Source organism: Solanum dulcamara, chromosome 3 (assembly GCF_947179165.1).
Source record: "Solanum dulcamara chromosome 3, daSolDulc1.2, whole genome shotgun sequence".
Taxonomy (NCBI): domain Eukaryota; kingdom Viridiplantae; phylum Streptophyta; class Magnoliopsida; order Solanales; family Solanaceae; genus Solanum; species Solanum dulcamara.
This window is the reverse complement of record NC_077239.1, coordinates 4,181,727-4,253,815: the sequence shown is the minus strand read 5'-3', so window position 1 is coordinate 4,253,815 and position 72,089 is coordinate 4,181,727. Positions and strand designations below refer to the sequence as shown.

Sequence of the window (72,089 nt, the reverse complement as noted above, 5' to 3'; positions counted from 1 at the left end):
ATTTATAATTATTGTCAGTCACCATCACTATTAACTACTACTTATATTATGTATATCAGATTCAGAAGTAAATTTAGGCTAAATTTTTTTAATTTTTTTAACTTAAAAAAACTACCTATACATATCAAATTATCAATAATCACCATCACTAGTTGTTATATAGAATGATCACCATCAATTATCATTATCATACAACTATCACCCAATATCGTCAACCACACTCACCACATCGTCAATTACCGTTGTTAATCAACACCACAATAGTTTATTATTGTCACCCACCATAGCCTATTAGATGCCACCACTAATTGCTACCATAAATCACCAACATTCACAACTATCATCAGCATTATTAGCTACTACTTATAATATGTATATTTAGATTCAGAAGTTTTAATATTAATAAAAATAATTGACTCCTTAAGTTTTCCCATTGGTTAAAATATTTGTTAAGTTAATTAAATCTAAACTTTAAAAATTTAATAGATAATACAAGTATACATCAATCACCTAATACGAACTTAAGAAAATAAATAGAGATTGTAATGTGGGGAATACTTTCCAACATGTTTGTCTTTTATAACCTCTTTCTTTTACATTAAATCGAATTTAAAAAGAAAAACAGAGAACATACAAGAATACGTTGATTTAATTTGAATTTTTTGTAGGTGAGTTTGCACCCAAAAGGTTCTCTATTAAAAATGGATCAAAATTGAGGATTAAAATTGACGGTTAAAATTATTAGTTTTAAAGAAAAATTAACATCATATTGATGGATTGTACATTGTTGTGCGTGAAATCAATGGAAAATGTCAGTTAAAATAGAGAGACAACTGTACCTAAAATCGAAGGACACACAAGATTAATTTTTTAGAAATATATATAAAAATTTAGCAACTGGAATCAAACTTAGGTATATTATATCACTTTGGACAATCCTAGTACTCAAGCACACCTGCCCTTTAATGAAGTATTTCGATCGTTTTTATTTATATTGTTCAACCGCAATTTTGCACTTCAAAAGTCGATCTTGTCCGTCGACTTTTGTAAAAAAAAAGGATCTATGTTGATTTTCTTTTAAAATAATTTTTTAAAAAATATATAATTTTGTGTGAAAAAATCGATGTTCGTCCGTCGATTTTCCACTAATTTAAAAAAAAATTGACGAACAAGATTGATTTTCTCTTGATCTTTTGGACAGATTCTATCCGTCGATTTTTGCATTATTTTTGGTAGTGAATAGTCTGTTTTGCCTAAATCATAATATATAGTAAAAAAAATTTATAATTGTCTAGATTATTATTTTCTTGTTATAATTAAATATTGTTATAGAGAATATATAATATAACGACATAACACAAAAAATCAGTTTAAAAAAAATTTAACCGCTATAATAAAATATTATTATAAAATATGATTATTGTAGAAAACAATGGCAGATCATTTTCACTCAGAGGTTGAATTTCTTGAAACTATTTGATTTTTCTGAGATTAAATCAACCAGTTCAACACTTTATTTATTTATTTATATATATATATATATATATATATATATATATATATATATAATAGTGAAAGATTAGGCAAGGCTAGTAGCTGTTCACCAAATTAAATGAAAACAAATAATAGAATCTAAAAACATATTGCTCATAGTGAAATTCAAACCTATAACGACCTGTCTCCGTCGTTAGGAATAGGCCAATGGGAAAGGATTTCGAGCCAGAAAACTTCGGGTAGTAACTTCGGAAAAATTTAGCATATGCCAAACTTGAACAAATTTTGAGTCAGGTGAAGTCTAGGGTGATCATTTGAATGATGGGAGATCAAATTTGTGATTTAATTGGATAAGCCGATAGCCAAGATGATACAGAATATTTACGGCTTCGCGAATCGCATTCGGGCGAGTAAAACTCACGGAATCGAAGTTGGCGTGAAGGGTATATTTTAATACATCATTGAAAAGGAATGTTGTTAATACATCCTTGAAAAGGGATGTTGTGAAATGGGGGCTTGGAGCACAAACTCCGAGCTCACTGTTTTCGCATTCCATTCATTGTCTTTCTCCTCGGTTACTTTGAACTACCAAGCCACATATCCCGCCAGAGTGGGATAGTCAACCTCAGAAATGGTCTTTTTCTGCAAAATCAATTTCTAAGATTTCAAGAGGTGACCTAGGATGAATTCTATCAATTTTTCACGGATTTTCACGCTTAAGGTAAGGATTTTACTCCCTAAATTCATCATTTTATTCATAGAACCTAGAAATTATGGTTGGTAATCATTGAGGGAGGGTTTGAACTGAAAACTAATGGTGGAAAATAGCCCTAGGTGGGGTTAAGATCATGGGTTTATACTAGGGTGTGAATTGTGTTATGTTTCGTGATAGTTAGGTCATTTTGTTGATCATTTATATATATTTATTGTTTTCCAGACCAAGAACAAGAGGAACGAACCTGGAAAGGAAAAGTTCTTGCATTGTAAGGTTGTGGAAGCGTGAATTTAAGGTAGGTGATAGTCTAGTTTCCCGTATGTGTTACATATACTTGTTAATGTCACGACCCAACTCCGTAGGCCATGGCTGGTGCCCGAGTTGGGCACCCATACGTACCCTTAGCCCCACTTAGTACATTAATCGAATAAACATAGGTAATCATTAGAAGGGATCTCTAAACAGATATAATGCACGAGAGCCTATAGGCCATCACGAAACACAAAAAACCCCAAAACATATATACAAAACCCACATCTCATGTCTACAGACCTCTACGGAATGATATCCTAGTCATATGACGGGACAGGGCCCCGCCGTACCCCTGAACAACGTATATATATATACAACAGAAAGTGTCAGTACCAAAATAGGGCTCCGGACAAAGGAGCACTGTCGACCAACATGGTGGATGTCTTAAGCGAGCGGATCAGCAAACCAATCGTCTGTACCTGCGGGCATGTAACGCAACCCCCGAAGAAAGGGGGTTAGTACAGAAAATATACCGAGTATGTAGAGCATAAACTGTAATAAGTAAAGTTATTTCCAGAGCAGAAAGTGCAAAAATGAGCAAAATATCCAGAAATATCAAATGCTTATCAAATCACATATAATGGGTTGTAATAAGTAAAGTGATTACCGCAATGGAATGTACAAAACTGAGCAAAATGTCCGGAGATATCAAATGCTGATCAAAACCTCAGATAATGTATCCAGAAAAACATATGTCATATTCGGCCCCATTATGGGACTCGGTGAACAAATGTGGTCGCCCTCCTGTCATTGGCGCTACAGCACAGCATAACACCAGAATAGGGAATATCTCCGTAACAAATCATATCATATCATATCAGATGGTCATATCAAATCATATCATATCATATCAAAAACATATATGTACATGGCACAGCATAACTCCGTGGCATAACATACACCACCCCATGTACATGTCATACCTGCCCCCTCACGTCGGGACACGGCGAATAATGCAGAAAAGTATGCACGATAACATATTCTGGCCCAGGCTCAGTGAAGGAAGCATTGAGGCATCCACGAGTGGAGTAGTGAGAAACTATATGCAATTTAAATCATATTTAAGACTCAATGGAATAATCAGAATGAGCTATCATTTAAAAATCGAGACGAGACTCATGTCAAGTACCTTTCGAAAGTTACCCTGGATTATATCAGAATAAATCTTCTGGAATCATATAGACGTATCGAAGCATAATAAAATACCTTTTGAAAATCAAGAAATTGGCCATCCTAATGGCTCTAGGAATAGGAACCTCTTTGAAATTATATAAAAGTCATATTTTTGTTTCATAAATACCATACCAAAACAAAGATTAGCTTTACATACTTATGTCAAAACATGAAAATCGAAAGAATATGCTTTACATACTTATGTCAAAAACATGCCAAAAGAAAGAAAGATTTTACATACTTATAACAAATACATGCCAAAAGAAAGAAAGGTTCGCTTTACGTACTTATGACAAAGACATGCCAAAAGAAAGAAAGGTTCACTTTACGTACCTCTTACGGATTACTCTTAACTATGCTCGCCTCGTCGTCTCTTGAACCTATTTAACATGAAATTAATACTAAGGTTAATAAACTTTCACTTTCCAATTTCCAACTCTACACCCAAGTAACCATAGGAATCATTTCCTTATCTATGTCTCTCGACTAGTTTATTACTAGCTCCGAATCTACCGAAAATCGGGCAGCATCTCCCCTGTAACTTGAACATCCCCGAGTTATCAACTCGGCCACCATGTCAAAAACCATACCAACAACAACATCCAGCAGCATGTATACAAGTAAATCACTTCAACTTTACACAATACAAGCTCTATACAACTCATTCCAAACTACGGTACCAAAATAGAGTTTTTAACCTTTATTTCGTAAAATATGTAGTCATACCAAACGGAGGGTTGTGTGGCTGCAACCAGCAGCACACACATCCATTTTTGAGTACTTTACAGCCCTGCTACACGCAATTAAACCAACACCAAACTGCAGCACCACAACAACAACACACTACGCGACTTCGATTTAACTACTACGACTTCCATTTAGTTTGTTTCCAACATCAAACATCCTTATACATTTTTTTCCACTTCCAGCATATTTTAAGACATGTAATATACTTCATAACATCATCATAAAGTCCAGTTCAAAACAGAAAACTTTACCTTTCCCGAAATTCGCCAAAACTTGCCTCGGAATTTCCTTTAGCGCAGCTGAAACTTAGGAACTGTTTGGTAACGTTTTGGGCTGCCTCAAACCATAAAATTTCATTAATAACATCTTCATAACATCATGGTATAGCTCATATAATTAATTCTTGGAACGGAATCGGAGAACTTACCTTTTTCTCCTCCCAAAATCGTAGCTCTTTCCTTCTTTCTACCTTAATTTCTTTTCTCTTCTCTTCTTTCTTTCTCATGTAATTTCGTTTTGTTAGTCTTGAATTTTCTAGATAGGTGTGGAAATTAATGAGTCATAAGACTCATATATATATATATATATATACTACTTTAGGGGTGACACATGTCATCCCCTAAGTGGTGACACGTGTCAAGCCCTAAGTGGCGACAAATGTCAAGATCTAAGTGGTGACACATGTCAAGGTTTCATTGGTCCAACACACCCCTTTTCTCCAATCATGGGCTGCCATGTGGCATGTGGGGCCCACATGAGTCTTCTTGAAGACTTTGTGAAATTCTCATTTTACCCCTAGCCTTCCACAATATTACCATAGGCCACTTTGCGAATTTTCTTTTTTGCCCTTTGCCTTTTCCAATATTTCCACACTATTAATGATCATAAATAATATTCATATCCAACTTGTATATTAAATAAATAAATTTTGGAAGATTGTCATTCCCTTAACTTCCCACAACTACCTTAAAACATCCAACCGTATAAAATATGGGATATAACATCCTCCATGAGAAATTCCAATTTTTTTGCCACTCACCTTTTCTAATATTTTCAAATTGAAATTCCAATTAATTATAAGAATTTTGTATCCAACAAGATCAAACATAACCTTGCCCTTGACTTGTTACCGTTGTCTCCGAAATATCCTAATGTGTAAAATATGGGTTATAACATTCTTCCCCCCTTTTGAACATTCGTCCTCGGATGTTAAACTACCCTCATGTGGTGCCTTCATACTTTGGGTGGGTTCCTCTTGTTGTTGTCCTTTTTAAGTATGCCTATTACCTATCCCTTCTTTCATATTTTTTAAGCTGCTGGGAAGCGTACGCTATAACTTGGCCGTGCTGCATCAAGACACAACCTATTCCCACACCCGAAGCATCACAATAAATAACATACCCATATGGTATATCTGGAAGAGTTAGAGCTGGAGTTGTAGTCAAATTCTCTTTCAATAACTTAAAGGTTCGTTGACAGGCACGATTCCACTGGAATTTGACTCCCTTCTGAGTTAATCTTGACAATAGTGCTGAAATTGAAGCAAATTTCTCTACAGATATCCTATAATAACTTGTTAATCCCAAGAAGCTGCGTACCACTATAGGTGTCGTCGGCCTAGGCCAGTTCTTTATGGCCTCGATCTTCAGTGTATCTACCTTAATACCATCAGCCCCAACAATATATCCCAGAAGGGCCATAGAAGTCAACCAAAATTCACATTTGGAAAATTTAGCATACAGTTTCTGGTGTTAGAGTACTACAAGTACCGCTCTTAGATGATTTGCATTCTCTGCTTCTGACCGAGAATAAATCAGAATATCATCAATAAATATAATCATGAACATATCCAAGAATGGTCTAAATACCCGATTTATCAGGTCCATGAATACCGCTGGAGCATTTGTCAGGCCAAAAGACATCACTTTGAACTCGTAATGGCCATATTGGATCCAAAATGTTATCTTTGGTTTATCTGATTCTCTTACTCACACCTGATGATAACCCGATCGCAAGTCTATTTTTGAAAACCACTTAGCACCCTCCAACTGATCAAATAAATCATCAATCCTGGGAAGGGGGTGTTTATTCTTAATGGTTACCTTATTCAGCTGCCTGTAATCAATACACATCTGCAGCGACCCATCTTTCTTTTACACAAATAATACCGGGGCTCCCCAAGGTGAAGTACTCGATCTGATAAAGCCTTTTTCCAGTAAGTCTTTTAACTGCTCCTTCAACTCTTTTAATTCTGCAGATGCCATTCTGTATGGAGGAATATATATCATATGGGTATCTAGCAGCACATCTACGGTAAAGTCTATCTCTCGTTCGGGTGGAAGGCCTGGAAGATCGTCTGGATATATATATGAGAATTCATTAACTACGGGAACTGACTGAAGGGTTGGCGCTTCCGCTTCCAAATACTGTATGCGAACCAGGTGATAAACACAACCTTTTCTGATCATTTTTCTCGCCTTAAGGTAGGAAATAAACTTTTCTCTCGGCGATGCTGTATTAACTACCCATTCCATCACTGGTTCTCATGAGAATTGAAAATATACTCGAACTACTAGGTCTTACACTAGTCCTCATTCCCCGTTATGGGTTTCCTTTTTTGGTACTTGAGAATATTGTGATCCCTCTTTGGCCTAATATAATATGGTCTCGCGCCTTGCCGGTGATTTCTCTTGGGAGTTTCACTTACTGAGGTTTCCTTACTTTTCACCTCCTTCTAATAGTTTGATCTCTTTGTTTTCTATCTACTTACCCTCTTTATTTCCCAAATATCGCTCTACTAAAATCTCCAATTTAACCTACAGTCAAATAATAGTAGAGTACGTTGCAATAATTGTACCTTTTATTCTTATTGTCGCTCGATCTTTGGTACCCTAGTGTGATTAATGCCTTCCTTACTGTGACACCAGTTGTTGGAACTAACATGTCCACCGATATAATCGTACGTGGGAAATTCTACACATTCATATCTATATGTATATATTTACTATCAACTAGACCACAATATACTTCCAAACGTTGTTCAAGCATATCCTTATTCCAAAGCTATGATACACTTTCTGTCTCTTCACCAGCCTAGTCTATATCGTCTTACGCGGCCTCTTATGGTTTATAGCCATTTCATAAACTCTAGTTTTCCCTTAGGTTACTCTAGCCTCTCATTTGTCTCTTACGTCTGAATATATAGAATTCTTGCATACTTCCCAGGGGTCACCCACCCTAAAATTGCTCCCACTTAAGCACGATTAATCTCATAACTTTGATGGAATTGGGTACATTAATGCCGATATAATCACGTTCATTTTCTCGCATGACCTTTACTATATTATTGGAAGTGAGTCGAGATCTTACAAATTCTGAGACACTTTCGTAACACATCCATCTTTTACAATTACGGTTTTACCCTTTTTGATCCTCAATCTTTACTTTTTGCTTTCGTATGTGACTATCTTTCGTCCTGGACTACCAGATTCCAGAGGGTAGTGATCGCACCATCCATCAAGGTCTCTACCAATGATTCTTTACACGGTCTCAGATACCGCAGCTGATATCTATTTATTATTAGCCTCGAGATCCATCCATCTGTTATAGGATCTCGTTTGGAGTGTAAGCGTTCCCATATACATATGATAGCATCAGTTGATTTTCTCTTACGCTTGTATTTCTCTTGTCCACTTCCCCCTTTAGGGTGTACCTATGTCATCCTCTGTTCATTTTCAACTATTCATGCGCAAATGATTCTGTTTTAACATACTTAACATACCGCACCATGTCTACACCTTCTATTAGAACATCTATACTTTAGGTTGCCTCTATAAGAAACCTTAGTACAACCATGGGTTGCTTAGTATTCTCGATGAATAGTATACAATCTAGTCCAAGTACTGGTACTCGAGTCATATAACTAATGTAGTAGTTTAGTCGAAGCTACATTCAATTCATCCTAATCAGTACGTCACTAGTGCTTATGGCCGTGTTCGATTCTCCATTCGGGGCACTTATACTCTGATGACACATGTTTCACATTTTGTTATCACAGTTTTTCCCAATGGATACTACTTGTTCCTTTAATAATTTCATAATGCCTCGGTTGTTTTGTAATTTCTATTCTTTCTCCTCTAGGTATCCCACTATTTTCCAATATGGAGATACATATACATAATACCCTTTTCTGCCTCATGAGCTTTCATCCTTATCGTGTACCCAATACTAACTCCTAATTTTACTCACGACCATATCTTGTAGTTGCTTCCTTACTAAGCTTTACTTATTTAGATAACGATTCTCGTATATTCATAGTATACCCTACTCGTATAACACTTCTTCACCTTCCTCACAATTCTTGCTATAGGTTAATTCTAGTTGGTGAGGGTAACATATTCAACCTTTGTCTAAATCATCCCTCCGTATCGCAGGCCCTAATGAATCACCCAAGCATTTTTCCATCACATGAAACACGTGACCTTGAATCGCCTACAAATTTATGTTTTTCCATTCACATGTTACACCTCCAATTAGTCGACTAGGAACTGATAAGATGTCCCCATACAATATTTTTCCAACCTCCACCGGAGAGAAACTAATATCCACTAAGCATCAGAGTACTTCCTAGTACTTGACTCACATGATCTTGAGTCGTGAACAATTTTTTTCTAGTCCTTAAATAACAGCTGAGGGTTTTGTACTTTCTAGCAAGAATGAAACTCAATCGCTGGACACTTTTCCTTCGAACCGAAATTCCCTTTTGAATTATGACTCACCAAGTAAAAATGGTACTCCTTTTACCGAAAATATAGAGGGAACCTCTTTCAGTTTTAGTCCAATGTTATAAATTTTACCCTATCGGTATCAACTTCCAAGACATCTTCTAAACGTATGTCTCAGTCTCTTCCTTGCTTTTGTTCCATTCTCAAAAAAATAATTGGGAATAGTTTCCTCTGTATTTTGTACTATCTCAAAACCTGCACGCAGAAGATAGCAGCACTGCCTCACAGGGCCAACATATACATTTTTTTTATATCACCTTATATCACAGTCACACAGAGCTTTCAATATCAATAACCGTATGAAAATAATGGACTTAACTCATGTGTCTACCTCAAACTGCATTTATTGCACTTTTCTATCTACTTTCCTTTAAATTTTCAACTTTACATTTCAAACTCAACACCTTACTCAACATATCGCTTTCATACCTTTACTTACCCGTATACTATGTAGCTCCCAATATCATCCATCGCATTCCTCTATCGACATCGTTCCTTAGCTGAAATCAAATATTAGAAAAAGGAATTTCATTTCCTATGGATGGGCTCTATCGCACGATCTTAGATATAAAAGAAAGGTAACATCCTAAATGCCCTGTAGCCTCCTGTTTATAGATGTGGCACGCAACACACCGATAAACAAGACTCTACTAGACATAGTCTGTAGACATTCCAAAGAAGGACCGCTCTGATATCACTTCTGTCACAACCCAACTCCGTAGGCCATGACTGGTGCCCGAGTTAGGCACCTATACATACCCTTAGCCCCACTTAGTACATTAATCGAATAAACATAGGTAATCATTAGAAGGAATCTCTAAACAGATATAATGCACGAGGGCCTATAGGCCATCACGAAACACAAAAAACCCCAAAACATATATACAAAACCCACAGCTCATGTCTACAGACCTCTACGGAATGATATCCTAGTCATATGATGGGACAGGGCCCCGCCGTACCCCTGAACAACGTATATATATATACAACAGAAAGTGTCAGTACCAAAATAGAGCTCCGGACAAAGGAGCACTATCGACCAACATGGTGGATGTCCTAAGCGAGCAGATCAGCAAACCAATCGTCTGTACCTGCGAGCATGTAACGCAGCCACCGAAGAAAGGGGGTTAGTAAGGAAAATATACCGAGTATGTAGAGCATAAACTGTAATAAGTAAAGTTATTTCTAGAGCAGAAAGTGCAAAAATGAGCAAAATATCCAGAAATATCAAATGCTTATCAAATCACATATAATGGGTTGTAATAAGTAAAGTGATTACCGTAATGGAATGTACAAAACTGAGCAAAATGTCTGGAGATATCAAATGCTGATCAAAACCTCAGATAATGTATCCAGAAAAACATATGTCATATTCGGCCCCATTATGGGACTCAGTGAACAAATGTGGTCGCCCTCATGTCATTGGCGCTACAGCACAGCATAACACCAGAATAGGGAATATCTCCGTAACAAATCATATCATATCATATCAGATGGCCATATCAAATCATATCATATCATATTATAAACATATATGTACATGGCACACCATAACTCCGTGGCATAACATACACCACCCCATGTACATGTCATACCTGCCCCTCACGTCGGGACATGGCGAACAATGCAGAAAAGTATGCACAATAACATATTCTGGCCCAGGCTTAGTGAAAGAAGCATTGAGGCATCCACGAGTGGAGTAGTGAGAAACTATATGCAATTTAAATCATATTTAAGACTCAATGGAATAATCAGAATGAGCTATCATTTAAAAATCGAGACGAGACTCATGTCAAGTACCTTTCGAAAGTTACCCTGGATTATATCAGAATAAATCTTCTGGAATCATATAGACGTATCGAAGCATAATAAAATACCTTTTGAAAATCAAGAAATTGGCCATCCTAATGGCTCTAGGAATAGGAACCTCTTTGAAATTATATAAAAGTCATATTTTTGTTTCATAAATACCATACCAAAACAAAGATTAGCTTTACATACTTATGTCAAAACATGAAAATCGAAAGAATATGCTTTACATACTTATGTCAAAAATATGCCAAAAGAAAGAAAGATTTTACATACTTATAACAAATACATGCCAAAAGAAAGAAAGGTTCGCTTTACGTACTTATGACAAAGACATGCCAAAAGAAAGAAAGGTTCGCTTTACGTACCTCTTACGGATTACTCTTAACTATGCTCGCCTCGTCGTCTCTTGAACCTATTTAACATGAAATTAATACTAAGGTTAATAAATTTTCACTTTCCAATTTCCAACTCTACACCCAAGTAACCATAGGAATCATTTTCTTATCTATGTCTCTCGACTAGTTTATTACTAGCTCCGAATCTACCGAAAATCGGGCAGCATCTCCCCTGTAACTTGAACATCCCCGAGTTATCAACTCGGCCACCATGTCAAAAACCATACCAACAACAACATCCAGCAGCATGTATACAAGTAAATCACTTCAACTTTACACAATACAAGCTCTATACAACTCATTCCAAACTACGGTACCAAAATAGAGTTTTTAACCTTTATTTCGTAAAATATGTAGTCATACCAAACGGAGGGTTGTGTGGCTGCAACCAGCAGCACACACATCCATTTTTGAGTACTTTACAGCCCTGCTACACGCAATTAAACCAACACCAAACTGCAGCACCACAACAACAACACACTACGCGACTTCGATTTAACTACTACGACTTCCATTTAGTTTGTTTCCAACATCAAACATCCTTATACATTTTTTTCCACTTCCAGCATATTTTAAGACATGTAATATACTTCATAACATCATCATAAAGTCCAGTTCAAAACAGAAAACTTTACCTTTCCCGAAATTCGCCAAAACTTGCCTCGGAATTTCCTTTAGCGCAGCTGAAACTTAGGAACTGTTTGGTAACGTTTTGGGCTGCCTCAAACCATAAAATTTCATTAATAACATCTTCATAACATCATGGTATAGCTCATATAATTAATTCTTGGAACGGAATCGGAGAACTTACCTTTTTCTCCTCCCAAAATCGTAGCTCTTTCCTTCTTTCTACCTTAATTTCTTTTCTCTTCTCTTCTTTCTTTCTCATGTAATTTCGTTTTGTTAGTCTTGAATTTTCTAGATAGGTGTGGAAATTAATGAGTCATAAGACTCATATATATATATATATATATACTACTTTAGGGGTGACACATGTCATCCCCTAAGTGGTGACACGTGTCAAGCCCTAAGTGGCGACAAATGTCAAGATCTAAGTGGTGACACATGTCAAGGTTTCATTGGTCCAACACACCCCTTTTCTCCAATCATGGGCTGCCATGTGGCATGTGGGGCCCACATGAGTCTTCTTGAAGACTTTGTGAAATTCTCATTTTACCCCTAGCCTTCCACAATATTACCATAGGCCACTTTGCGAATTTTCTTTTTTGCCCTTTGCCTTTTCCAATATTTCCACACTATTAATGATCATAAATAATATTCATATCCAACTTGTATATTAAATAAATAAATTTTGGAAGATTATCATTCCCTTAACTTCCCACAACTACCTTAAAACATCCAACCGTATAAAATACGGGATATAACATCCTCCATGAGAAATTCCAATTTTTTTGCCACTCACCTTTTCTAATATTTTCAAATTGAAATTCCAATTAATAATAAGAATTTTGTATCCAACAAGATCAAACATAACCTTGCCCTTGACTTGTTATCGTTGTCTCTGAAATATCCTTATGTGAAAAATACGGGTTATAACAGTTAAATTGCTTCATGATATGCATGTGTGTATATGAATAGGAAAACATGCTAGATTATATGTAAAATGATCACTTGCTGGCCTGTTTTATGATGAACCTGTTCTTGGTGATAAAATATTATAAATACTGAATGTATTTATGATTGTAGTATGCTTGGATCGGGTGTCATATTCCAACACATATACAGATCGAGTGTCATGTTCCGACACAAAGTTGATTTTCTGTAGATTCCTTGAGAGGACCCTTGTGTGAATTATAGCATGTGGAAGATATTGAATTGTGATATTCCTGAATATAGTTGAACTTGAGACTAGTTGACTTATTTTGTATATGTATATGCCTATTGTGTGGAATTTACTTGTCTATGATCCACTTACTGGCTAACCGCGTGATCCTACCAGTACACCGTTGTTTTGTGTACTGATACTACTCTTGCTCTGCCTTTTGTTGAGTACAGGACATATTTAGCCAGCTGCGGAGAGACCTCGGTTAGAAGAGTAAAAGCTTGTTCGAAGTCCAAGGGTGAGCTATTCTGTCTTACTGTCATGGACTTTCTTATTAGTTTCAGTCATTCTTTCGGGACTCAGATGTTCAGACATTTGTTTAGTATTTTGACTTCTTTTGGGAGTGTTCCCCTTTTTCTTACATTGACATTTGGTTAGAGTTTTGGTACAGACGACTTTCAATTCCTAGAAAGTATTTAATTTAGCATATTTTGGGTTGGTAACTAAGCGTTTTATGAATTTATGGGAACTCAGCATATATTTTAAATTAAACATGCTTCCGCATCTTTAAGCTTATGTATACTTTGAGATTATTATTGGAAGGCTATTAGAATGGTTCTCCCACCGGAGAGTTAGAGTGGGTGTCAGCCACCGTGGATCGGGGTCATGACAAAACCCTAAACACATTGGACAATTTGAAAGGCAGTTACCACTGTGCTACTCTCTCTCTCTCTCTCTCTCTCTATATATATATATATATATATATATATATATATTATACACAATTAAGTTTTTGCCGAGAGAGTTCGGGTGAACTACAACCAACTCCCCCTTGATTCACCACTAGTAGAGAACATATAATATAACAATAACATAAAAATCTATTATAAAAAAACTTGATCATTATAGTAAATGTTGTTATTCAGAAGTACTGTTATAGAGAACATATAATTTATATAACATTAACAAATCATTTTAAAAAAATAACTTTACGATTATAATAAAATATTTTTTTAAAATATGATCGATATTCAATTTTTCCTACTCTTTACTGTTATTGTAATTTGCTAAATTTTTGGCAATGCTTCATGAGAACACACTGACAATGGGCCAAAAGAAGAAAGGCGGTGATGCAATAATTGCTACGTTCGTTGAATATTAATTCATTTATGGTCGATAAGAAATAACTAATTTTAGAATTAATTTTAAAATAAATTTATATTATATTTAATTAAAATAAAATTATAATATAATTTATCTCAAAATTAATCATTCTGAAATTATAATGTTATTTTTATCCTACCTTAAATAAGGAAAATATTTTCCAAACTCATTCTAAACCTCACACTTCAACTTTCCATCCTAAGTAAGTCTCGAGTATCTATTCACAATACTAATCCTAGATCTCACTCCTGATTCTCAATTTGAGACCCAACTCTCGACCTTGATTCGATTCGAGACTCAACTCCCAAGTTCTAAATATAGTCGGGATCAAGTCTCAAGTTTGAATTAGAGGTCGAATTTCGAGTTAAGTGTCGGGTACAGATCTCAGTTTGGAAGTCGAGGTCAGGTCAAAGTCAGTGTCGACTTTCGAGTAAGAGTCAGGGTCGGGTCTTAGGTCAGGATCGGGTCTCCAATCATGGTCAGGGTTGGGATAGGTTCTTAGTTCGAGGTCGGTTTTGGGTCTCAGGTCGGGGTCAGGTTTTCGATCGAAAGTCGAGATAGGGTGTTAAGGTCGGATATCGGGATCAGATCTTGGGTCGGATGTTAAGTTGGGTCAGGTCTTAAGTCAGGAGTTGGGGTGTGGTATTGGGGTCGAGTATTGAGGTCAAGGTCAAGATCAGGGTTGGGTTCGATTCTCGGCTAAAGGTCAGGGTCGAATCTCAAGTTAGAGTCGGGGTTGGTGTCTTGAGTCAAGGTCAAGTCTTAATTCAGGAGCTGGGGTCGGAACCCGAATTAGGTGTCGGGGTCATGTATCGATATTAGGGTCAAGGTCGGGCTCTTTTGTCAAAGTTAGGGTCAGATCTTATGTCGGGGTTAGGGTCGGGTCTCAGGTTAAAGTCGACATTGAGATAGGTCAGGGTTAATTTTGGGCTCAAAGTCTGGTCTCAGGATCAGGGTTAGGATAAGGGGTTGGGGGTCTTGGGTTAGGGGCAAATCCAATTCTCGGTTCAGGTGTCGGATTAGGGTTAGGGTCGAAGTCATGTGTTGGGTCTCAATTAGGAGTGGAGTCTTGAGTTTGGTGTCATGGTCGGGAATCAATTTTAGGGTCGGGGTAGGGATCCCGAGCTAAGGTTAAGGTCAGGATCGAGGTCGGGTCTCAGATTAAGGTCGGATCTTATGTCGGAGTCGAGGTCGAGTCTAAGAGTCAATTTAGGTCACGAGTCTCGGGTCATGGTCGAGGTCGAGATTGGGTTTTGGGTAGGGGTCAGGTGTCTTATCGGATTCGAGGTTGGATTTTGGGTCAAGGTCGGGAATGGATATTGGGTCTCTAATCGATAGTTGAGGTCGGGTGTGGAGGTTGTGTCGGGTTCGGTGTTGGGGTAGGGTCTCGGGTCAAGGTTGAGGTCAGGTGTCTTGTCGTGGCCAAGGTTGGGTTTCGAAGTTGGGTTTTGAGTTGGGGTTGGGATCAAGGTCGAGTTGGGTCTTTGGTCGAGTGTTAAGTTTGGGGTCAAGGTCGAGTCTTGAGTGGGGGTCAGGGTCGGTTCTAGGATCGGGTTTGGGTCTCAAATTGGATGTCGAGGTCGAATTTTATAAAACTATTTTGAAGCACAAGGTTTAAAATACTTAATTTTCAAAGTAAATTTAGGCTAAAGAATTTTAATTTTTTTAAACTAAAAAACCCACTTATACATATCAAATAATCAACAATCGTCATTACTAGATATTATATAATGATCACCGTCAATTATCATTATCATACAACTATCATCCAATATCGTCAATCACACTCACCACATCTGTAACACCCCAAACAAATTTGTCTAGACTCGAACCATTCTTCATACGTAGACTCAAACTGAATGACTTCTAATTGTATATATGAGTTAGCATCAATTCCTAAGTATTTTAAGTGTATTAAAGGTGGTTTAAAGTCATAATGGATCTCTAACACCAAGCGAGGTCCAAAGAATTTCTATCGATTAAGTTTTCGAATGAGTCCGTATAAGGGTCAACTTCAAATGACCATATCTCCTAGAATATAATGTATTAGGTGGCTCATGACCTATCAAATTAAAGTTCTTTGATTCTTCATTCCAACTCCACCAAAATTGCATTTTTTGGAGTTTGAAGTAAAAAGTTATGTCTAGTTAACCAAATAGGTGCGCGTCAAGCCCGCATCGCAACGGCATCGCTTGATAATATTCGTTATTCATGTCCCTTAGTTTCATCTTCATTCAAGGAAGAATGATCTCAAGGGTGAGCTATTACAACATCCTCTAAAACGTTATATGTGATATTTTAATTCTCGACGAAAATGATACTATTTTTTATTTTTGGCATAACTTTTTCTAGATTAGTCCAAATTGGGTGATTCAAATTTCTGAATAACCAAAATGGCATTACCTACAACTTTTATGAATACTATATCTTAAGATTCGGAGTATACATAAGTCAAATAAATTAATTTTTGCAAGATATGGTGTTGTGATAAAATGGAGTATTTGTAGAAGAAAAGTCATATCTCACGGTAGGATGCACCAACTCGGTTGATTCTTGAATGATATAAAAGTATACTTCTAGATATACAATTCATATGAAGACACCAAATCTTAATTAGAAAGTTTTTTTGTTCAAATGCAGCTCCGAAAAAAGTATTTCGTTAAAAGAAGGTTCATCTCACCAACCATGGAAAGATCTAGATCCATTTGACATCACTCATTACATCAATAGTCCTCCATTTCACATCATCCATGAGATCATAATCCTTCATTGAATCAGAGTAAAGCTAAGGGTTCAAGAGTGGTCATTGACTTCTTCAATTTGGAGTAAAGCTTTGCTATTCATAGCATTAGATTGAGTTCATCCATGCGTCCAATAGTTAAATTCATCGTAATTGAGTTATAGTTGAGTTTTACCCAAATCTTGAATTCTAAATGAATTAATTCTTCTTCTATTGAGTTAGATATATTTATGCATTGAGATTATTATTAATTTTATCTCTCATATTATTGGAATTATTGTTCGTGACTACTTTTAAGTAAAGATGTTGGATTTTAATATTCATTGACAAAAAGAGTGATTTGAATTAATACTATATATGTATTTTATTGAGTTTTGAAAGAGCAAAAGAATTGAGTTTAAATGAATTTGAGTAAATAATGTTTTGAGCAAGGTACCCTCTCAGGGCGTGACAATAGGCTTGAGTGTGTGGTTGTCACTGTGAGAGTGAAAGTAGTATGCTATTGATGACTTTTAGGGGGGAGTTATTGGATGTACGTGAAGGGTGTTATGAGTCTTGGAAAGAAGAGAAAGCTTGGGCACCGATATATTGGCCTTAGGAAATTGTAAGAAGGATTAGGGATGTCACTCATGAATTGGAGTTACCTTCTGAGTTAGCCGTCTTTCGTCCAATGATTCATGTCTCGATGATCAAACGAGTGCATAGGAGATACTTTATTGGTAGTTCCCGTTGAAAGTGCTTAAATTAAGGATAGTCGGTCCTATGAGGATGATATAAAAACCAAATATCCACTTCTATTCCTGCCATCAATGATGATGTTGAAAGTAACTTCATTTTCTTGATTTGAGTTGATGTTTTCTTTCTTGAGTTCGACGGTTTATGATCTAGATGTTTGAATGATTCGATTGATAGAGTTACGATGTTCTATTGGTGCCAAATGATAAGAATATTGAAGGTCATGTCCCTACTCTTGACTTGAATTGATTTGCCTATTCTTGAGTCTGAATAGTTAATTGTCTAGATTACTTGATTTGGTTGATTGGTTGATTTGATTGAGTCTTGATTGTTATTCATGCCTCAAGTCCAGCTCTGGTTGATCTTCATTCGAGGAAGAATGATCCCTAGAAGAAGATAATGTAACACCCAAAAAAAAAATCGCCAAGACTCGGATCATTCTTCATATGCATATAGACTCGAACTAAATGACTTCTAATTGTATATATAATTTAGAATCAATTCCTAAGTATTTTAAGTGCATTATATGTAGCTAAGGGTCATGAGGGATCTCTAACACCAAGCCAAGTCCAAAGATTTTCAATCGGTTAAGTTTTTGAATGAGTCCATATAAGGATCAACTTCAAACGACTATATCTCCTAGAATATAACGTATTGGGTGGCCTATGACTTAAAATTAAAGGTCTTTGAATCTTCTTTCTAACTCCACCAAGAATGCATTTTTTAAAGTTTGGAGTAAAAACTTATATTCAGTTAACCAAAGAGGTGTGCGCTAAGTCCGCATCGCGGACTTGATCAGTTTTTGCTTCAACTTAAAATTTAGGGGAAAAATGCACTATGGTGAAACACTTCTGCATCGCAGCCCTTCTCCCATATAGTTCAAATTTATGTAAAATTTTCAGATTTTAGTAAAGGTAACTTGAACCATTCTCTAATTTTATAAATACAAAGTTGGACGCGTTTTTTGAAGTCACTTTTCAGTCTTTTTCCTCCCCCAAAATCCTAAACTTCATCCTCTTCTCTCTCAAATTATCTCCAACAAATTTGCTCTCAAACTCAAGGATTCAAGCTACTCATTTAGGACCTAACATCAATATTTCTTTAAGATCTACTCTAAGGTATGTAAGGCTACTCACAACGTTGGATTGATTTCATCCACGTGCCCTACATCTTCATTGATTCGAGTTGAGTTGAGTTTTGAGGTTCCATGAGTTGAGTTCTTGAGTTATCTATAATTTATATTGAGTTTTGTATATAAATCCATATGCATTAATAATGTTATTGAGTTGAGGTTTGTTGAAAGTATGGATTCATCTATTCATTCACATGAATCCAAGATGAGATTTCATTTTGTCATAATTTGTCTAGAGGTTGAGATTGATGATTTTTATGTATAAATAAAAATATTTCTTACAAAGTGAGATGATACATATTTTAATGAGTATGATGAAATTGAACATAGAGTTAAATGAGTATTTTGGAGCAAGATGTTTGATGATGATGTAAATGATATCTATCTTTAAAAAGGTAAAATGATTGATGAAGAGGTAATGTTGATGATGATGTCTTGAGATGGAGTGGATTGGAGTCTAATGTGACTACATGATATAATTTGCATAATTTAATTTGATTGGAGTCTTATGAGGATTTTTTGAGTACAAATGATTGTTTGAGAAAGAGTTTTAAAAAAATAATTTGAGAACGTTTTGAATAAATTATTTATGCACTATTTTGAGTTTAAAAATGATTATTTTCATCTTTGATTTAGAAAGAGTTTAAGCATGAGTTAAGTTTGAAAAGTTTTTTAATGAGTATTTTGAGTATGAGTATTTTGAGTATAAACGAGTTGAGCATTTTTATATTAAAACGTCTATTTTAAGAATGAGTTGAGGGGTTAAAATTATGTTCTAAATACATTTAATATTTACTGCATTCATTGAGTTGAAATTGTATCAAATTTAAAGAGAAGAGTTTGATGATTGAGATGAGTTGATTTTTTTTGAAATAAGGACCAATGAGACCAGATTGATTGAGTTTTAAAAGAGTCCAATGAGACTAAATAAGTTGATTTGAACTAAGTACAAAAGAGACTAAATGAGTATTTTGAGAACTTTACTCACCTGATAAATATGAGCATATTGAGTCTTGGGAGGAGTATTAAACACCGAATTGGGTAAAAATATAGTCCCTACTCAAATCCCATGAACTACGTAGCCAACGTAGAAAGAGATTGGACTGTTAAAGTCGGATGTTTCCTATTTTATTGTCCTGACATGATAGGACTTGAAAAATTGTTGGATCCATGATTGGTTAATTCGTTCATACCCCGACAAAGTATTGAGTGGACGTGGCAATAACGTCGGCTTGTTGCATATCATTGTCTCATAGGTGATGGTTGTCGATTAGAAAAACTCTCAAATTGAGTGAATTATGCATGATACGATTGGTTTGATTGATATTGTAGAAGATTGAGCCGAATTGTAAAACACTACTAAATTCTAATTTTCCATACTTGTTGAGTCGAGTCCTTTGAGTTTATTATTGAGTTGATTGAATACTTGGTTGATTGGATTAGATTGGATTGTATGTGATTGGATTGGATTTGATGGTATGTGATTGGATTGGATCGAATTGTATATGATTAGATTAGATCAGATTATATATGATTGGATTAGATCAAATTGTATATGATTAGATTAAATTGGATTGTACATGATTGGACTAGATTGTATATGATTGGACTTTGTCTAAACCGTATTATTCCTTTAGACTTATGACACTTGATTGAGTTTCTCTTATCTTTATGATTTTAGATATCTGAAGTGGTATTCTATCTTAATGCATGTTTTATTTTGTCATATTACATACTCGTACATTCCACGTACTATCATTTATTTGGACCTGCATCGTGTCATGATGCAGAGACAAATTTAAAAGATCATCAATAGGCGCATCGTTGAGAATATATTCACACTCAGCATATTGGTGAGTCCTCCCCTACATTCGGAGGATACCACTTGGTTTATTCTTGCGTTAAGTTTAGTCTTTTCATTCTGATTTAAGGTAGCCATGAACCTGTCATTCGCACCAATTAGATAGTAGTGATAGAGGTTTTATAGACAAGATAGTGATAGGTTGATTAAATATTTTATTTCCTTGAATTAATCTTGTAAGACTATTTAATGACATAGATTAAAGTTCGATTTATTGGCCCATAGTCTTTCTTTCTTGAGCTAGATTGTTGATTGGAATTGCCCATTTAATTACTTTTTTATTTTAAGTCTGATGTGTGATTAGGCCAAGTGGTTCGCTTAGGAGTCAGTAATGGTTTCTAAGTGTCGGTCACGTCTAGGACATAACAAGAAACTCGAAATGACCATAGCGGGTTCAAAAAGCCATCTTTGGGATGTCACATTCTCTTACTTTCAACTGGTGATAGCCTGATTTGAGGTCTATCTTAGAGAAGCATGTGGCACCTTGAAGTTAGTCAAATAAATCATCTATTCTGGGGAGAGGATACTTGTTCTTGATGGTGACCTTGTTTAGTTGTTGGTAATTAATGCACATTCTAAGGGATCCATCTTTCTTTCGCACGAATAGGATAGGAGCACCCCAAGGTGAGACACTTGGCCTAATAAACCCCTTATCTAGGAGGTTTTTCAGTTGTTCTTTCAACTCTTTCAACTCAAAAGGAGTCATCCTATAAGGAGGAATGGAGATAGGTTGTGTATCAGGAAGGACATCAATACCAAAGTCTATCTCTCTATCAGGAGAGATTTCGAGTAGATCCTCAGGAAAGACTTCAGGAAACTCATTCACAATGGGAACTGACTCAAGAGATGGAGCCTGATCATTAATGTTTTTGACTCGGACTATATGATATATGCATCCCTTAGAGATTAACTTTCTTGCTTTAAGGTAGGAAATAAATTTACCCTTAAGTACTACAGAATTTCCCTTCCACTCTAAGATAGGCTTATTTGGAAATTGAAACTTGAAAATTCGGGTCCTACAATCAACTGAGGCATAACAAGAATAAAGTCAGTTCATGCCAAGAATCACATCAAAATCAACCATGTCTAACTCAACTAAGTCAGCTATGGTATCCCTGTGATAGATTGACATAGTACAATCTCTATAGACCCTCTCAGCTAAGATAGACTCAACAACAGGAGTAGGCATGCTGAAAGGCTCAAGAAGACACTCAGGAAGGATCTCATATTTACTAGCCAAGTAAGGAGTCACAAAAGATAACGTAGCACCCGGATTAAGTAATGCATATACATCAAAAGAAAGAACTCAGAGCATACCAGTAACAACATCGGGTGCATTCTCTTGGTCTTGGCGACTACCCATAGCATATAGATGGCTGGTTCCCCCGCCTGCACTTGAAGCTGCACCTCTATGATTACCTCTATTCTGTGGAGCTTTAAAAGAAAACTGAGCTCTACTACTTCCATCTCCCTGTCTCTTTGAAGGACACTCATTCTGGAAGTGACCTGTCTTTCCACATCCGTAGCAAGCATTGGTGCCCACACGATACTCTCCCAAATGGAGCCTCCCACATCTAGCACATGGTGGTTTCCCTCTAGAACCTTGAGCCACACTTAATTGGGACTGAGAACCCTGAGCTCGAAAGTTTTGGTGACTTAGAGATCTCTGATCATACCTGGTATTAGGTGTAAAAGCATTTGTTGGGGAAGGTGCATAATTAGAAGACCTCTTCTGAAAGAAGGACTTGTTACTCTTCCCTTGCTTCTGCTCGTTCTCATGCCCAGCAGACTTAGCCTTTTTGCTTAGGTGTTCCTCTCGGTCCTTTTTCTTGTCATCCTCAACCTGCTGAGCATACACCATCAATCTAAAATAATTCATGTCAGAAATCATTAGCATTGTCTTACATTATTTCTTTACATGTTTGCCTAGGGCAGAGACAAACTTCCTCATCTTAGACCTCATAAGAGGAATTATTTCTGGGGTATATTTGGACAATTGAATAAACTTCAAACTATACTCTTTCACAGTCATACTCTCCTGCTTCAGGTTCACAAACTCCTCAATTTTTGCTTCATGTAGCTCTTGAGGAAAGATGTTATCAAGAAATGCTCTTTCAAACTCATCCCAAAGAGCAGGCTCTGCATCCTCACCTCTACTTTCTTCCTACTAGTTATACCATACATTTGCCACATCCTTGAATTGATAAGACACCAACTCAACCCCCTCAATTTTTGTAGCATGCATTGCTTTTAGTATCTTCTACATCTCATCAATAAAATTTGAGGGGTCTTCATCAACGTTAGAACCCGTGAAGACCGGCGGATTCATTCTCAGAAAATCTTTAATCCTCGTGGCAGCAGATAACTCTTGATAACTAGAGCTAGGAGTTGGTGAACTCTGGCTACTATTTTGAGCAGCCACCAACTGGGTGAGCATAGCAATCGCTCCTCGAAAATATTCCTCTGAAGTAGAAGTGGTCTGAACAGTAGGTATTTGGGGTACCTTAGTAGACCTTGTAGGTCGACCCCTAGTTCTCCATGGAGGCATTACTGACTGTGGAACCTCAGTGCTGGCAGCGTTTCTCTGACTAGCTGAACGTTTAGGAGGCATGTCTGAAACGTGTAAATGCACAAATTAGAAAGGAAGCTTTTATAGAGTTAAACTTTATCGCACGAACTAAGATTATGAAAGAAGTGAAATAATTCCTAATATCCTATAGCTTCCTGATTATAAGTGTGGTACACAATACACCTATAAGCAAGACTCTACTAGATAGGGCTTCATAGACACCCTAGGACTCTTGAACTCTGTGCTCTGATACCAAGTTTGTCACGCCCTAAGAGGGTACCCTAGGCGTGGCCGGCACTCAAAAACCATCTCTGGCTTCCGAGAGAACCACTTGGTATCATTACTCATTTGTTCATCAGCGAAAGACTTAAGAATACTAATGTGGCTTGTCATCATCAATATCAAAAGAAAAAAAATGATAATTCTTAGAAGAAGTAGTTTTTAAAGAGAACTACTCGGATTACATCATCAAATTCTGTCTATGAAGCCTCTAATACTCTTAGATGGTGCCAATGACATGTCCATGGCTACCTCAAAAGAAACATCACACTCAACAATAATAAAATGATAAGGATTTCTTTCGAATACAAGAAGGACTCACCAAATAGCCAAAAAGAAACGATCTTCAATGATGCGCTTGTTGAGGATCTCTAACAGCTGTATCTGCATCATATAATGATGCAGGTCGAATGATGTCAGTACGTGGAATGTACGAGTATGTAAAATGGCAGGAAGGTAAGGACATATATCAAGAAACTTCTCTCAAGAAAAATCAGTTCAAAACTCAACATCATCTCAACATCAATATGTAATGCAAGTTTAAAATATAATAATAAAAATAATAGTAATAAGCAATGCTTACTCGGTTGGAAGTTTCTCTAACCGACAACCATCACTTATGAGCTAGCGATGATACAACGAAGCGATGTCATTGCCACATCCATCCAATACCTTGCTAGGATAAAGGACATCACCATCTTAGATCCACTCATCAAAGTCCTCTTTTTGGGACTTAAGACGCATAGCCTCCATCCTATGCTGGCTACGTAGTTCTGGAGTTTGAGTCAATTAAACTCTTACCCAACTCGGTGCTCAATACTACTCCCAAAATGTAATGACCTTGAGGGTGATTTTCGTAAATTTGTACAAAACACGCGTGAACAGTAACATGCGTGAACAGTAACACGCATGAACAGTAACTTTTTGGGCAGAAAATGCCCCTTTCTTCTCATTTCAATATTTTTCAACATTTGTTTGAGTTCTTGAACTCCTTGAGGTGATTTGAGAAGAGATTTTCGAGGCAAAGTGTTGGTGGGTTGTCATTCCGAGCGCTGAATTCGAGAGTTACTTGTCCGGTGGAGGTATTCGAGTGCGATTTCGGCAATTGAGGTAGGTTTGACTATCTTTCTTTGAGATTGAGATGGGGTAATTAATCATTCATATGTTATAGACTTTGGGATGGGGTTGTAGTATGAGTTGAGAATGTTATATATATTATGATGTCCGTGTGGAGGCTTATTTATTAATGTGTTGCCGTGACGGGGTTTATTTGTATTACATAGCCCGTGTGGGGGCCTTATTTGTTATCTTATTTGCTTTGAGAGCATGTGAATTATGATTTGCCTAAGAGAGAGGTTTGAGTATATTATTTGACTTGTGATGCCGCCTGAGAGATTGAGTTGGGGGTTTTGAGCATACTTGAGTATTGAAATATTATTGAGAAAGGGGTGAATATTTAAATGAAAGCGTGTTCTTCCCGTTACTATTTATTGAGGGTGAATATCATGTGTAGGTTAAGTTTTGAGAACTTTGAACATTATACCACATGTGAGTTGATTATTACTTCCATGCATATGTGTTTTGATGCATTCATCCTCATTCATCACATCATGAAACATGGGAAGTTGAAAAATATGGAAATTCTTTTTGAGAAAGAAAATGAAACACCTTTAAACCTTTGTATCTTGAGTCCCTGACCGAGGCAGTTTTCCGGTAGGGTAGTGGATGCATTGTGATCCCAACCTTTGTATCTTGAGTTCCTGACCGAGGTAGTTTTCCGGCAGGGTAGTGGATGCATTGTGATCCCTTGACCACGAGGAGGTGGCAAGGATAATGAGATATTGTGATTGAGGTATATGGTCTGCGAGACCCCCATGGGTCCTGCTTGGTAGCACAGCTCGGCAGGTGTATACGACAGGCTGTGCGACAGTCTTGATTCCACCGTACCACCACATCATTGCATCATCATATTGCATTGCATTGCATTGACATTTGTGCTGCTTGAATTATTTGATTAATTGTGATTATGAGTTGTTATTATACTTTATTCGTGCCACTATATATATAAACTGGCGGCACCGATGCCGAAGTGGGACTTTTCTGTATGCAGGTGGAAGCGTTCCTTAGTTTATTTCATAGGTTTGATTAATTCCTTATACTCAGTCAGCTAAAACCTACTGAGTACATGTGAATTGTACTCACCCCTACTTCTGTGTCCCTTTTTGATGCAGATACTAGTCGGGGTACCCCACGTGGCAGTTAATATTCTAGCGGATTGTGTATTCTCAGATTAGTGGTGAGGTCCTAGAATTCGGATCGTCACTAGTCTATCTTTATTTTTCAGTCTTTTGTATCATTCAGAGACTTATGTTGTATCTTCAGATTCGAACCTTGTATTAGATGCTCTTTATACTTATGACACCAGGTTTTGGGATAATTTCTTTATTTTTTTTTCTTTTTATTTAAATCGTGGCATCACTTTCCCCTTTGGGAGTCTTGTATGAGTTTTATTTTTAGGGTTACACATCAGATTGGGTTTTGAGATGTGTGCCATCATGACCTCAGTTTTTGGGTCGTGACAATTGGTATCAGAGCACTAGGTTCACCGGTCTTATAAGTTAAAGAGCAGGGTGTCTAGTAGAGTCTTGCGGATCGGTACGTAGACGTCCGTACTTATCTTTGAGAGGCTACAAGATACTTAATAGGAGAATTTCTTTCTTTTTACTCCCTTCGTGCGATTTATTCATATCAAGTGTTATTTACCTCTGATCTATTCCTTCCGCATTAAAAGTAACTGTCGGGTTCGAAATATCGGCTCTTGCTTAAGGATGATTTAGTGATGCCTATTCGAGCCTGATTATGAGTATGAAGATGTGGAGCAACAAAAAAAAAAGTATGGAAGATGGTCGGTTAGACTTTGATAGTTAGATTTCAAATTTTAGATATCTAATTAGCCCACTTTGGATTCCTTTGAGATCTGTGGTTCCACCTATGTCTTCTAGCATTGCTATGTTTACTTAGGAGCAAAAGAGATTTGGAGAGATTCGTCAGGGTATTGTCTCCCAAGTTTGAGGTTATCACTGTTGAGAAGGCTTATATCTTTTTGACCAAGTGTCAGGACAGGTTGTTCAAAATTGGGTATCTTGAAGGCACATGGAATGTCTTATTTCTTTTTATAATTGCGGGAATGGCTAAGAAGTGATAGAGGTCGACGTTCTTGCTCATAGACCTGTCGGTCCTCCTATGATGAGTTGGGAGTAGTTTACTTAGGTTGTTTTGTGATGGTGAGTTTGAATAAGGGGCAAATATGTGATTCTTCTTCTATTTAGCCAGGGTCACAAGTTGTCTGCAATACACCAGTTTTAGTTGTTTGAGGTGCTTTATGGAGTACTCGAGGTGGTGGTTGTAGTGGTTCACAGGCTAAGGGTGACCATTAATTATGCTATGCTATAATAGGTAAATTTGAGGCAGAGGCCTCTGATGTGGTTATTACATGTATTGTTCTGGTTTGCCATCATTTTATGTCAGTATTATTTGACCCAGGGTCTACCTATTCTTATGTGTCGATTTATTTCGATGTGGGTATTGATTATGTGAGTGAGTCCCTTATTGTGCCTATTACTATTTCTACCCCAATAGGTGAATCTTTAGTAGTGGATCGGGTATACAAGGGATGTTTGGTGATATTTTCGGGTAGAGAGACCCGTGCAGACTTGATTTTACTAGAGATGCTTGATTTTGATGTGAAATTGGGTATGGACTGGTTATCTCCTTATCATGCTATATTAGATTGTTATGCAAAGACCGTGACCTTGGCTTATCCCGATTTACCTAGCTTAGTATGGAAGGGTAATCCGAGTTCGTATCCTAAGGGGGTGATATCTTATATTCGTACTCGTCGCTTGATGGATAAGGGTTGTTTGTCTTATTTGGCTCATGTACGTGATCTCACCACGGAGTCATCTCATATAGAGACTACGAGGGTGGTGAGAGAGTTTATGGATGTATTTCCTACAGACTTGCTGGGAGTTCCTCCTGACCGTGATATCGATTTTGTGATTGATTTGGAGCATGATACTAAACCCATCTCTATTTCTTCTTATCGGATGGCTCCGACAGAATTGAAAGAGTTGAAAGAACAATTGGAAGATTTGTTGAAGAAAGGGTTTATTAGACCTAGTGTATCACCGTGGGGTGCACCGGTTTTATTTATGAAGAAGAAAGATGGTACTATAAGGATGTGTATTGACTATCGACAGTTGAACAAAGTCACTATCAAGAACAAGTATCCTCTCCCTCACATTGATGATTTATTTGACCAGCTTCAAGGTGCATCGGTGTTCTCAAAGATTGATTTGAGGTCGGGTTACCATCAGTTGAGAGTTCGGGAATCTGATATCCCGAAGACTGCATTCAGGACTCGTTATGGGCATTATGAGTTTGTGGTTATGTCCTTCGGATTGACTAATGCCCCGATTGCTTTTATGGAGTTGATGAACCGGGTATTTCGACCTTCTTTGGACTCGTTTGTGATCGTGTTTATTGATGACATCTTGGTTTATTCCAAGAATGAGACGGATCATGTTAGGCACCTGAGGACAGTCCTTCAGAGATTGAGAGAGGAGAAGTTGTATGCAAAATTCTCCAAATGTGAGTTTTGGCTTGAGTGCGTGACATTCTTGGGTCATATAGTGACCAAGGATGGTATTATGGTTGATCCAGCCAAAGTTGCAGCGGTTCGTGATTGGGTTAGGCCTACTTCGGTTACCGAGATTCGGAGTTTTATTGGGTTGGCAGGCTACTATCGTCGGTTTGTTCAAGGATTCTCTTCTATTGCAGCCCCCATTGACTAGGCTAACTCAAAAGACCGTGGCATTTCAGTGGACTGATGAGTGTGAGGCGAGCTTTCAAAAGCTCAAGGAATTATTGACTTCAGCACCTATTCTAGCCTTACCCGAGGAGGGCGTGGCATTTATTGTGTTTTGTGATGCTTTGGGAGTCGGCTTGGGTGGTGTATTGATGCAAAAAGGTAGAGTTATAGCTTATGCTTCTCGATAGTTGAAGGTACATGAGAAGAACTATCCTACCCACGACTTAGAGTTAGCAGCAGTGGTGTTTGTTCTGAAGTTGTGGAGGCATTATCTCTATGGAGTGCATTGCGAGGTCTATACTGACCACCGTAGCCTTAAGTATATCTTTTCTCAGCCGAATCTGAACATGCGGCAGCGTAGGTGGTTAGAGTTATTGAAAGACTATGACATTACCATACTTTATCATCCGGGCAAAGCTAATGTGGTAGCGGATGCCCTGAGTCGCAAAGCATCTAGCATGGGTAGTTTGGCCTTTCTTAAGGCTGTGGAGAGGCCTTTGGCGTTGGAGGTTCAGTCATTGGCTAGACAGTTGGTCCGACTGGATATTTCTACACATCATGGTATTTTGGCATTTGTGGAAGCTAGGTCTACTTTGATGGACCAGATTCGTACACACCAATTTGAAGATGAAAAGTTGAGGGCCATTCGAGACAAAGTGTTGAGTGGTGAAGCAAAATCAGCCTCTCTTGATCAGGAAGGAGTTTTGAGGATTAATGGTCGCATTTGTGTGCCCAAGGTTAGTGAATGGGTACGTATGATATTAGAGGAGGCTCATTGTTCCAAGTATTCGATTCACCCGGGAGTGGCAAAGATGTTTCATGACTTGAAACAACATTATTGGTGGTGTGGCATGAAGAGAGACATTATTGATTTTGTGGCTAAGTGTCTAAATTGCCAACAAGTGAAGTATGAGCATCAGAAACCGGGTGGTCCTATGCAAAGGATGCCCATTCCTGAGTGGAAATGGGAGCGTATCACTATGGACTTCGTGTCTGGATTACCCATGGCATTGGGTAAGTATGACTCTGTCTGGGTGATTGTGGATCGATTGACCAAATCAGCCCATTTCCTTCCGGTGAAGACTAGCTACAATGCGGATCAGTTAGCTAGGATCTATCTTCGTGAGATTGTTAGGCTGCATGGGGTGCCTATCTCTATTGTATCGGATCGGGGTTCAGTGTTCACCTCTCACTTTTGGAAGGCATTACAGCGTGGTTTGGGTACGCGACTAGAGATGAGTTCAGCATTTCATCCCCAAACCGATGGTCAGTCTGAACGGACTATTCAGGTGTTGGAGGATATGCTTAGGGCCTGTGTGATTGATTTTGGTGCCCGATGGGACCAACACTTGCCCTTAGCAGAGTTTGCCTATAATAACAGTTATCACTCCAGCATTCAAATGGCACCATTTGAGGCATTGTATGGTCGTAGGTGTCGATCACCCATTAGATGGTTTGATTCTGTTGCGGTTGATGCATTGGATACTGACTTACTTAGGGATGCTGTGGAGCGGGTACGTTTGATTCAGGGTCGACTATTGACAGCTCAGAGTCGTCAAAAGAGTTATGCTGATAGGAGGGTTCGTCCCTTAAAGTTCATGGTGGGTGATTGCGTGTGGCTTAAAATATCGCCCATGAAGGGTGTGATGAGGTTCGGAAAGAAGGGCAAGCTTAGCCCAAGGTTTGTTGGCCCGTTTGAAATCCTGAGGAGAGTAGGTGGAGTGGCGTATAAGTTGGCCTTACCCCCTAAATTGTCAGCTGTCCATCCGGTGTTTCATGTTTCCATGCTTCGCAAGTACATACCGGATGAGTCTCATGTGATTTCTTATGATGCGGTAGAGTTGAGTTCGGATTTGACTTATGAGGAGGAGCCGACAGTTATTCTAGATAGGCGGCTTCGTAGACTCAGGACCAAGGAGGTCGCTTCGGTCAAGGTGCAGTGGCAGCATCGGCCTGCTGAGGAGGCGACTTGGGAGTTAGAGTCTGATATGCAGGCTCGATACCCTCAGCTTTTTGAGACCCCAGGTACTTTATTTTATCTTATGTTCGAGGACGAACATCCTTTTTAGTGGTGGATATTGTAATGACCTTGAGGGTGATTTTCGTAAATTTGTACAAAACACGCGTGAACAGTAACACGCGTGAACAGTAACACGCATGAACAGTAACTTTTTGGGCAGAAAATGCCCCTTTCTTCTCATTTCAATATTTTTCAACATTTGTTTGAGTTCTTGAACTCCTTGAGGTGATTTGAGAAGAGATTTTTGAGGCAAAGTGTTGGTGGGTTGTCATTCCGAGCGCTGAATTCGAGAGTTACTTGTCCGGTGGAGGTATTCGAGTGCGATTTTGGCAATTGAGGTAGGTTTGACTATCTTTCTTTGAGATTGAGATGGGGTAATTAATCATTCATATGTTATAGACTTTGGGATGGGGTTGTAGTATGAGTTGAGAATGTTATATATATTATGATGTCCGTGTGGAGGCTTATTTATTAATGTGTTGCCGTGACGGGGTTTATTTGTATTACATAGCCCGTGTGGGGGCCTTATTTGTTATCTTATTTGCTTTGAGAGCATGTGAATTATGATTTGCCTAAGAGAGAGGCTTGAGTATATTATTTGACTTGTGATGCCGCCTGAGAGATTGAGTTGGGGGTTTTGAGCATACTTGAGTATTGAAATATTGTTGAGAAAGGGGTGAATATTTAAATGAAAGCGTGTTCTTTCCGTTACTATTTATTGAGGGTGAATATCATGTGTAGGTTAAGTTTTGAGAACTTTGAACATTATACCACATGTGAGTTGATTATTACTTCCATGCATATGTGTTTTGATGCATTCATCCTCATTCATCACATCATGAAACATGGGAAGTTGAAAAATATGGAAATTCTTTTTGAGAAAGAAAATGAAACACCTTTAAACCTTTGTATCTTGAGTCCCTGACCGAGGCAGTTTTCCGGTAGGGTAGCGGATGCATTGTGATCCCAACCTTTGTATCTTGAGTTCCTGACCGAGGTAGTTTTCCGGCAGGGTAGTGGATGCATTGTGATCCCTTGACCACGAGGAGGTGGCAAGGATAATGAGATATTGTGATTGAGGTATATGGTCTGCGAGACCCCCATGGGTCCTGCTTGGTAGCACAGCTCGGCAGGTGTATACGACAGGCTGTGCGACAGTCTTGATTCCACCGTACCACCACATCATTGCATCATCATATTGCATTGCATTGCATTGACATTTGTGCTGCTTGAATTATTTGATTAATTGTGATTATGAGTTGTTATTATACTTTATTCGTGCCACTATATATATAAACTGGCGGCACCGATGCCGAAGTGGGACTTTTCTGTATGCAGGTGGAAGCGTTCCTTAGTTTATTTCATAGGTTTGATTAATTCCTTATACTCAGTCAGCTAAAACCTACTGAGTACATGTGAATTGTACTCACCCCTACTTCTGTGTCCCTTTTTGATGCAGATACTAGTCGGGGTACCCCACGTGGCAGTTAATATTCTAGCGGATTGTGTATTCTCAGATTAGTGGTGAGGTCCTAGAATTCGGATCGTCACTAGTCTATCTTTATTTTTCAGTCTTTTGTATCATTCAGAGACTTATGTTGTATCTTCAGATTCGAACCTTGTATTAGATGCTCTTTATACTTATGACACCAGGTTTTGGGATAATTTCTTTATTTTTTTTTCTTTTTATTTAAATCGTGGCATCACTTTCCCCTTTGGGAATCTTGTATGAGTTTTATTTTTAGGGTTACACATCAGATTGGGTTTTGAGATGTGTGCCATCATGACCTCAGTTTTTGGGTCGTGACACAAAATATGTACTCATATTAAACTCATCATCTAGTCTCATTGGACTTTAATTTAAATTATCAAACTTATCTCATTACCTCTTCATTAATCATTATACTTCAAAAACATCATTTACATCTCATTAAAACATCTTTCTCAAAACATCATTTACTCAAATTCATTTAAACTCAACTATTTTGCTCTTTCAAAATTCAATAAAATACATATATAGTATTAATTCATATCACTCTTTTTAGCAATAAAAATATTAAAAAAAAACTAATATCATTACTCAAAACATGTGTAGAAATATTCATGAATATCAAATCAATTAAAATTCATGGGAAAGTAGCCATGAACAATAATTCCAATAATATGAGAGATAACAATAATAATAATATTAATGCATAAATATATCTAACTCAATAGAAGAAGAATTAATTCATTTAGAATTCAAAATTTGGATAAAACTCAACTATAACTCAATTATAATGAATTTAAATATTGGGCACATGAACGAACTCAATCCGATGCTATAAAAGCCTTACATACCTTAAATTCGAAGCTTTACTCTGAATTAGAACACTCTTGGACCCCTAGCCTTTTCTTCTCGCCGGAGCATTTTGTGTACTACCCGGAGTATAAGAATCACCGGAGTAGTATTTTTATACTACTAAAACTAAAACTATATTTGAGAAGAAGTATATATAGAGAAGAGTTGCTTAAGAAAGTTTGATTAATAAAATGAGAAAATAAGGTGGGTATTTATAGGTGTGGAGGAGGGACCTAACAATAAATAAACATAATCATAAAGGATGATTTTGAAAATTCAATGGAGAATTTTGATGTCATGGATGATGTCAAATGGTTCTGGATCTTTCTATGGTAGGTGAGATGAGATCTCTTTTAACGGAAAAACCATTTTCGAAGCTGCGTTTAAATAAGATAAATTCCTTATTAGGATTTGGTATCTTCATAAGAATTGTATATAGAGAAGTCTAGTTTCATGTCATTTAAGAATCAACCAATTTGGAGAAACCTACAGTGAGATATGAATTTTCTTCTATAAATACTCAATTCCGTCACAGCACTATATCTTGCAAAGATTAATTTATTTGATCTACTTACACTCTGAATATTAAGATATGTTCTTCATGAAAGTTGTAGGTAATGATGTTTTGATTACCCAAAAATTTGAATCACCTAATTTGGACCAAACTATGAAAAGTTATGCCCAAAATACAGAGGCTGTATTATTTTCGTCGAGAATTGAAATACCGACATACAATATTTTAGGGGTTGTTACAATTCGTAAAATGATTCTAGAGTTAAAAAGAGGGAGTTAGAGGAGTAGAACTCAAATAGTGAGAATGGTGGTTGATCGAGGCATGTAACTAGAGTGAAGTATCTATAAGGTGAGTAGTGAGGTGTAATGAATGATTTTGATAGTGCTAGTTTAATATTTGATTTAGTAGGATTGACATGACGTATGCAAGAGATTAAGATATTAACTTGCAAGGAGTATGTGTTATGAATGGAGGGGTATGTGACCCTCAGATGTAAATAGTGAATTAAGGCTAAGTCATTTGGTAAGAAGAGGCTTAAGATGTGTATATGAGATAGTATAAAGTTGAATGAGGCCCTAATAGCGGGTTGGTATCTTCGGGTATAGTATAATAAGAGAGTTTAAGTGCTCTTGTGAATAGTGATACTCTATCGTGTAGGTTCAAAAGTTTTAATATTAATAAAAATAAATAACTCCTTCGAGTATTCCCATTAGTTAAAATATTTGTTAAGTTAATTAAATCTAAATTTTAAAAATTTAATACGTAATACAAGTATATATCAACACCACCATAGTTTATTATTATCACCCACTATAGCTATTAGATGTCACCAATTACCGCTATTAATCAACATCGCCATAGTTTATTATTATCACACACTATAACTATTAGATGTCACCACTAATTGTTGCCATAAATCACCAACATTCACAACTATTGTCAGTCACTATCACTATTAGCTATTACTTATAATATGTATATCTAGACTCAAAAGTTTTCATATTAATAAAAATAAATAACTCCTTCGAGTATTCTCATTGGTTAAAATAATTGTTCAGATAATTAAATCTAAATTTTAAAAATTTAATACATAATACAAGTATATATCCACACCACCATAGTTTATTATTATCACCCACTATATCTATTAGATGTCACCAATTACCGTTATTAATCAACACCGCCATATTTTATTATTATCACACACCATAACTATTAGATGTCACCACTAATTGCTATCATAAATCACTAACATTCACAATTATTGTCAATCACCATCACTATTAACTACTACTTATAATATATATATAGAGAGATTCAGAAGTTTTAATATTAACAAAAATAAATAACTCCTTTGAGTATTCCCATTGGTTAAAATATTTGTTGAGTTAATTAAATCTAAATTTTAAAATTTAATACATAATATAAGTATATATCAATCACCTAATACGAACTTAAGAAAATGAAGAGAGATTGTAATGGTGGGGACTACTTTCCAACATGTTTGTTCTTTTATAACCATTTTCTTTTACATTAAATCGAATCTTAAAAAAGCAGAGAACATACAAGAATATGATGATTTAATTTGAATTTTTTGTAGGTGAGATTTGCACCAAAAAGGTTCTCTATTAAAAAAGTATGCTTTTTAGGAATCACATAGCAAGGGTTAATTATCATTTTTTTAAAATTTATAAAAATCTCTTAAAAATATGATAATCTGGATACATTAGTTTAGTAATTCAGATACATTAATTCAGTAATTCGGATAAATTAATTAGGGTTTTTATGTATCAGCAGGTAATGTTTAAAGCATAATACATTGAACATAGAGATAATTTTTTTAATCAGAATTAATGTATTCGGATGGAAAGAAGGTTTTTTGAAAAAAAAATTTAAATGGATAGGAATAATGAAAAATATGGTAAATAAAGAAGTGTAATTAGGTAATTTTTCTATTGAAAAATGGATCAAAATTGAAGATTAAAATTGACGGATAAAATTATTATTTTTAAAGAAAAATCAAACATTAAATTGATGGATTGTACATTGTTGGTCATGAAATCAATGGACAGAGTCTGGTTAAAATCGAGAGACAACTAGTGAAAGATTAGATCTGGCTAGTGGATGTTTCTGAAATTAAATAAAAAGAAATAACAGAATCTAAAAACATAATGCGCATAGTGAGGTTCAAATCCTAAACACATGGGACAATTTGAAAGTCAGCTATCATTGCGCTACACACTATTCCTTGTTCAGAGAGTTCAAAATTAACATAAGTACATAAATATAAAAAATTTACCATATATACAATATAATTTTTTGCTAAGGGAGCTCAGGTGAACCCCTACCACCTCCTCCCCCTTAGATCCACCCCTAGTAGAGAACATATAATATAATAATAACATAAAAATCAATTATAAAAATACTTGATCATTATTGTAAATGTTGTTATTGAGAATTACTATTATAAAGAACATAAAATATATATAACATAAACAACCTGATTTTAAAAAAATAACTTTACTATTATAATAAAATATTATTTTAAAATATGATCGATGTTTAATTTTTCTTATTCTTTACTGTTATTGTAATTTGCTAAATTTTTACGAGTGCTTCCAGAGAAAACATTGAAGATTGGCCAAGAGAAATAAAAGGGGTGATGCAATAATTGCTACGTTTGTTGAATATTAATTCATTTACGGTCGGTAAGAAATGACTGAATTAATTTTAGAATAAATTTATATTATATTTAATTAAAATAAAATTATAATATAATTTATTTCAAAATTAATCATTTTAAAATTATAATGTTATTTTTATTCTTCATTAAAAATGAGATAATAATTCTGAAATAAATAACGAGCCCTGATTAATTCAATGTCAAAGTGAGGTTATTCTTTATGTGATTATTGTTATTGGGATATGACGTTCGATGTTTTTCAGTATATATATAATGTATAATATTTCTTATAAAACTTAATAAAATATTCTGCAAGCTGTTAATTAACGAAAACGATATGAAAGAGTAATTAACTGTATGTACAACAGGTGTAACAATTAAATACCACTAAATATCCCATTGTAGTACATCACAATTGCATAAACATACTACACAACACCACAACAAATAGATTTATTGGACCATTCATTATTTAAGGATAATAATATAATTATCATTAATATTTAGCAGCAATAATAAATATAAATTTTATAATTAGCATTATATGTAAATGTCACTAAAGGTTTTATCGACTCTAGATGCGAAACATTATCTCAGTTACAACTAAATATTTTTGCCGCAACAAATATTACTGTTAAAAAATATAATTTATTATCATTAAATATCTATTTTATCATCATATAAAAATAACATATTCAATATAATTTCGCAAATAGTAAATCTGGCATAAACATTACTATTGTAGTAATAAATAATTAAGGGTGTGTTTGGTATGAATGAAAATATTTTTCAATTTTCTCATATTTGGTTGGCTTAAATATTTTGAAAAATGTTTTTCAAATCAACTTAGTTTCCTCAAATTCAAGGAAAATGACTTCCCTTAAACAAGTAAGGAAAACTTTTTTCCAAAATCATTTTGGAACCGCACACCTCAATTTTTCATCCTAACTTAAGTCTCGAGTATCAATTTTCAATGTTAATCCTAAATCCGACTCCTGATGCTCAATTCGAGACCCAACTCTCGACCTCGATCCGAGACTCAACTCGCGAATTTCAAATTGAGTCGAGGTCGGGGTTTGGTCTCTGGTCAAGGTCAGGTCTCAAGTCGAGTGTCGGGATAGAGATCGGGGTTGGGATCGGGTCGGGGTCAGGTCTCAAGTCGAGTGTCGGGATAGAGATCGGGGTTGGGATCGGGTCGGGGTCAGGTCTCGAATTGGGTTTTGGTGTAAGGTTCAAGTCTCGAGTTGAGGTCGTGGTTAGGTCTCGAATTGGGGTAAGGTTTCGAGTTGAGTATTGGGGTCGGATCTTGAGTCGGCGTCGGTGTTTGGGTCTCGAGTCGGATATCGGCGTTGGGTCTCAGATTGGGGTCAGGGTTGGATCAAGAAGTCGGGAAAAGGTCTCGAGTGTTGGCATTGGGTCTCGAGTCGGGTGTAGAGATCAGGGTAGGGTCTCAAATCGGTATCGGCGTCGGGTCTTGGGTGTCAGGAATGGGTCTCGAATCGAGGCCAGGTCTCAAGTCGGCTGTCGGAGTCGGGGTCAATTTTCAAGTTGATGTTTGGGCTAGTTTTTGGGTATCGACGTCAGGTTTTGAGTCAGATGTCAGAGTCGGGGTCGACATAGGGTCTCAAATCAACATCAGCGTTGGGTCTCGGGTGTTGGGGTCAGGTCTTGAATCGAATATTGAGGTCGAGTCTAGAGTCGAGTTTTAGGGTTGGGGTCGAGATCGGATCTTGGATTAGCGTCGATGTTTGGTTTTGAGCGTCAGTGTCGGATCTCGAGTCGGGTGTCACCGTCGAGGTCGGGGTCAAGTCCAGTGTCGGGTTTGGGTTTGGGTTGAATTTTGGGGTCGGGGTCAGGGTCAAGGTCAGATTTCGGGTTGGGGTCGGAGTTGGGGTCGTATCTCGGGTTAGGATCGGGGTCGGTGTTAGGGTGGGGTCTCGGATATCGGGGTCGGGGTCAGGGTTGGGTCTTGGGTCGAGTATTGATGTCGGGGTCTGGTCTCAAGTCAAATGTCAAGATTAGGGTCAGAGTCGGGGTCGAGATAAGGTCTCGAGTCGGGGTTGAATTTCGGATTGAGTATCGAGATCAATGTCGAGGTTGAGTGTCGGGGTTGGGGTCGGGATCAGATCTCGAGTCAAGTCTTGGAGGCCGGATTTTGATTCAAAAGTTGGATCCTGAATCAAATATTTGTGTCGGAGTTGGGTTGGGTCGGGGTCGGGTCTGAGGTCAAATTTTATAAAAGGTATTTCTAAAAAAATATTTTTCAATCATCAATCATACACTGGAGAATATTTTCCACTCACCAACCAAACATGAGAAAATAAGTTAGAAACCAACTTTTTTCCCAAGAAAACATTTTCTAGGAAAACATTTTCTATCTACCTCACATTTTAAGGAAGCGATCTTCTTTGATGGTACAAACTTATCTGGAATCTAAGAAGCAAAATAGAAATTTTTTTTCCAAATATTATCATCAATATATTTGATGTTGGGTCATTCGTAAATACCTTCCCTATTTATTGTGGGTTGATTATTATTCACGATTCAAATCGGAGTTATGATGGCACCTATTAATACTCATAAGTATGTAAGTCAACTCATAGCCCGAAACCATCGATAAGAAGCCTAAGGAGCGGAAGAGATAGAAAAGAGCATTATAAAGCATTTCAAGAAGGAACATCGAAAGTAAGGAACATTATATATCTTAACACAGCCTTCGAATGAGGAAAAAGTACAAGATCCCACCTAAAAATTGGTCGATGCTAGTACAAAGCTACTTCAAAAGACGAGTACAGACTAGACATATACAACAAATATACAACCTGTCTCGATATACAAAAGACTAGCCAAAATGTACAGAAAAGATGAGTCAACCACGGACGCCAAATAAGCTCACCCTCAATCGTCGAATCACCAGCTACAACAGCACAAAAGGTCAACAGGGCCGACTAGCGCTCGCATCTGCATCGGGAAAAAAAATACAGAGTACAACATAAGTACCAAAACAATAGGTACTCAGTAGACATCATAGGCCGATCGAGCTGCGATTACAATAACAAGATAATAAACGAGAATAACATAACTAGGCATGCATCAAAATACAATTGCTATAGTAATTAATGAAAGCGATAATACTATTTAAACTTAACTGGACCTCCATAAATTCAGAAGGCACATACAAAGGCACAATAACGATCAAGCATACAAACATAAACTCGATCGAATCCCCATAAATTCGACGAGTACATTCAAAGGCTACACTATAAGGTACAAATGCGAAATGAACACCAACACTCCGAATCTAATGTCTCCCAGAACCTTACATCAAAATATATAGCTAATCCTTTCCCGAATCTTACAATAATACAGTAGTAATTTATCTTATGAAGTATTTAAGCCGCGACTAAAAGAATGTTTTACAAAGAGCCCACACAAAACTTCCTTAATAAATAATAACTAGTCATTTTAATCCTTAAATTATTATTATTTATATAATGACTCATGTGACAATGATATACCACTAAATATATATTTCACTTGTACAAACAACCCACTCAATGGAAATAATATTAGATTCTTCTCCAATTGTCGAGGGTTAATTTGGATACATTCTCTGATCACGTGCGGATTCAAGATTTAAATTCTATAAATTTAGTATTTAAATTTTTAATATTGAACCTATTATGTTTTAAAATTACGAATTTGAACTTAATTACAATGTTAATAAATTTTTCTACATAAATTTATACATTGCATAAAAGAATTGAATTCATGAACCCAGTGCTACGCCGCCACGTGTAGTAACAATTAACAAGTACGCAATCAAACACACTTCATCGAAAAATTATATTATGTATATAAAAAAAGTTATACAATGTATATAGATCAAAAAATATTTTTATATTTATATATATATATATATATATATTAAATCTTGAAGACCGTTAACAAAATTTCTGATTTCGTCACTGCAATACTATAAGAGTGCATCGGTCCTTTCTCTCCTCTATATATACCCCTAACAATAGCCTTTAGTTTCAATAACCAAAAACTTGAACTTAGGAAGATATACCTTGTGTGCTATAGTTATAAGGTTGTAACTTTTGAAGAACTAATTCCCATTATTAATATATTATGGGTTTTAATGTAACTAATTCCGTAAAAACATCATCAGATGGAGTATGGCAAGGAGAAAATACTTTGCACTATGCTTTCCCGTTGTTAATTATTCAAACAACATTAGTTGTGTTCCTCAGTCGACTACTTGGTTTCCTTCTCAAGCCCCTCCGTCAACCTAATGTCGTTGCGGAAATCAGTGTAAGTTTTGTGCACTATCAGTATATTCTTTCATTTTATTTTAAAGAATGTTACACTATGGTCCCTCATCATTTGTGTAATCGAGCATTTTCACAATCATCCCTCATCCGTTGTGAAAACGGGCTTCATAACGAATTTTGATAAGTCTATTTTCACACACACGATATTCTTCATTAAAAGATGAAGGTATATTTCGCTTTGTGCTCACCGCATGGATATATATGCGAAAAGTCACTAAAATTTAATAATTATTACGTCATGTAGGCCAATATACAATATTATATCTGAGGCAAAAGTATTATACATAATGTGTCAACCTTGTATAAAAATGTATAATCGTATATAAAAGGTCCTTAATTATACATAAATATTATAAAATAGTTATATTGGCCTACGTGACGTAAATATTTTCTCCAGTAGACATAGAACATAATTGTTCCTTTTTTGTATTTTTCAGGCAGGTATTATGCTTGGACCATCAGCATTTGGGAGGAACAAAACATTCACACATTGGATTTTTCCATCGTGGAGTACACCAATTCTTGAATGTGTAGCAAGCATAGGCCTCTTATTTTTCTTATTCCTTGTTGGCCTTGAATTGGACTTAAACACCATACTTAAAAGTGGAAAAAAAGCTGTTGGAATAGCATTTGCTGGAATTTCATTGCCTTTTCTCTTTAGTATTGGAGTTGCTTTTGTTCTAAGAAAAGTAATCAAAGGGATTGATAGTGTTGGATATGGAGAATTTTTCTTGTTCATTGGTGTTTCACTTTCAATCACTGCCTTTCCTGTTCTTGCTCGAATCCTTGCTGAATTAAGGTTTGTTCAATTATGCAATCATTTCATCTGAAAGCTCAAGTTGTTAGAGTCAACCTAGATCTATGTCCAAAAAAGATGTCACATATATGTTGTAGCGGAGACATCGTGTCAAGTGACGCCCCCTTTACTGAAAAATTATATTGTGTAGATATGCAATTTTTTAAATTTATTTATGTACATATATTATATGTTTAATCCCTTGATTTTTTTTCTAGTGTGGTTTAGTTTATATTTTAATTTCCCTTAGTGAAAATTCTAGTTAATTACATTGATCATATCATATATACTCGAAACTCTTACATGATTAATTAGGTTTGGAGGGGAAAATTGGGAACCCTAATTTCAAAAACTCGTGGAGGATATAGTTATATTACTATATCTGAATTTCCCTTTATTCATATGATATTGTCACAACATTTATTCTTTCGTTCACTTCTTTAATTTGAATATCGATACAAAAAAAATTGTGTACGTTATGTGATACCATACTGAATTATGTGACTGTTTCAGCTAAAAGTTTAAACTGCTAGCTAGAAAGTTCACGTCATTATAACTTTTAATTATATCATGTCTCGACAGGTTGCTTACTACACAAATTGGTGAAATGGCTATGGCAGCAGCTGCATTTAATGATGTTGCTGCATGGATTTTACTTGCTCTTGCAGTTGCTCTAGCAGGAGGAGGAGGAGTTCATCATAGTCCTTTAATTTCCCTATGGGTTCTTCTATCTGGATTTGGATTTGTGGTTTTTATGTTCCTAATTATAAGGCCAATTATAATTTGGGTGGCACAAAAATCATCAAGCGGGAACAACAATATTGTTGAGGAAAGTTACATATGTTTGACTCTAGCTGGAGTAATGTTGTTTGGTTTTATGACTGATTTTATTGGTATACATGCAATATTTGGAGCATTTATTTTTGGATTAATTATTCCAAAAAATGGGGATTTTTCAGAGAGATTAATTTTGAGGATTGAAGATTTTGTATCTGGATTATTATTACCACTTTATTTTGCATCAAGTGGTATTAAGACTGATATTTCACAAATTCATAGTGATAGGGCTTGGGGACTTGTGGTTCTTGTTGTGTCCACAGCTTGTGCAGGGAAAGTTTTGGGTACATTTATAGTGGGAATAATGTTGTGTGCTATGCCAATGAGGGAAGCTTTGGCACTTGGATTTTTGATGAACACAAAAGGGTTGGTGGAGCTAATTGTTCTAAATATTGGCAAAGAGAAAAAGGTTAGTCTTGTATCTATTCTTCTATTTCATTTTATATGATAGTGTTTCATTAGATATAGAATTATATAAGAAAAAAAAATACTCTTAAACTACGATTTTAAACATGTCATGACTTTTCTATGGCGATAAAACAAATTTCACAAGTGACATCTCTCCCCTCCGCACCTGAAACAAATCCCCACTCCTTATAGCTCCCACTTTCACCATCCCGATAAATTCTTATCCTTACCCGAATTTCATAGTGTTTATCTAGATTATATATAAAATAATTTTGAAAATATATTTTTCTGCTTGCTTACTATATATAAGAAAATAATTTATTTTTCATAAAAATATTTTCCTTCGTACCAAACACACTCTAAGAGAGAGAAGTTTAGAGTGGCAATTGAATGATCACTACTCATTGTTCATTTATAGGTGATTTAATTGGAAATAATTTCCACTAACTTATTTAGTTATAGGATATCAGGAAAGGATATAAAGTTGAAAGATGCTTAACCTAGATAGAATATATTTTGACTACTAAACCTAGCTAGAATAATCACTACTCATTTAAAAATAATTGATTTTGATTAGAATAACTTTTTTATCAAACACATTTAATCTTTAATTAATTTATATATATATATATGCACTTTTGATTTTTGACTATGAATCTTCACAAATTTAACAAATATTCATCAAGTGCTAAACCATTCAATTATTGATGTATATATGATATATTTTTAATGATATATCAGAATGTGATTTAATTTCACCTATGTAAGCATTTATACTTTTAAGACATGATTAAATACTTAAATTGATTTTTATTTGCATGTTCTTTGATTCGATGTCTAATCCTTTTTTTTTCTTGACACAACAAAGTCATCATTTCTTTCATTAATTAATATATTGACAAACATATACTACTACTAATTTTTATTTATACCAACCATTAGGTTTTGGACGATCAGACGTTTGCAATATTGGTGATCATGGCACTTTTTACAACCTTCATCACAACTCCTATAGTAATGGCTATTCATAAATCATCATCAACACAAGAGCCTCAACTCGAAAAAACACAAAAAAATACCAAAAAACAAAACAATCTCCGAATCCTAGCAATCCTACGTGACCCGAGGGACGCACGTGCACTCATAAACCTCGTCGAGTCACTAAGGTCTGACAAAAATAATAATAACTATGCCTCAATCACCAAACTCTATGTGATGCGACTTGTGGAATTCACCGACCGACTCTCATCCATATCGATGGTTCGACGTGCTCGAAAGAACGGTTTCCCTTTCATCGGCCGAGTACTTTGCCGGGACGATGCGATAGATCAAGTGGGTGCGGAGTTCATGGCATATAGCGTGCTAGGACGAGTTATGGTCCGACCCACAATGGCAATCTCGGGTTTACCGAATTTGCATGAGGATATTATTCATGTTGCGGAGAAAAAACAAGTTGAATTGATTATTTTGCCATTTGATAAATATTGGCAAATGGAAGGGGACGAAGAAGTGGAGATTCATGCCGGTAAGATTGTCAGGGTATCAAATTAGTTGGTTGAATTAAATTTGAGCAAGTTAAAAGCTAGACAAACTAACAAATGAATTTGGTCCAATCAAACAATATATATAATGTCACTTAAATTGGGGCTGGAGGACTAATATATAAAAGTTCTTTTTTTCTGTTATTAATCATGATTACATTAAACAGATAAAACAATTTAAAAAAACTTTTAAAACTTTTTATGTTTTGATAAGTTAATTGTATGGTCAATTGTAGGGTAGATATGCCGCACACCTAAATTGGCTCGAACATTAGATGACTAGTTAGACTATGCCAAAAATGACACTAGTTGATAAATATATGTTCAAATAAATTTTCATGCGCTAAATTTGACATCCTGATATGCAGGGCACGGATGGAGAATGGCGAATGAGAGAGTTATGAGTCAAGCGCGGTGCTCGGTGGCAGTGGTGGTTGATCGTGGACTACAATTGGTTAATAATGGGATGAGAATTTGCATTGTGTTTTTTGGTGGAGCTGATTGTCGTAAAGCTTTGGAAATTGGTAGCAAAATGGTTGAACATCCTGCTATTAGGGTTACATTAGTAAGATTCATTTATCATGGAAGTACGAATTTTGATGAAGTTGAAAGGTAAAATTAACCCTTCTATATATGCATTTGTTTATTGGAGTTGGATAACGTCAATTTCCTGCCTATGTCAAGGCTCACGAGAGGTTTGGGGTGGTCCAGGTCAGAGTCATCAAAAGTAAAGTTGTGATTATGCTATCAACTATAGCTTTTGGCATGAAAGCGCTTGATCCAAACAATTGAATTCTGGATAAATTATTTTTTACATATTAGGTGAATTTTTTTAATTAAAAATATAGGATTCGGAACAAAGCTATTGGGCTCGGCCGAATGCATAATTCTAGTGTCTTTGCCTCTGATCACAAGCTAAACTACAATGATAGTATATAAATACTTATACTCATTATATATATAACTTAGATCCTTAGCTTGTCTTTTAATTTGTGCATTAGTTCTCTAAGAGTTTAATTAATACATGAATGTTTAGCAGGTAAAATGTCTTATTATTTTTCTAAGTTATTACGAATTGATCTCACTTAGTAGTACATCTAAATTATTTGTCTAAATTGTATTATGTGTTTTCATTGTTCCAAACAGGACTTTGGATGATTCTACTGTTGCAGAATTCATGATGAAGTGGGATAAACAAATTCTATATGCTGAGAAAGAAGAAAATAATTATAATTTGGTGAATGAAGTGTTGGCAATTGGAAAAAGTGGAGAATTTGAACTTATGATAGTAGGGAATAACAAAAGTAAGTTCACACAAGGCATAATGGCAAAACCATTTGATGAGCAGAATAATTCAGAATTGGGACCATTGGCTAATTTATTGGCTTCATCAGGCAAAGGGATAAAAAGTTCTGTTCTAGTGATTCAACAACAAGAAGAAGCTAATTTTGGGAACTCAAAACTGGCTAGCTTTATTGATGAGAATATTGTGTGACTTCATTTAATATAATAAAGGTATTATCAAATTAGTGTTAGTTGTCGTTTGAGGGTCCTCTCTACCTCACAAAGGTAGGAGTGAGGTCTGCATATATTGTACACATGACTATCTTTCAGACTCGACTATATTGGATATGTTGTTGTCGCGGTAGTGTTAGTTTTAGCCGTTGAATTTGAATAGTAGTTAATTTTACATTGATGTGTCTTGTTTGTAGGTGTAGAATGAATAAATATATTAAAAGTTTGTGATTATCTCATCTAAAAAATTAAGTTATGTTTTTCAACATGTCTCTTTACGCACGCTAACTTCCTCTTCTTCATGGGTCACATATATGTATCAAGACCTATGTGATTCCTAATGAAACAGGTAATAAAACCACCTTTGTCACCAACTATCATTGTAGTATTTGTATTTGTACTATTAATAAACACAAGAATGAAAACAAAAAATGTAAAAAATCTAAGAATTAATGGTACTGTTCACATATATATACCTATATGTCCCTGCCACTATTCTAGTACATACCACTCATTATTCATAGGAAATCTAAGCTCCTAGTGGTAGGGAGAAAGGCAAAAGACTATCACAAAAACCTATTTAGTGCTCCATGCTTGTGAACCAGGAGGGGGCAGTGGGTAGCAGAAATAGAGTTTCCAACAGTTGACCAATAGAGCTCGATCGATTGAGACAAGGGCAGATGTGAACAATGGAAGGGATCTAATTTGAATAAGGAAGTTATTTGTGGACTGATTTTGATGCTTTACCAGAAAACAAGAGACACTAGACATATATCATTTAATGAATTTAGTCCAATTGCCAATTCGCTGCACCTACCTATCTTGAATCACCCAGGAATGTTCACTTGCTTTCAGAAATTTCCTAAAGTGTATATCCTATCTTCAATCATCCAAAAATGTTCACTTAGCCACCTTACAATGATGCCTTTCCACTTTCACAGAGCCATCTACCAATGATGCCTTTTCACTTTCCGACAGTTCCTAAAGCGTAAGCGATGCAACAACTTGATTCATATGTCATCAAGAATCCTCGACGACAACTTGATTCGTCGGTCATCAAGAATCCTCACCATAAGGGTGAACTCAATTGTTTTAACAGCCAAAAAAAATCCCTTTTGTGACAAGTGAAGGCACAGAGTGACATAGATGGGTACAGAAGCCTAAGCACATCAAAACCTGTAACATACAATTCATGAGCCAGACGAAGAAGCCAATACCATTTATCCAAGATCTCTCATGTCCATATGCAACACAGAAATCAGACATAATAAGCAAAAATCTCCAATATATAGGACAGAAACAGGAACAAAATAGACAATGCAAAAATGGTCTTTACAAATCCAAATGTAACTTAAACGTTTTTTTTGCCCCGAATAATGGTCCTCAACAAGAGTCTGATTCTGCTTGCTTTTGGCTTTCTTCTTTTACAGGAGGAGCAATTAACCCAACCTGCTGTCAATGGTACAAATATCAACTATATTCAGACACACAATTCCTTTTATCCAATAAGACACGGAGAAAATTGAATCTGGGAAGGCAAAAAATTACTAAGGGGAGTTGCAACATGTACTGCCGTCAGAGGAAACCTCCATCGGTCCATTTGGAATCTATATTTCCAGCATGAACAGCAGCATGTTTATTGTTGGATGCACTCTGGTAGTGATTATCAAATCCATCATCCCATCCAGCCCAGTCATCGTTCTTGTTGTTGGATGCTGCTGCCCCCTTTGTAGGATTTACTTTGCTCTTGTCTTCGTTGTCCCAATCATCCCACGACCCAGAGCTGACAAAATTAGTGTTCCTTCCAGAGGATTGGGCTCCTCCAGAAGCATTCCATCCTTTAGAATCCTGATTAAAGTCCTGATAATAGCCATTCTTTTCGCTTTCACCTCGTTGCCAGCTATCGTTCTTCCAGGCTGGACTTTCCTTGGTATATTCCTCTACCTTCTGTGAAGCCATGGCCAAGACTCCTTTCATGATACCCCAACTCTTTTGTCCAATCTCACTTGTGTTTGCCGTGACAACATTGACCGTTTCATTGACCGTGGTATCATATCCACCTTCTTTCACCTGTAAGAATAGGATTGGCACACGCATCTCAACGGTCATTTAACTACACTGCTCTTTTTTTCTAAACAACATACCAGAGATGAAATGTAGACTATATGATTGATAAAAAATGAAAAAGAGCAAATACAAATAAATAAAACTGAAGAGCAGGCTTCTAGCAAGCACGTAAATAACTTCAGAGAGAGATAATTCCAGCTCAGATGGAAAAAAGCCAATTGATGCATTCAACAGCAATTCTCATACCTATGGAATACACAGGAAACTTTATAGACTCCAACGCATAGAGAAGGGACTTATATACCAAATAATATATCTCTGGCAGAATAGAAGTTAACTATGGTTCAACTAAAACACATGATAAATATATAATTATTTCTCCAAAATAGAATTTAGATCTAAACCTAATTTTTCTTCAAAATAATGAACTGAATTGTAAAGACCCGTTAGGTCATTTTGATGATTAATTAGTTGCAGATAATTTTAGATAAATTAAAAAAATTGGACTATTTTATAACTATGAAACTGACTTAGTATTGATGTGGTAATTTGATTGTGGATGGATATTGTTTTTTGTTTTTATCAATGCACTACTAATGTACCACTTCGTTATTAATATAGTTATGTTGGGTGTGAAGGGAGAAAACAATGTTGTTGTGATATTTGACCAAAGGAAACCTAAGATTAAGGTGGTTATCATGGGGTAATGATGGTTCAAATCATTAGGGTTAATGCATTTATGAGTTGCAGTGGATTAAGTCTGCACTTTATCAAGCAGTTAGGGTAATTCGTCCCCAATTTGAAGTTTTGCTCATTGCTATTATTTTACAATTTAAGTTTTGTTATTAAGATAGATAATTAAATATTAGATGTATTGTATTATATGAATATTATTAGGTTTATGATATTTGGAGAAATATCATACTTGATAAATTAAGTGGCATAAGATTGAAAATGTGATTATTGATTTGAGTGAGACTTTGGGTCTAGGCTAGACATATAGTAATATATGTGATGTTAGTTTTGAAATTTTATTTTGATTATTTATTTGATTAGATTGTGGTGTTTTGGATATTATTCGAAAAGGGAAGACTCAAGTTTCGGAGTGATTATCTGATTATTTAAGGCAAGTGAACTTCTAATCCTCTGTTTAAGCTTGTAGATACTAGTATTTTCTTCCTGTGTGCGTTGGAGAGTAATAGTTACTGGATTGGGTTATTGACTGTGTATTTAACCTTTAAAAATGGAAACGAAGGGTATATAATGGCAACCTAAAGATGTGTTTTGGTGTGATCTATGTGATGAGATTATTGACTTATCTTGTACATATGAAATAACTATTTTGTTATGAGATGTGAAAATTATTGTTAGTATCATGCTATTATCATGAATTATATGAAGATGAATTGATCGCATTGGTTCTGATGTACTATTCTGAGAATGAAAATGATATGAAACAAAAAGGAGTCGGTCCACATGCTCTGTGGCAGGTATTATGAAATAAAAAGGAGTCGGTCCATATAAATTGGGATAGAGTGAGTACTTTATTTCAATTTTATTTCCATCCTTTGAATCAACTGCATGCATGTTATTTTAAAATACAACCAATAACAAAAGAAGTAAGGAAATTGTTTTATGTATTAAACTGGTTAGTATAATTAAAAAAAATTAGTTTCAATAGAAAATTGAACTAATTATTACAAAAAAAAAAGTGTGCATGATAACATTCAATGACTTTTTCAAAGATCATGGATTACAATAAAAGCACAAAAACAAAAGTAACATCATACACAAGAGGAAGGAGAAAGGAAGAAAATAATATAAAGCACTTACATGGAAGAAAGTAAACAAATTAAAAGAATCAGAAAGGAAGAATTATTTTATTTGTTGCAAAAGAGGATAGGAAAAGAAAGAACAAAGAGGGAAGAAAGTAATTAGGAGATGAATCAGTGGAAGAAAAATAGGTGGGTTAGTAACCATAGCTTTTTGTTTTTTATTAGTATTGTACGAAGTGGTGGAATAGTTAAAGAAGGGACGTTTTAGGATAAATTTAATTATTTTAACTATGAAAAATGGCAAAATTCTGATATAAAAAGATAAATGTAATTTTTATTTTGTGAGTGCGCCATATCAATCAGGTCTAAAATCTTCTTTTATATATATATATATATATATATATATATATATATATATATATATATATATATAAAAGATAGTCGATTTGATTTTTTAAACAAATTGGTTATTTTTTCTCGTAAAATAAACACCAACCCAAATTTTAAAAATATTAATTCTTATCTTCAATTTGATTTAATTTTTAGATTTTTCATGAACACCCCTATATGGATCCTAGGATTTCCTTTTTTTCAGATATAAAAAGATTCAAAAGTATCACATAAAGAGTTATTAACATCAAATAGACCACTCTATCTATGGCTTCCCTCAAGTTTGCTATTTTTATATTATTTATTTTTTGTGTGTAGAAGAAAATAAAGAATTTGTGTTTAGTGTAGCATCCACTACTTTATGTTCAACAAAAAACAAGTACAAATTTTAAATCCATGTGTGATGTTTTCAACAATTTTAATTATTATAGTGAAAGAGGTACAATCCACTATGGTCCTCAAATAAATAAATAATGTTTTAAAACAAAGTTTTATTTTTAGTTGTCGTTATTTGGCAAATTTCATCCATATAGATTTGAGCATGTTCAATCATTCCTTGCTTACGACCTTCCACTAACAAATTTAGTTGTCGTTATTTGGCAAAATTTTCCCTTGCTTGGATTTTCTAACAGAAATATAAGAGGATTAATGCATAATCAACATATCTTATCAAGGGTTACGCATATTATTTTTGTCCCAATTCATGTGAAAAGATTTGAAGCTTAAGGTTCGAAATACTTAATTTTCAAAGTAAATTTGAGCTATAATTTTTAATTTTATAAAAACTAAAAAAACCACCTATACATATCAAATTACCAACAATCACCATCACTAGTTATTATATATAATGATCACTGTCAATTATTATTATCATACAACTATCAACCAATATCGTCAATCACACTCATCACATCACCAATTACCGCTATTAATCAACACTACCATAGTTTATTATTATCACTCACTATAGCTATTAGATGCCACCACTAATTGCTATCATAAATCACCAATATTTATAATTATTGTCAGTCACCATCACTATTAACTACTACTTATATTATGTATATCAGATTCAGAAGTAAATTTAGGCTAAATTTTTTTAATTTTTTTAACTTAAAAAAACTACCTATACATATCAAATTATCAATAATCACCATCACTAGTTGTTATATAGAATGATCACCATCAATTATCATTATCATACAACTATCACCCAATATCGTCAACCACACTCACCACATCGTCAATTACCGTTGTTAATCAACACCACAATAGTTTATTATTGTCACCCACCATAGCCTATTAGATGCCACCACTAATTGCTACCATAAATCACCAACATTCACAACTATCATCAGCATTATTAGCTACTACTTATAATATGTATATTTAGATTCAGAAGTTTTAATATTAATAAAAATAATTGACTCCTTAAGTTTTCCCATTGGTTAAAATATTTGTTAAGTTAATTAAATCTAAACTTTAAAAATTTAATAGATAATACAAGTATACATCAATCACCTAATACGAACTTAAGAAAATAAATAGAGATTGTAATGTGGGGAATACTTTCCAACATGTTTGTCTTTTATAACCTCTTTCTTTTACATTAAATCGAATTTAAAAAGAAAAACAGAGAACATACAAGAATACGTTGATTTAATTTGAATTTTTTGTAGGTGAGTTTGCACCCAAAAGGTTCTCTATTAAAAATGGATCAAAATTGAGGATTAAAATTGACGGTTAAAATTATTAGTTTTAAAGAAAAATTAACATCATATTGATGGATTGTACATTGTTGTGCGTGAAATCAATGGAAAATGTCAGTTAAAATAGAGAGACAACTGTACCTAAAATCGAAGGACACACAAGATTAATTTTTTAGAAATATATATAAAAATTTAGCAACTGGAATCAAACTTAGGTATATTATATCACTTTGGACAATCCTAGTACTCAAGCACACCTGCCCTTTAATGAAGTATTTCGATCGTTTTTATTTATATTGTTCAACCGCAATTTTGCACTTCAAAAGTCGATCTTGTCCGTCGACTTTTGTAAAAAAAAAGGATCTATGTTGATTTTCTTTTAAAATAATTTTTTAAAAAATATATAATTTTGTGTGAAAAAATCGATGTTCGTCCGTCGATTTTCCACTAATTTAAAAAAAAATTGACGAACAAGATTGATTTTCTCTTGATCTTTTGGACAGATTCTATCCGTCGATTTTTGCATTATTTTTGGTAGTGAATAGTCTGTTTTGCCTAAATCATAATATATAGTAAAAAAAATTTATAATTGTCTAGATTATTATTTTCTTGTTATAATTAAATATTGTTATAGAGAATATATAATATAACGACATAACACAAAAAATCAGTTTAAAAAAAATTTAACCGCTATAATAAAATATTATTATAAAATATGATTATTGTAGAAAACAATGGCAGATCATTTTCACTCAGAGGTTGAATTTCTTGAAACTATTTGATTTTTCTGAGATTAAATCAACCAGTTCAACACTTTATTTATTTATTTATATATATATATATATATATATATATATATAATAGTGAAAGATTAGGCAAGGCTAGTAGCTGTTCACCAAATTAAATGAAAACAAATAATAGAATCTAAAAACATATTGCTCATAGTGAAATTCAAACCTATAACGACCTGTCTCCGTCGTTAGGAATAGGCCAATGGGAAAGGATTTCGAGCCAGAAAACTTCGGGTAGTAACTTCGGAAAAATTTAGCATATGCCAAACTTGAACAAATTTTGAGTCAGGTGAAGTCTAGGGTGATCATTTGAATGATGGGAGATCAAATTTGTGATTTAATTGGATAAGCCGATAGCCAAGATGATACAGAATATTTACGGCTTCGCGAATCGCATTCGGGCGAGTAAAACTCACGGAATCGAAGTTGGCGTGAAGGGTATATTTTAATACATCATTGAAAAGGAATGTTGTTAATACATCCTTGAAAAGGGATGTTGTGAAATGGGGGCTTGGAGCACAAACTCCGAGCTCACTGTTTTCGCATTCCATTCATTGTCTTTCTCCTCGGTTACTTTGAACTACCAAGCCACATATCCCGCCAGAGTGGGATAGTCAACCTCAGAAATGGTATTTTTCTGCAAAATCAATTTCTAAGATTTCAAGAGGTGACCTAGGATGAATTCTATCAATTTTTCACGGATTTTCACGCTTAAGGTAAGGATTTTACTCCCTAAATTCATCATTTTATTCATAGAACCTAGAAATTATGGTTGGTAATCATTGAGGGAGGGTTTGAACTGAAAACTAATGGTGGAAAATAGCCCTAGGTGGGGTTAAGATCATGGGTTTATACTAGGGTGTGAATTGTGTTATGTTTCGTGATAGTTAGGTCATTTTGTTGATCATTTATATATATTTATTGTTTTCCAGACCAAGAACAAGAGGAACGAACCTGGAAAGGAAAAGTTCTTGCATTGTAAGGTTGTGGAAGCGTGAATTTAAGGTAGGTGATAGTCTAGTTTCCCGTATGTGTTACATATACTTGTTAATGTCACGACCCAACTCCGTAGGCCATGGCTGGTGCCCGAGTTGGGCACCCATACGTACCCTTAGCCCCACTTAGTACATTAATCGAATAAACATAGGTAATCATTAGAAGGGATCTCTAAACAGATATAATGCACGAGAGCCTATAGGCCATCACGAAACACAAAAAACCCCAAAACATATATACAAAACCCACATCTCATGTCTACAGACCTCTACGGAATGATATCCTAGTCATATGACGGGACAGGGCCCCGCCGTACCCCTGAACAACGTATATATATATACAACAGAAAGTGTCAGTACCAAAATAGGGCTCCGGACAAAGGAGCACTGTCGACCAACATGGTGGATGTCTTAAGCGAGCGGATCAGCAAACCAATCGTCTGTACCTGCGGGCATGTAACGCAACCCCCGAAGAAAGGGGGTTAGTACAGAAAATATACCGAGTATGTAGAGCATAAACTGTAATAAGTAAAGTTATTTCCAGAGCAGAAAGTGCAAAAATGAGCAAAATATCCAGAAATATCAAATGCTTATCAAATCACATATAATGGGTTGTAATAAGTAAAGTGATTACCGCAATGGAATGTACAAAACTGAGCAAAATGTCCGGAGATATCAAATGCTGATCAAAACCTCAGATAATGTATCCAGAAAAACATATGTCATATTCGGCCCCATTATGGGACTCGGTGAACAAATGTGGTCGCCCTCCTGTCATTGGCGCTACAGCACAGCATAACACCAGAATAGGGAATATCTCCGTAACAAATCATATCATATCATATCAGATGGTCATATCAAATCATATCATATCATATCAAAAACATATATGTACATGGCACAGCATAACTCCGTGGCATAACATACACCACCCCATGTACATGTCATACCTGCCCCCTCACGTCGGGACACGGCGAATAATGCAGAAAAGTATGCACGATAACATATTCTGGCCCAGGCTCAGTGAAGGAAGCATTGAGGCATCCACGAGTGGAGTAGTGAGAAACTATATGCAATTTAAATCATATTTAAGACTCAATGGAATAATCAGAATGAGCTATCATTTAAAAATCGAGACGAGACTCATGTCAAGTACCTTTCGAAAGTTACCCTGGATTATATCAGAATAAATCTTCTGGAATCATATAGACGTATCGAAGCATAATAAAATACCTTTTGAAAATCAAGAAATTGGCCATCCTAATGGCTCTAGGAATAGGAACCTCTTTGAAATTATATAAAAGTCATATTTTTGTTTCATAAATACCATACCAAAACAAAGATTAGCTTTACATACTTATGTCAAAACATGAAAATCGAAAGAATATGCTTTACATACTTATGTCAAAAACATGCCAAAAGAAAGAAAGATTTTACATACTTATAACAAATACATGCCAAAAGAAAGAAAGGTTCGCTTTACGTACTTATGACAAAGACATGCCAAAAGAAAGAAAGGTTCACTTTACGTACCTCTTACGGATTACTCTTAACTATGCTCGCCTCGTCGTCTCTTGAACCTATTTAACATGAAATTAATACTAAGGTTAATAAACTTTCACTTTCCAATTTCCAACTCTACACCCAAGTAACCATAGGAATCATTTCCTTATCTATGTCTCTCGACTAGTTTATTACTAGCTCCGAATCTACCGAAAATCGGGCAGCATCTCCCCTGTAACTTGAACATCCCCGAGTTATCAACTCGGCCACCATGTCAAAAACCATACCAACAACAACATCCAGCAGCATGTATACAAGTAAATCACTTCAACTTTACACAATACAAGCTCTATACAACTCATTCCAAACTACGGTACCAAAATAGAGTTTTTAACCTTTATTTCGTAAAATATGTAGTCATACCAAACGGAGGGTTGTGTGGCTGCAACCAGCAGCACACACATCCATTTTTGAGTACTTTACAGCCCTGCTACACGCAATTAAACCAACACCAAACTGCAGCACCACAACAACAACACACTACGCGACTTCGATTTAACTACTACGACTTCCATTTAGTTTGTTTCCAACGTCAAACATCCTTATACATTTTTTTCCACTTCCAGCATATTTTAAGACATGTAATATACTTCATAACATCATCATAAAGTCCAGTTCAAAACAGAAAACTTTACCTTTCCCGAAATTCGCCAAAACTTGCCTCGGAATTTCCTTTAGCGCAGCTGAAACTTAGGAACTGTTTGGTAACGTTTTGGGCTGCCTCAAACCATAAAATTTCATTAATAACATCTTCATAACATCATGGTATAGCTCATATAATTAATTCTTGGAACGGAATCGGAGAACTTACCTTTTTCTCCTCCCAAAATCGTAGCTCTTTCCTTCTTTCTACCTTAATTTCTTTTCTCTTCTCTTCTTTCTTTCTCATGTAATTTCGTTTTGTTAGTCTTGAATTTTCTAGATAGGTGTGGAAATTAATGAGTAATAAGACTCATATATATATATATATATACTACTTTAGGGGTGACACATGTCATCCCCTAAGTGGTGACACGTGTCAAGCCCTAAGTGGCGACAAATGTCAAGATCTAAGTGGTGACACATGTCAAGGTTTCATTGGTCCAACACACCCCTTTTCTCCAATCATGGGCTGCCATGTGGCATGTGGGGCCCACATGAGTCTTCTTGAAGACTTTGTGAAATTCTCATTTTACCCCTAGCCTTCCACAATATTACCATAGGCCACTTTGCGAATTTTCTTTTTTGCCCTTTGCCTTTTCCAATATTTCCACACTATTAATGATCATAAATAATATTCATATCCAACTTGTATATTAAATAAATAAATTTTGGAAGATTGTCATTCCCTTAACTTCCCACAACTACCTTAAAACATCCAACCGTATAAAATATGGGATATAACATCCTCCATGAGAAATTCCAATTTTTTTGCCACTCACCTTTTCTAATATTTTCAAATTGAAATTCCAATTAATTATAAGAATTTTGTATCCAACAAGATCAAACATAACCTTGCCCTTGACTTGTTACCGTTGTCTCCGAAATATCCTAATGTGTAAAATATGGGTTATAACATTCTTCCCCCCTTTTGAACATTCGTCCTCGGATGTTAAACTACCCTCATGTGGTGCCTTCATACTTTGGGTGGGTTCCTCTTGTTGTTGTCCTTTTTAAGTATGCCTATTACCTATCCCTTCTTTCATATTTTTTAAGCTGCTGGGAAGCGTACGCTATAACTTGGCCGTGCTGCATCAAGACACAACCTATTCCCACACCCGAAGCATCACAATAAATAACATACCCATATGGTATATCTGGAAGAGTTAGAGCTGGAGTTGTAGTCAAATTCTCTTTCAATAACTTAAAGGTTCGTTGACAGGCACGATTCCACTGGAATTTGACTCCCTTCTGAGTTAATCTTGACAATAGTGCTGAAATTGAAGCAAATTTCTCTACAGATATCCTATAATAACTTGTTAATCCCAAGAAGCTGCGTACCACTATAGGTGTCGTCGGCCTAGGCCAGTTCTTTATGGCCTCGATCTTCAGTGTATCTACCTTAATACCATCAGCCCCAACAATATATCCCAGAAGGGCCATAGAAGTCAACCAAAATTCACATTTGGAAAATTTAGCATACAGTTTCTGGTGTTAGAGTACTACAAGTACCGCTCTTAGATGATTTGCATTCTCTGCTTCTGACCGAGAATAAATCAGAATATCATCAATAAATATAATCATGAACATATCCAAGAATGGTCTAAATACCCGATTTATCAGGTCCATGAATACCGCTGGAGCATTTGTCAGGCCAAAAGACATCACTTTGAACTCGTAATGGCCATATTGGATCCAAAATGTTATCTTTGGTTTATCTGATTCTCTTACTCACACCTGATGATAACCCGATCGCAAGTCTATTTTTGAAAACCACTTAGCACCCTCCAACTGATCAAATAAATCATCAATCCTGGGAAGGGGGTGTTTATTCTTAATGGTTACCTTATTCAGCTGCCTGTAATCAATACACATCTGCAGCGACCCATCTTTCTTTTACACAAATAATACCGGGGCTCCCCAAGGTGAAGTACTCGATCTGATAAAGCCTTTTTCCAGTAAGTCTTTTAACTGCTCCTTCAACTCTTTTAATTCTGCAGATGCCATTCTGTATGGAGGAATATATATCATATGGGTATCTAGCAGCACATCTACGGTAAAGTCTATCTCTCGTTCGGGTGGAAGGCCTGGAAGATCGTCTGGATATATATATGAGAATTCATTAACTACGGGAACTGACTGAAGGGTTGGCGCTTCCGCTTCCAAATACTGTATGCGAACCAGGTGATAAACACAACCTTTTCTGATCATTTTTCTCGCCTTAAGGTAGGAAATAAACTTTTCTCTCGGCGATGCTGTATTAACTACCCATTCCATCACTGGTTCTCATGAGAATTGAAAATATACTCGAACTACTAGGTCTTACACTAGTCCTCATTCCCCGTTATGGGTTTCCTTTTTTGGTACTTGAGAATATTGTGATCCCTCTTTGGCCTAATATAATATGGTCTCGCGCCTTGCCGGTGATTTCTCTCGGGAGTTTCACTTACTGAGGTTTCCTTACTTTTCACCTCCTTCTAATAGTTTGATCTCTTTGTTTTCTATCTACTTACCCTCTTTATTTCCCAAATATCGCTCTACTAAAATCTCCAATTTAACCTACAGTCAAATAATAGTAGAGTACGTTGCAATAATTGTACCTTTTATTCTTATTGTCGCTCGATCTTTGGTACCCTAGTGTGATTAATGCCTTCCTTACTGTGACACCAGTTGTTGGAACTAACATGTCCACCGATATAATCGTACGTGGGAAATTCTACACATTCATATCTATATGTATATATTTACTATCAACTAGACCACAATATACTTCCAAACGTTGTTCAAGCATATCCTTATTCCAAAGCTATGATACACTTTCTGTCTCTTCACCAGCCTAGTCTATATCGTCTTACGCGGCCTCTTATGGTTTATAGCCATTTCATAAACTCTAGTTTTCCCTTAGGTTACTCTAGCCTCTCATTTGTCTCTTACGTCTGAATATATAGAATTCTTGCATACTTCCCAGGGGTCACCCACCCTAAAATTGCTCCCACTTAAGCACGATTAATCTCATAACTTTGATGGAATTGGGTACATTAATGCCGATATAATCACGTTCATTTTCTCGCATGACCTTTACTATATTATTGGAAGTGAGTCGAGATCTTACAAATTCTGAGACACTTTCGTAACACATCCATCTTTTACAATTACGGTTTTACCCTTTTTGATCCTCAATCTTTACTTTTTGCTTTCGTATGTGACTATCTTTCGTCCTGGACTACCAGATTCCAGAGGGTAGTGATCGCACCATCCATCAAGGTCTCTACCAATGATTCTTTACACGGTCTCAGATACCGCAGCTGATATCTATTTATTATTAGCCTCGAGATCCATCCATCTGTTATAGGATCTCGTTTGGAGTGTAAGCGTTCCCATATACATATGATAGCATCAGTTGATTTTCTCTTACGCTTGTATTTCTCTTGTCCACTTCCCCCTTTAGGGTGTACCTATGTCATCCTCTGTTCATTTTCAACTATTCATGCGCAAATGATTCTGTTTTAACATACTTAACATACCGCACCATGTCTACACCTTCTATTAGAACATCTATACTTTAGGTTGCCTCTATAAGAAACCTTAGTACAACCATGGGTTGCTTAGTATTCTCGATGAATAGTATACAATCTAGTCCAAGTACTGGTACTCGAGTCATATAACTAATGTAGTAGTTTAGTCGAAGCTACATTCAATTCATCCTAATCAGTACGTCACTAGTGCTTATGGCCGTGTTCGATTCTCCATTCGGGGCACTTATACTCTGATGACACATGTTTCACATTTTGTTATCACAGTTTTTCCCAATGGATACTACTTGTTCCTTTAATAATTTCATAATGCCTCGGTTGTTTTGTAATTTCTATTCTTTCTCCTCTAGGTATCCCACTATTTTCCAATATGGAGATACATATACATAATACCCTTTTCTGCCTCATGAGCTTTCATCCTTATCGTGTACCCAATACTAACTCCTAATTTTACTCACGACCATATCTTGTAGTTGCTTCCTTACTAAGCTTTACTTATTTAGATAACGATTCTCGTATATTCATAGTATACCCTACTCGTATAACACTTCTTCACCTTCCTCACAATTCTTGCTATAGGTTAATTCTAGTTGGTGAGGGTAACATATTCAACCTTTGTCTAAATCATCCCTCCGTATCGCAGGCCCTAATGAATCACCCAAGCATTTTTCCATCACATGAAACACGTGACCTTGAATCGCCTACAAATTTATGTTTTTCCATTCACATGTTACACCTCCAATTAGTCGACTAGGAACTGATAAGATGTCCCCATACAATATTTTTCCAACCTCCACCGGAGAGAAACTAATATCCACTAAGCATCAGAGTACTTCCTAGTACTTGACTCACATGATCTTGAGTCGTGAACAATTTTTTTCTAGTCCTTAAATAACAGCTGAGGGTTTTGTACTTTCTAGCAAGAATGAAACTCAATCGCTGGACACTTTTCCTTCGAACCGAAATTCCCTTTTGAATTATGACTCACCAAGTAAAAATGGTACTCCTTTTACCGAAAATATAGAGGGAACCTCTTTCAGTTTTAGTCCAATGTTATAAATTTTACCCTATCGGTATCAACTTCCAAGACATCTTCTAAACGTATGTCTCAGTCTCTTCCTTGCTTTTGTTCCATTCTCAAAAAAATAATTGGGAATAGTTTCCTCTGTATTTTGTACTATCTCAAAACCTGCACGCAGAAGATAGCAGCACTGCCTCACAGGGCCAACATATACATTTTTTTTATATCACCTTATATCACAGTCACACAGAGCTTTCAATATCAATAACCGTATGAAAATAATGGACTTAACTCATGTGTCTACCTCAAACTGCATTTATTGCACTTTTCTATCTACTTTCCTTTAAATTTTCAACTTTACATTTCAAACTCAACACCTTACTCAACATATCGCTTTCATACCTTTACTTACCCGTATACTATGTAGCTCCCAATATCATCCATCGCATTCCTCTATCGACATCGTTCCTTAGCTGAAATCAAATATTAGAAAAAGGAATTTCATTTCCTATGGATGGGCTCTATCGCACGATCTTAGATATAAAAGAAAGGTAACATCCTAAATGCCCTGTAGCCTCCTGTTTATAGATGTGGCACGCAACACACCGATAAACAAGACTCTACTAGACATAGTCTGTAGACATTCCAAAGAAGGACCGCTCTGATATCACTTCTGTCACAACCCAACTCCGTAGGCCATGACTGGTGCCCGAGTTAGGCACCTATACATACCCTTAGCCCCACTTAGTACATTAATCGAATAAACATAGGTAATCATTAGAAGGAATCTCTAAACAGATATAATGCACGAGGGCCTATAGGCCATCACGAAACACAAAAAACCCCAAAACATATATACAAAACCCACAGCTCATGTCTACAGACCTCTACGGAATGATATCCTAGTCATATGATGGGACAGGGCCCCGCCGTACCCCTGAACAACGTATATATATATACAACAGAAAGTGTCAGTACCAAAATAGAGCTCCGGACAAAGGAGCACTATCGACCAACATGGTGGATGTCCTAAGCGAGCAGATCAGCAAACCAATCGTCTGTACCTGCGAGCATGTAACGCAGCCACCGAAGAAAGGGGGTTAGTAAGGAAAATATACCGAGTATGTAGAGCATAAACTGTAATAAGTAAAGTTATTTCTAGAGCAGAAAGTGCAAAAATGAGCAAAATATCCAGAAATATCAAATGCTTATCAAATCACATATAATGGGTTGTAATAAGTAAAGTGATTACCGTAATGGAATGTACAAAACTGAGCAAAATGTCTGGAGATATCAAATGCTGATCAAAACCTCAGATAATGTATCCAGAAAAACATATGTCATATTCGGCCCCATTATGGGACTCAGTGAACAAATGTGGTCGCCCTCATGTCATTGGCGCTACAGCACAGCATAACACCAGAATAGGAAATATCTCCGTAACAAATCATATCATATCATATCAGATGGCCATATCAAATCATATCATATCATATTATAAACATATATGTACATGGCACACCATAACTCCGTGGCATAACATACACCACCCCATGTACATGTCATACCTGCCCCTCACGTCGGGACATGGCGAACAATGCAGAAAAGTATGCACAATAACATATTCTGGCCCAGGCTTAGTGAAAGAAGCATTGAGGCATCCACGAGTGGAGTAGTGAGAAACTATATGCAATTTAAATCATATTTAAGACTCAATGGAATAATCAGAATGAGCTATCATTTAAAAATCGAGACGAGACTCATGTCAAGTACCTTTCGAAAGTTACCCTGGATTATATCAGAATAAATCTTCTGGAATCATATAGACGTATCGAAGCATAATAAAATACCTTTTGAAAATCAAGAAATTGGCCATCCTAATGGCTCTAGGAATAGGAACCTCTTTGAAATTATATAAAAGTCATATTTTTGTTTCATAAATACCATACCAAAACAAAGATTAGCTTTACATACTTATGTCAAAACATGAAAATCGAAAGAATATGCTTTACATACTTATGTCAAAAATATGCCAAAAGAAAGAAAGATTTTACATACTTATAACAAATACATGCCAAAAGAAAGAAAGGTTCGCTTTACGTACTTATGACAAAGACATGCCAAAAGAAAGAAAGGTTCGCTTTACGTACCTCTTACGGATTACTCTTAACTATGCTCGCCTCGTCGTCTCTTGAACCTATTTAACATGAAATTAATACTAAGGTTAATAAATTTTCACTTTCCAATTTCCAACTCTACACCCAAGTAACCATAGGAATCATTTTCTTATCTATGTCTCTCGACTAGTTTATTACTAGCTCCGAATCTACCGAAAATCGGGCAGCATCTCCCCTGTAACTTGAACATCCCCGAGTTATCAACTCGGCCACCATGTCAAAAACCATACCAACAACAACATCCAGCAGCATGTATACAAGTAAATCACTTCAACTTTACACAATACAAGCTCTATACAACTCATTCCAAACTACGGTACCAAAATAGAGTTTTTAACCTTTATTTCGTAAAATATGTAGTCATACCAAACGGAGGGTTGTGTGGCTGCAACCAGCAGCACACACATCCATTTTTGAGTACTTTACAGCCCTGCTACACGCAATTAAACCAACACCAAACTGCAGCACCACAACAACAACACACTACGCGACTTCGATTTAACTACTACGACTTCCATTTAGTTTGTTTCCAACATCAAACATCCTTATACATTTTTTTCCACTTCCAGCATATTTTAAGACATGTAATATACTTCATAACATCATCATAAAGTCCAGTTCAAAACAGAAAACTTTACCTTTCCCGAAATTCGCCAAAACTTGCCTCGGAATTTCCTTTAGCGCAGCTGAAACTTAGGAACTGTTTGGTAACGTTTTGGGCTGCCTCAAACCATAAAATTTCATTAATAACATCTTCATAACATCATGGTATAGCTCATATAATTAATTCTTGGAACGGAATCGGAGAACTTACCTTTTTCTCCTCCCAAAATCGTAGCTCTTTCCTTCTTTCTACCTTAATTTCTTTTCTCTTCTCTTCTTTCTTTCTCATGTAATTTCGTTTTGTTAGTCTTGAATTTTCTAGATAGGTGTGGAAATTAATGAGTCATAAGACTCATATATATATATATATATATACTACTTTAGGGGTGACACATGTCATCCCCTAAGTGGTGACACGTGTCAAGTCCTAAGTGGCGACAAATGTCAAGATCTAAGTGGTGACACATGTCAAGGTTTCATTGGTCCAACACACCCCTTTTCTCCAATCATGGGCTGCCATGTGGCATGTGGGGCCCACATGAGTCTTCTTGAAGACTTTGTGAAATTCTCATTTTACCCCTAGCCTTCCACAATATTACCATAGGCCACTTTGCGAATTTTCTTTTTTGCCCTTTGCCTTTTCCAATATTTCCACACTATTAATGATCATAAATAATATTCATATCCAACTTGTATATTAAATAAATAAATTTTGGAAGATTATCATTCCCTTAACTTCCCACAACTACCTTAAAACATCCAACCGTATAAAATACGGGATATAACATCCTCCATGAGAAATTCCAATTTTTTTGCCACTCACCTTTTCTAATATTTTCAAATTGAAATTCCAATTAATAATAAGAATTTTGTATCCAACAAGATCAAACATAACCTTGCCCTTGACTTGTTATCGTTGTCTCTGAAATATCCTTATGTGAAAAATACGGGTTATAACAGTTAAATTGCTTCATGATATGCATGTGTGTATATGAATAGGAAAACATGCTAGATTATATGTAAAATGATCACTTGCTGGCCTGTTTTATGATGAACCTGTTCTTGGTGATAAAATATTATAAATACTGAATGTATTTATGATTGTAGTATGCTTGGATCGGGTGTCATATTCCAACACATATACAGATCGAGTGTCATGTTCCGACACAAAGTTGATTTTCTGTAGATTCCTTGAGAGGACCCTTGTGTGAATTATAGCATGTGGAAGATATTGAATTGTGATATTCCTGAATATAGTTGAACTTGAGACTAGTTGACTTATTTTGTATATGTATATGCCTATTGTGTGGAATTTACTTGTCTATGATCCACTTACTGGCTAACCGCGTGATCCTACCAGTACACCGTTGTTTTGTGTACTGATACTACTCTTGCTCTGCCTTTTGTTGAGTACAGGACATATTTAGCCAGCTGCGGAGAGACCTCGGTTAGAAGAGTAAAAGCTTGTTCGAAGTCCAAGGGTGAGCTATTCTGTCTTATTGTCATGGACTTTCTTATTAGTTTCAGTCATTCTTTCGGGACTCAGATGTTCAGACATTTGTTTAGTATTTTGACTTCTTTTGGGAGTGTTCCCCTTTTTCTTACATTGACATTTGGTTAGAGTTTTGGTACAGACGACTTTCAATTCCTAGAAAGTATTTAATTTAGCATATTTTGGGTTGGTAACTAAGCGTTTTATGAATTTATGGGAACTCAGCATATATTTTAAATTAAACATGCTTCCGCATCTTTAAGCTTATGTATACTTTGAGATTATTATTGGAAGGCTATTAGAATGGTTCTCCCACCGGAGAGTTAGAGTGGGTGTCAGCCACCGTGGATCGGGGTCATGACAAAACCCTAAACACATTGGACAATTTGAAAGGCAGTTACCACTGTGCTACTCTCTCTCTCTCTCTCTCTATATATATATATATATATATATATATTATACACAATTAAGTTTTTGCCGAGAGAGTTCGGGTGAACTACAACCAACTCCCCCTTGATTCACCACTAGTAGAGAACATATAATATAACAATAACATAAAAATCTATTATAAAAAAACTTGATCATTATAGTAAATGTTGTTATTCAGAAGTACTGTTATAGAGAACATATAATTTATATAACATTAACAAATCATTTTAAAAAAATAACTTTACGATTATAATAAAATATTTTTTTAAAATATGATCGATATTCAATTTTTCCTACTCTTTACTGTTATTGTAATTTGCTAAATTTTTGGCAATGCTTCATGAGAACACACTGACAATGGGCCAAAAGAAGAAAGGCGGTGATGCAATAATTGCTACGTTCGTTGAATATTAATTCATTTATGGTCGATAAGAAATAACTAATTTTAGAATTAATTTTAAAATAAATTTATATTATATTTAATTAAAATAAAATTATAATATAATTTATCTCAAAATTAATCATTCTGAAATTATAATGTTATTTTTATCCTACCTTAAATAAGGAAAATATTTTCCAAACTCATTCTAAACCTCACACTTCAACTTTCCATCCTAAGTAAGTCTCGAGTATCTATTCACAATACTAATCCTAGATCTCACTCCTGATTCTCAATTTGAGACCCAACTCTCGACCTTGATTCGATTCGAGACTCAACTCCCAAGTTCTAAATATAGTCGGGATCAAGTCTCAAGTTTGAATTAGAGGTCGAATTTCGAGTTAAGTGTCGGGTACAGATCTCAGTTTGGAAGTCGAGGTCAGGTCAAAGTCAGTGTCGACTTTCGAGTAAGAGTCAGGGTCGGGTCTTAGGTCAGGATCGGGTCTCCAATCATGGTCAGGGTTGGGATAGGTTCTTAGTTCGAGGTCGGTTTTGGGTCTCAGGTCGGGGTCAGGTTTTCGATCGAAAGTCGAGATAGGGTGTTAAGGTCGGATATCGGGATCAGATCTTGGGTCGGATGTTAAGTTGGGTCAGGTCTTAAGTCAGGAGTTGGGGTGTGGTATTGGGGTCGAGTATTGAGGTCAAGGTCAAGATCAGGGTTGGGTTCGATTCTCGGCTAAAGGTCAGGGTCGAATCTCAAGTTAGAGTCGGGGTTGGTGTCTTGAGTCAAGGTCAAGTCTTAATTCAGGAGCTGGGGTCGGAACCCGAATTAGGTGTCGGGGTCATGTATCGATATTAGGGTCAAGGTCGGGCTCTTTTGTCAAAGTTAGGGTCAGATCTTATGTCGGGGTTAGGGTCGGGTCTCAGGTTAAAGTCGACATTGAGATAGGTCAGGGTTAATTTTGGGCTCAAAGTCTGGTCTCAGGATCAGGGTTAGGATAAGGGGTTGGGGGTCTTGGGTTAGGGGCAAATCCAATTCTCGGTTCAGGTGTCGGATTAGGGTTAGGGTCGAAGTCATGTGTTGGGTCTCAATTAGGAGTGGAGTCTTGAGTTTGGTGTCATGGTCGGGAATCAATTTTAGGGTCGGGGTAGGGATCCCGAGCTAAGGTTAAGGTCAGGATCGAGGTCGGGTCTCAGATTAAGGTCGGATCTTATGTCGGAGTCGAGGTCGAGTCTAAGAGTCAATTTAGGTCACGAGTCTCGGGTCATGGTCGAGGTCGAGATTGGGTTTTGGGTAGGGGTCAGGTGTCTTATCGGATTCGAGGTTGGATTTTGGGTCAAGGTCGGGAATGGATATTGGGTCTCTAATCGATAGTTGAGGTCGGGTGTGGAGGTTGTGTCGGGTTCGGTGTTGGGGTAGGGTCTCGGGTCAAGGTTGAGGTCAGGTGTCTTGTCGTGGCCAAGGTTGGGTTTCGAAGTTGGGTTTTGAGTTGGGGTTGGGATCAAGGTCGAGTTGGGTCTTTGGTCGAGTGTTAAGTTTGGGGTCAAGGTCGAGTCTTGAGTGGGGGTCAGGGTCGGTTCTAGGATCGGGTTTGGGTCTCAAATTGGATGTCGAGGTCGAATTTTATAAAACTATTTTGAAGCACAAGGTTTAAAATACTTAATTTTCAAAGTAAATTTAGGCTAAAGAATTTTAATTTTTTTAAACTAAAAAACCCACTTATACATATCAAATAATCAACAATCGTCATTACTAGATATTATATAATGATCACCGTCAATTATCATTATCATACAACTATCATCCAATATCGTCAATCACACTCACCACATCTGTAACACCCCAAACAAATTTGTCTAGACTCGAACCATTCTTCATACGTAGACTCAAACTGAATGACTTCTAATTGTATATATGAGTTAGCATCAATTCCTAAGTATTTTAAGTGTATTAAAGGTGGTTTAAAGTCATAATGGATCTCTAACACCAAGCGAGGTCCAAAGAATTTCTATCGATTAAGTTTTCGAATGAGTCCGTATAAGGGTCAACTTCAAATGACCATATCTCCTAGAATATAATGTATTAGGTGGCTCATGACCTATCAAATTAAAGTTCTTTGATTCTTCATTCCAACTCCACCAAAATTGCATTTTTTGGAGTTTGAAGTAAAAAGTTATGTCTAGTTAACCAAATAGGTGCGCGTCAAGCCCGCATCGCAACGGCATCGCTTGATAATATTCGTTATTCATGTCCCTTAGTTTCATCTTCATTCAAGGAAGAATGATCTCAAGGGTGAGCTATTACAACATCCTCTAAAACGTTATATGTGATATTTTAATTCTCGACGAAAATGATACTATTTTTTATTTTTGGCATAACTTTTTCTAGATTAGTCCAAATTGGGTGATTCAAATTTCTGAATAACCAAAATGGCATTACCTACAACTTTTATGAATACTATATCTTAAGATTCGGAGTATACATAAGTCAAATAAATTAATTTTTGCAAGATATGGTGTTGTGATAAAATGGAGTATTTGTAGAAGAAAAGTCATATCTCACGGTAGGATGCACCAACTCGGTTGATTCTTGAATGATATAAAAGTATACTTCTAGATATACAATTCATATGAAGACACCAAATCTTAATTAGAAAGTTTTTTTGTTCAAATGCAGCTCCGAAAAAAGTATTTCGTTAAAAGAAGGTTCATCTCACCAACCATGGAAAGATCTAGATCCATTTGACATCACTCATTACATCAATAGTCCTCCATTTCACATCATCCATGAGATCATAATCCTTCATTGAATCAGAGTAAAGCTAAGGGTTCAAGAGTGGTCATTGACTTCTTCAATTTGGAGTAAAGCTTTGCTATTCATAGCATTAGATTGAGTTCATCCATGCGTCCAATAGTTAAATTCATCGTAATTGAGTTATAGTTGAGTTTTACCCAAATCTTGAATTCTAAATGAATTAATTCTTCTTCTATTGAGTTAGATATATTTATGCATTGAGATTATTATTAATTTTATCTCTCATATTATTGGAATTATTGTTCGTGACTACTTTTAAGTAAAGATGTTGGATTTTAATATTCATTGACAAAAAGAGTGATTTGAATTAATACTATATATGTATTTTATTGAGTTTTGAAAGAGCAAAAGAATTGAGTTTAAATGAATTTGAGTAAATAATGTTTTGAGCAAGGTACCCTCTCAGGGCGTGACAATAGGCTTGAGTGTGTGGTTGTCACTGTGAGAGTGAAAGTAGTATGCTATTGATGACTTTTAGGGGGGAGTTATTGGATGTACGTGAAGGGTGTTATGAGTCTTGGAAAGAAGAGAAAGCTTGGGCACCGATATATTGGCCTTAGGAAATTGTAAGAAGGATTAGGGATGTCACTCATGAATTGGAGTTACCTTCTGAGTTAGCCGTCTTTCGTCCAATGATTCATGTCTCGATGATCAAACGAGTGCATAGGAGATACTTTATTGGTAGTTCCCGTTGAAAGTGCTTAAATTAAGGATAGTCGGTCCTATGAGGATGATATAAAAACCAAATATCCACTTCTATTCCTGCCATCAATGATGATGTTGAAAGTAACTTCATTTTCTTGATTTGAGTTGATGTTTTCTTTCTTGAGTTCGACGGTTTATGATCTAGATGTTTGAATGATTCGATTGATAGAGTTACGATGTTCTATTGGTGCCAAATGATAAGAATATTGAAGGTCATGTCCCTACTCTTGACTTGAATTGATTTGCCTATTCTTGAGTCTGAATAGTTAATTGTCTAGATTACTTGATTTGGTTGATTGGTTGATTTGATTGAGTCTTGATTGTTATTCATGCCTCAAGTCCAGCTCTGGTTGATCTTCATTCGAGGAAGAATGATCCCTAGAAGAAGATAATGTAACACCCAAAAAAAAAATCGCCAAGACTCGGATCATTCTTCATATGCATATAGACTCGAACTAAATGACTTCTAATTGTATATATAATTTAGAATCAATTCCTAAGTATTTTAAGTGCATTATATGTAGCTAAGGGTCATGAGGGATCTCTAACACCAAGCCAAGTCCAAAGATTTTCAATCGGTTAAGTTTTTGAATGAGTCCATATAAGGATCAACTTCAAACGACCATATCTCCTAGAATATAACGTATTGGGTGGCCTATGACTTAAAATTAAAGGTCTTTGAATCTTCTTTCTAACTCCACCAAGAATGCATTTTTTAAAGTTTGGAGTAAAAACTTATATTCAGTTAACCAAAGAGGTGTGCGCTAAGTCCGCATCGCGGACTTGATCAGTTTTTGCTTCAACTCAAAATTTAGGGGAAAAATGCACTATGGTGAAACACTTCTGCATCGCAGCCCTTCTCCCATATAGTTCAAATTTATGTAAAAATTTTCAGATTTTAGTAAAGGTAACTTGAACCATTCTCTAATTTTATAAATACAAAGTTGGACGCGTTTTTTGAAGTCACTTTTCAGTCTTTTTCCTCCCCCAAAATCCTAAACTTCATCCTCTTCTCTCTCAAATTATCTCCAACAAATTTGCTCTCAAACTCAAGGATTCAAGCTACTCATTTAGGACCTAACATCAATATTTCTTTAAGATCTACTCTAAGGTATGTAAGGCTACTCACAACGTTGGATTGATTTCATCCACGTGCCCTACATCTTCATTGATTCGAGTTGAGTTGAGTTTTGAGGTTCCATGAGTTGAGTTCTTGAGTTATCTATAATTTATATTGAGTTTTGTATATAAATCCATATGCATTAATAATGTTATTGAGTTGAGGTTTGTTGAAAGTATGGATTCATCTATTCATTCACATGAATCCAAGATGAGATTTCATTTTGTCATAATTTGTCTAGAGGTTGAGATTGATGATTTTTATGTATAAATAAAAATATTTCTTACAAAGTGAGATGATACATATTTTAATGAGTATGATGAAATTGAACATAGAGTTAAATGAGTATTTTGGAGCAAGATGTTTGATGATGATGTAAATGATATCTATCTTTAAAAAGGTAAAATGATTGATGAAGAGGTAATGTTGATGATGATGTCTTGAGATGGAGTGGATTGGAGTCTAATGTGACTACATGATATAATTTGCATAATTTAATTTGATTGGAGTCTTATGAGGATTTTTTGAGTACAAATGATTGTTTGAGAAAGAGTTTTAAAAAAATAATTTGAGAACGTTTTGAATAAATTATTTATGCACTATTTTGAGTTTAAAAATGATTATTTTCATCTTTGATTTAGAAAGAGTTTAAGCATGAGTTAAGTTTGAAAAGTTTTTTAATGAGTATTTTGAGTATGAGTATTTTGAGTATAAACGAGTTGAGCATTTTTATATTAAAACGTCTATTTTAAGAATGAGTTGAGGGGTTAAAATTATGTTCTAAATACATTTAATATTTACTGCATTCATTGAGTTGAAATTGTATCAAATTTAAAGAGAAGAGTTTGATGATTGAGATGAGTTGATTTTTTTTGAAATAAGGACCAATGAGACCAGATTGATTGAGTTTTAAAAGAGTCCAATGAGACTAAATAAGTTGATTTGAACTAAGTACAAAAGAGACTAAATGAGTATTTTGAGAACTTTACTCACCTGATAAATATGAGCATATTGAGTCTTGGGAGGAGTATTAAACACCGAATTGGGTAAAAATATAGTCCCTACTCAAATCCCATGAACTACGTAGCCAACGTAGAAAGAGATTGGACTGTTAAAGTCGGATGTTTCCTATTTTATTGTCCTGACATGATAGGACTTGAAAAATTGTTGGATCCATGATTGGTTAATTCGTTCATACCCCGACAAAGTATTGAGTGGACGTGGCAATAACGTCGGCTTGTTGCATATCATTGTCTCATAGGTGATGGTTGTCGATTAGAAAAACTCTCAAATTGAGTGAATTATGCATGATACGATTGGTTTGATTGATATTGTAGAAGATTGAGCCGAATTGTAAAACACTACTAAATTCTAATTTTCCATACTTGTTGAGTCGAGTCCTTTGAGTTTATTATTGAGTTGATTGAATACTTGGTTGATTGGATTAGATTGGATTGTATGTGATTGGATTGGATTTGATGGTATGTGATTGGATTGGATCGAATTGTATATGATTAGATTAGATCAGATTATATATGATTGGATTAGATCAAATTGTATATGATTAGATTAAATTGGATTGTACATGATTGGACTAGATTGTATATGATTGGACTTTGTCTAAACCGTATTATTCCTTTAGACTTATGACACTTGATTGAGTTTCTCTTATCTTTATGATTTTAGATATCTGAAGTGGTATTCTATCTTAATGCATGTTTTATTTTGTCATATTACATACTCGTACATTCCACGTACTATCATTTATTTGGACCTGCATCGTGTCATGATGCAGAGACAAATTTAAAAGATCATCAATAGGCGCACCGTTGAGAATATATTCACACTCAGCATATTGGTGAGTCCTCCCCTACATTCGGAGGATACCACTTGGTTTATTCTTGCGTTAAGTTTAGTCTTTTCATTCTGATTTAAGGTAGCCATGAACCTGTCATTCGCACCAATTAGATAGTAGTGATAGAGGTTTTATAGACAAGATAGTGATAGGTTGATTAAATATTTTATTTCCTTGAATTAATCTTGTAAGACTATTTAATGACATAGATTAAAGTTCGATTTATTGGCCCATAGTCTTTCTTTCTTGAGCTAGATTGTTGATTGGAATTGCCCATTTAATTACTTTTTTATTTTAAGTCTGATGTGTGATTAGGCCAAGTGGTTCGCTTAGGAGTCAGTAATGGTTTCTAAGTGTCGGTCACGTCTAGGACATAACAAGAAACTCGAAATGACCATAGCGGGTTCAAAAAGCCATCTTTGGGATGTCACATTCTCTTACTTTCAACTGGTGATAGCCTGATTTGAGGTCTAT

The 72,089-nt window shown here is 35.8% G+C and overlaps 2 protein-coding genes and 4 long non-coding RNA genes across 6 annotated transcripts; 1 reads left to right on the top strand and 5 right to left on the bottom strand.

Moving 5' to 3' along the window:
- Positions 1 to 2,540: 2,540 nt before the first annotated feature.
- LOC129881471 (uncharacterized) lies at positions 2,541 to 5,235 on the bottom strand. The gene is made up of 4 exons (XR_008765595.1): positions 4,869 to 5,235; positions 4,693 to 4,774; positions 4,028 to 4,074; positions 2,541 to 2,940 (listed from the first exon to the last, which is right to left on the bottom strand). It is a non-coding gene; the product is annotated as an uncharacterized LOC129881471 (long non-coding RNA).
- A 6,106-nt stretch (positions 5,236 to 11,341) lies between these two features.
- Positions 11,342 to 12,593, bottom strand: LOC129881470 (uncharacterized). Its single transcript, XR_008765594.1, has 3 exons — positions 12,244 to 12,593; positions 12,068 to 12,149; positions 11,342 to 11,449 (listed from the first exon to the last, which is right to left on the bottom strand). It is a non-coding gene; the product is annotated as an uncharacterized LOC129881470 (long non-coding RNA).
- A 27,598-nt stretch (positions 12,594 to 40,191) lies between these two features.
- Positions 40,192 to 45,672, top strand: LOC129881469 (cation/H(+) antiporter 20-like). Its single transcript, XM_055955667.1, has 6 exons — positions 40,192 to 40,440; positions 40,898 to 41,259; positions 41,839 to 42,502; positions 43,444 to 44,026; positions 44,411 to 44,654; positions 45,189 to 45,672. Exons 1-6 carry the CDS (start codon positions 40,258 to 40,260, stop codon positions 45,535 to 45,537), a joined length of 2,385 nt encoding a protein of 794 aa, XP_055811642.1. The 5' UTR covers positions 40,192 to 40,257; the 3' UTR covers positions 45,538 to 45,672.
- A 1,460-nt stretch (positions 45,673 to 47,132) lies between these two features.
- On the bottom strand, positions 47,133 to 47,666 carry LOC129881983 (probable ADP-ribosylation factor GTPase-activating protein AGD6). The gene has a single exon (XM_055956092.1). The coding sequence runs from the start codon at positions 47,664 to 47,666 to the stop codon at positions 47,133 to 47,135; it is 534 nt and encodes a 177-aa protein (XP_055812067.1).
- A 5,664-nt stretch (positions 47,667 to 53,330) lies between these two features.
- LOC129881468 (uncharacterized) lies at positions 53,331 to 55,776 on the bottom strand. Its single transcript, XR_008765593.1, has 4 exons — positions 55,659 to 55,776; positions 55,483 to 55,564; positions 54,818 to 54,864; positions 53,331 to 53,730 (listed from the first exon to the last, which is right to left on the bottom strand). It is a non-coding gene; the product is annotated as an uncharacterized LOC129881468 (long non-coding RNA).
- Positions 55,777 to 62,129: 6,353 nt separating this feature from the next.
- On the bottom strand, positions 62,130 to 63,149 carry LOC129881467 (uncharacterized). The gene is made up of 3 exons (XR_008765592.1): positions 63,032 to 63,149; positions 62,856 to 62,937; positions 62,130 to 62,237 (listed from the first exon to the last, which is right to left on the bottom strand). It is a non-coding gene; the product is annotated as an uncharacterized LOC129881467 (long non-coding RNA).
- Between the last annotated feature and the right edge of the window lie 8,940 nt (positions 63,150 to 72,089).

Coding starts and splice junctions, on each gene's coding strand:
- LOC129881469 (XM_055955667.1), top strand. CDS start 40,258: ATGGGTTTTAATGTAACTAATTCCGTAAAAACATCATCAGATGGAGTA. Junction 44,027..44,410: donor AGAAGTGGAGATTCATGCCG/GTAAGATTGTCA, acceptor CCTGATATGCAG/GGCACGGATGGAGAATGGCG. Junction 44,655..45,188: donor AATTTTGATGAAGTTGAAAG/GTAAAATTAACC, acceptor TGTTCCAAACAG/GACTTTGGATGATTCTACTG.
- LOC129881983 (XM_055956092.1), bottom strand. CDS start 47,666: ATGACCGTTGAGATGCGTGTGCCAATCCTATTCTTACAGGTGAAAGAA.